The sequence below is a fragment of the Solanum stenotomum genome, chromosome 3 (genome assembly GCF_019186545.1).
Source record: "Solanum stenotomum isolate F172 chromosome 3, ASM1918654v1, whole genome shotgun sequence".
In the NCBI taxonomy this organism is placed as follows: Eukaryota; Viridiplantae; Streptophyta; class Magnoliopsida; order Solanales; family Solanaceae; genus Solanum; species Solanum stenotomum.
The window spans coordinates 15,818,624-15,886,383 of NC_064284.1; the positions used below are offsets into that span (position 1 = coordinate 15,818,624).

At 32.1% G+C, this 67,760-nt stretch overlaps 7 protein-coding genes across 8 annotated transcripts in view; 4 read left to right on the forward strand and 3 right to left on the reverse strand.

The window, feature by feature from the left end:
* LOC125858482 (autophagy-related protein 13a) overlaps window positions 1-5,605 on the reverse strand; it is a 6,938-nt gene extending 1,333 nt beyond the window's left edge. The window contains exons 1-3 of one of the 2 annotated variants that reach the window (XM_049538272.1): window positions 5,433-5,605; window positions 3,388-4,801; window positions 2,530-2,708 (exon numbers count right to left, since the gene is read on the reverse strand). In XM_049538272.1, coding sequence (XP_049394229.1) covers window positions 2,530-2,708; window positions 3,388-4,716 — 1,508 coding nt within the window. In that variant the 5' untranslated portion in view covers window positions 4,717-4,801; window positions 5,433-5,605. The remainder of the gene's footprint in view (window positions 1-2,529; window positions 2,709-3,387; window positions 4,802-5,432) is intronic. The other variant, XM_049538271.1, reaches the window with a different exon arrangement.
* A 12,093-nt stretch (window positions 5,606-17,698) lies between these two features.
* On the forward strand, window positions 17,699-18,369 carry LOC125860703 (protein RESPONSE TO LOW SULFUR 3-like). The gene has a single exon (XM_049540709.1). The coding sequence runs from the start codon at window positions 17,789-17,791 to the stop codon at window positions 18,140-18,142; it is 354 nt and encodes a 117-aa protein (XP_049396666.1). The 5' UTR covers window positions 17,699-17,788; the 3' UTR covers window positions 18,143-18,369.
* Window positions 18,370-26,680: 8,311 nt separating this feature from the next.
* On the forward strand, window positions 26,681-27,302 carry LOC125859580 (protein RESPONSE TO LOW SULFUR 3-like). Its single transcript, XM_049539351.1, has one exon. It carries the CDS (start codon window positions 26,780-26,782, stop codon window positions 27,134-27,136), a length of 357 nt encoding a protein of 118 aa, XP_049395308.1. The 5' UTR covers window positions 26,681-26,779; the 3' UTR covers window positions 27,137-27,302.
* Window positions 27,303-34,352: 7,050 nt separating this feature from the next.
* Window positions 34,353-35,035, forward strand: LOC125859662 (protein RESPONSE TO LOW SULFUR 3-like). The gene has a single exon (XM_049539447.1). The coding sequence runs from the start codon at window positions 34,458-34,460 to the stop codon at window positions 34,794-34,796; it is 339 nt and encodes a 112-aa protein (XP_049395404.1). The 5' UTR covers window positions 34,353-34,457; the 3' UTR covers window positions 34,797-35,035.
* An 8,592-nt stretch (window positions 35,036-43,627) lies between these two features.
* On the reverse strand, window positions 43,628-47,267 carry LOC125859374 (chloroplastic import inner membrane translocase subunit HP30-2-like). The gene is made up of 6 exons (XM_049539111.1): window positions 46,852-47,267; window positions 46,380-46,495; window positions 45,563-45,689; window positions 44,146-44,294; window positions 43,999-44,061; window positions 43,628-43,896 (listed from the first exon to the last, which is right to left on the reverse strand). The coding sequence occupies exons 1-6, from the start codon at window positions 47,146-47,148 to the stop codon at window positions 43,866-43,868; spliced, it is 783 nt and encodes a 260-aa protein (XP_049395068.1). The 5' UTR covers window positions 47,149-47,267; the 3' UTR covers window positions 43,628-43,865.
* A 1,920-nt stretch (window positions 47,268-49,187) lies between these two features.
* On the forward strand, window positions 49,188-57,071 carry LOC125860613 (DNA-binding protein BIN4). The gene is made up of 12 exons (XM_049540609.1): window positions 49,188-49,418; window positions 50,465-50,723; window positions 50,825-50,886; window positions 53,634-53,859; window positions 54,397-54,461; window positions 54,543-54,596; window positions 55,251-55,368; window positions 55,680-55,726; window positions 55,840-55,866; window positions 56,349-56,424; window positions 56,564-56,700; window positions 56,782-57,071. The coding sequence occupies exons 1-12, from the start codon at window positions 49,371-49,373 to the stop codon at window positions 56,875-56,877; spliced, it is 1,215 nt and encodes a 404-aa protein (XP_049396566.1). The 5' UTR covers window positions 49,188-49,370; the 3' UTR covers window positions 56,878-57,071.
* A 244-nt stretch (window positions 57,072-57,315) lies between these two features.
* Window positions 57,316-58,748, reverse strand: LOC125859551 (pathogenesis-related thaumatin-like protein 3.5). The gene is made up of 3 exons (XM_049539320.1): window positions 58,151-58,748; window positions 57,680-57,941; window positions 57,316-57,588 (listed from the first exon to the last, which is right to left on the reverse strand). The coding sequence occupies exons 1-3, from the start codon at window positions 58,635-58,637 to the stop codon at window positions 57,447-57,449; spliced, it is 891 nt and encodes a 296-aa protein (XP_049395277.1). The 5' UTR covers window positions 58,638-58,748; the 3' UTR covers window positions 57,316-57,446.
* Window positions 58,749-67,760: the final 9,012 nt, after the last annotated feature.

Here is a 67,760-nt window from a genome sequence, read left to right on the forward strand (position 1 = left end):
GCTCCGCTCACTCACCAACTTTAATGCAGAAAATTTTCTCTGTGTACTCATTTCAACTTCAATTGCCTCCTGTTTTCTGCATATTCAACTCCAAAAAGTACTCTCGTGATCCCCCATAATCCTCCAAAACGACTAACAAAAACACTATAGATACCAATTGTTCTAGTGGATATAGAGGCAGCAATTCCCACAAACCTAGGATCCATGAGATCTCGAAGCTCCAGATAGAATCTATGATAGCGAACAAGTGACCTTCTAAAGGAAAAATATCAAGTCTTCCCTTTGCTCCATTGAAAATGAAGGGGCAAGACTGTGCACTAACTTTAAAGCATAAAGGGGTATCTCAAAGTGATCATGACAAATGTGATTCATAAGTGGCCTTCAATAGTGTGTTATTGCAATGGATATGAAGAATAAGTTCTTATAAATGGCGAGTATTGTGGCTTATGTTTGTTTGTGTACAGAAGGTCGACGGGGCATACAAGTAATAATTTTTGGGTGATCTCCCATTTCTGAATGATCTTATATGATTCTGTCCCAAATCACCATCTCAGGTAATCTAGTTTAAACAGAGTACTAGAAACTTCAAACCAATGAAAGCAACCCAAACACCAACATAAAGCTGGTTTTCATAATTGGCCTTTCACACTCTTAAATCCTACGAGTTTTGAAGGCTCTTAGTTTCCTGGCTGAGAACCCACTCTCAAATCCGGCTCTCTTGGCATTTGTAACAAGAACATATGAACAAGAAAAAGAAATAGAAAATAGTGAACAATTAGAAGGATGATGAAGAACCTAGTAGAGTAAAGAAGAAATAGGGACTCGAGATAAAGTCTGTTAAGCCGACTGGAAAAACTCGTGTAAATCTCAATATCATGCATATCAAAGTATCACATGTTGTAAAAGCCACTCATCAGGAATAAAAAAAGGCACGCTTAAGGCGATTGGGAGTTCCACCAATTACACTAAACAAAATAAAATTCCAACCCTTCATCTGCTAACCTAGTTGCTGTTTTTCTAATAGTACAGGTCAAAGGACTGCTTCCAGTGACTCATTACCTGTTTTAACTTCATATCTTGCTCTACTGAGCCAAGGCAAATCTTTCCATTGTTCCTAGTGAACTACTCAATCTACTCATAGCTCTCTCATCCTATGAATAATTTTTGGAGTTATCACCAATCGTCACATACATACAATATATATATATTGTTTTGATGACAAGGGAAACCAACAGCCGCTACCCTTTGGGTGCGCACAGGGTTTTTACCCTGCTCCTATGCAATAGCTCGCAAACCACATAAGAGAAGTAACCCACACTAGGCAAGCCTGGTGCGACGAGGTCGACCCAGGAGGCAAACCCCTTGCTTTCGCTGGCAAGGGGTTTCAAACTTGAGACCTCCAACATGGAANACCCGCACTAGGCAAGCCCGGTGCGACGAGGTCGACCCAGGAGGCAAACCCCTTGCTTTCGCTGGCAAGGGGTTTCGAACTTGAGACCTCCAACATGGAAGTCCCAAGCCCAAACCACTAGGCCACCCCGAAGGGTATCCATACTATATTGTGCTACAAATACATCCATTGTCCACTGCCTAAGTTTATGGCAGAAGCAATGGCTCATCCTCGTTGGTGTCACGTTATGATTGAGGAAACTGATTGTTTTACATGATAATGGTACCGTGAAATAACTCTTTTTAAAATAAAATCTAGGAGATAACTCCTTTATCTCAAGGTAAAACTATAATTGGATGTTGGTGGTGACTAGTGAAAACACTGAATAATCAATGTGAGACAAGATCAGAAAGTTGGCTACCTAAAACTCGACCTGTTGCCAAAGAATACACCAAACATATGATCTTCATTGTGATGAAATTTCCTCTCCGGCTGCTAAAATTGCATCAGTTGGTTCTATTGGTCTCTTTATTTATTACTTTTTTGTGTAGGTGTTCTGCTGGTACCTTTATTAGTTGGACAACTATTCTGCCCCACCCATGAGTAAATATTTCATAGTAGCCTCATTAGACCGTACATCTTACAACAGTTTGGAGAGAAAAATTTGATGGACTTGAATCTACTTAATTTAAATCACAAATGAAGAGCTTAACCTAGGATTTTCTAGCAACTTATTCATTAATCATTTCATACAGTAAAGAGGAAAAGACTGCTCGAATTCTCCCTAAAAGATCTTTTTACATATCAACTATTGAAGGCAAAAAGTAACTTCAAGATACTTTGCAACTGACATGTCTCCCTTGAGATAAGATAAAACAGCTAGGTGAACCCTCCAATATGTAAAAAAAATCCCAATTAATTTACATCAAATGCTCAACTTTATGTCCTACCAGCAGCCAATTTCTAAACAATGTCTAACATGTTAAACAACAGCTACAAAGCCAACACACTGGCCCAGGAGAGCCAATTTACTAAAAGACGGACACAAGACTGCAAGAGGAACTTCATGCAACACTAATGTAAAGAGTTTCAGTTCCCAAGAAGAATTCTCCAAAAATACAGAAGAGTAGCAAAGTTACCTGGCTTGAGAATCGGAAGTGTCGACATCATCAACAATAAAAGGACAGGAAAAATCACAGACATCCAAGTCATCTTGAAAAGATAGTCTGCTAGAACTTCTAGAAAATATACGTGGCGAACCACTTGAAGATAGCAAACCAGAGAACCGTCCTGAATCATCTCTAACATCTCTGGAAATCTGGAAAGGAAGAATAAGAGAGATTATCAGTTATGCTCTAGATGCTACCAATGTGGAGAGGAGGCAGAGACAATCAATCATCTCTTTTGCACTGTAAACTGACTGTACAACTATAGAGGATATTCATCAACCTAAGGGGTATAATGTGGAGTATACCAAGGAACATAGTTGATGTTCTAGAATGGAATTACAGAAAAGGTATTAACACAAGCCGGAAAGAAATATGGAGGGTTGTCCCGGCTTGCATACGGTGGACAATTTGGGAAGAGAGAAATCATAGATGCTTAGAAGATAAAGTAGGTCATATCCAGAAGATAAAATGAAGTCTTTAGTCCTTTTTCATTTTGGTGTAAAGGAGAATGTTTAGAAGATCATGAAACAATTTTTTGATGTTTTAGATTCCTTCTGAGAAGACATAGGAGTTGTTGTTTTGACAATCTCCTCTGTTATAATGGATGACTACACAGATTTGGCTAATCAATATATCAACACCCAAATATGTTATCTTCTCAAAAAAAAAAAAAAAAAAAAGGAAAGGAAGAATACAAACAAAAGTTGGGAAGGTTAAAAAATGGATTAACTAAGTACAACGTTTGTAATAAAAGTATGAACATGGAAATGCACAAGCATGCCTAAAGTATGGAATAACAACACATTTTTCTGACTAAAAATTGCTCACCTTTTGTCCAGGACTGGTAGTGACGATATTCGATTCAAGAGTCCTCAGCGGATCCATTTTCCTGAATGACCTGATACCTGAAGGGGATTCTTGGGATGATGAATCATGCTTTATACTTCTGGGAGACATTGGAGGAAGAGAATGCCTGTTCGGATCAGACAAATTAGGAGATAGGTATCTGGAACTTGTACCCATCATTGGATGAGGGATACTGACGGGGCCAGATCCAGAACGCAAACGAGTCTGCCCAGGATTTGCACCTGACAGATATGTTGGTGGCGATGGAGATGGAGATGGTGAAAATGGAGGTGAAAGCTGGTATTCATCAAAGCTCGTTGCTTTGTGGTGAATGGGCAATCTGTTGTTAGGTGAAACCCTGTGTCCATGTACATCACTGGGTGAAGATGAAAGCTCATGTGGTGGCCGGTACAAAGGTGGAGATCCTACATATGGCTGTGTCCGAGGTAAAGAAGGAGACGTGAGGAAACCACTTGTCCAACTGTGTGGACGCTGGAAAGGTGATGAAGAAGATGAATGTGTCCCTCTCGACGGAAATGATGTAGGGTGTCCACCCTTATCAGATGAGGTGGATGGAAATGACCTCATCGGGTCAGCAAGAGGACTGCCTACATAATCTGTAATGATCTCAGGTGGAAAGGATGCAGCAGTCTCCAGGTTAAAGTTCGACAGATCTTCACGATATGTCACAGATATACAAAGACGACCCTGCTGGGCATCAACTGGAGTAAAAGTATAGTGCTTCATCAACTCCTCCTCTACCCTGGAGAATGGAGCACTAAAGGAAGAGACTTTGTAAATGATATCAAAGTCACAACTCTGACTTGATGAAAGTTTCCTGAAGGCCTTGAATGCAGGAAGGAGTCTCATCATTGAATAAAGGGCGCGGAGCAGTATTATTGATTTCTTGTATGTTTTCTTATAAGACGAATCACCAATTTGAGGAACCATTGTCCTCATATACTCATATTGTACAACCCACCTCTCTATAATGGTTTCGGTATATGCCCCTGCAATACCTGAACTATGCTCTGACAACGAACTATGTTTCTCTTGAACAATTATTATGTCTATTATCATTGGTTCCATCAAATTTCTATGCCAAAAATTCAAATTATCCAGAACAGCAGGCCGATCTCCCAACACCAAATTGAACCACTTGTCACTCTTTTTCACTTCCCCACTACGTCCACAAGGGCGTATAGAAGGAACTCTACAGTCCATAACAATATGCAAGGTTTTCAGCAGAAATTGAGCAAGTATCTGTTCAAACCTTCCATATTCACCTTGTGGGTTACTCTGAAAGTCCATTTAATATACCCCCAAGCAAATAGCAACCTTATATTCTCTCAACCATACGCCACAATAAATCATACATGACAACAGCAATGATCTGCTACAGATATGTAACAAATTTCAAACAATGTTTAGAACAACACACCCCATTAAAATCTAAAAGTAACTCAACTTATACAAATAGTCAAATACCCATATCTCAGATATAATTATAAGTAATTCTACAGCTTCAATGAAGTGGTGAGAACCCTAATGTCTCAGGTTCAAAAATCATTGAAAAACAAAAAGAAAAAAAACAATAAGTGATTCTTCCATCTGTCCTAACCTGGGCAAACGGAATTACCTGGCGTGTGGCAGGTATCCCGTGGAATTAGTCGAGCTGCGCTAAAGCTAGCCCGGACACCACGGTGTAAAAAAAAATAAAAAATCAACAGCTTCATTTACATCCAACAAGATATACAGGAGCATACAGAAAAAATTCAAAATTCCCCCAAAAAAAAAAACTACTTTAGTGTGATCAACTAATTTTCTTCATCGATTATTACTAATAACTTTTTAGATGCAGATCTTAACATCAGTGAAAAGGTAACATAATGTTGAAAAATAGGACCAAAATTCAAACGACTGCTAGTTGGAAATAAATAAGCGATTGAACTGAATTGGATTGAAATTGAGTAATGAGAATTGAGAAGAGATTTGATGAAGCTAAGAAAAAGAAGGATCAAACTTACTTGAGAGAAGAAAATATAGGGATTAGCAACGAAGAGAGAAAACCTCAGACTTTGAAGCAAGCGAAAGAGAAGAGAGATTGCGTAGAACACCGAGACTCGCCGGCTCTACAGAGAGAGAAGAAGGAGAAATGATCAAAATGGTCCTTTTACTTATGTGGTCAGACTATTTTAGTCCTTACTATGTACTACGTAATCATCGAAAGAGAGAAGTATTAAAAACACCTTAGATCATGCCTAAATAAGTACTCTTTCTGTCCTTAATTACTTGTCCACTTTTTCTTTTATAGTTATCCCTAATTACTTGTCCATTTTGACAAATCAAAAAAGGACAAAAACTTTTTACCTATTATATCCTCAATTAAATGACTAATTACTTTGAAAAATATAGAACTTTTCATCCACTTCATAATTAATAGAGGTAAAATGGTAAACTCACTATGTCATTAATTGTTTTTTTAATATGTGTGTCAATTCAAAAGTGAACAAGTAATTAGGGACAGAGGGAGTATTAAAAATATTCCTGAATTTAGAGCAAATTATTAATTTCGTTTCTGAACTATTTGATAGATTTAAAAATACTCATCTACTAGCTAAACTTAGGTACACCTCTAATTTGTTATATGACATAGCAAATGTTCTCAAACTTTTATAGGAGCATGGAGGCTCTTAAAAAGGCTGATTAGGGGTGAACCTAAGTTTTGGGGAATTTCGGGGTATAATTCACTCCTCTAAATTGATGGGAATTTCGGGGTGTAATTCACTCATGTTGTAAAATCAATAATGTATTTAAGTTCAGTCAGTCAAATCAAGAGGTGTTTTTTTAACGCTGTCAAATAGTTCGCGGATGAAACTAATAATTCCCACCAAATTTCAAGGTATTTATAATATACTTCTCTCTAATCGAAATGATCATTTTAATATTTCATACATATCACGTAATGAAAAATGGACATTAATATATTTAATAAAAAAATATTTTAATTCTAAATCTTAAAAGTAACGATGCAAATTAATAAAAAATAATTATCTTTAACTAATTATTTACATAAGGAAAATAAAAATTCTTCTTCTTTTCTCACCACTATCGTGTGCGTTTGCAATAATAGAATATACATTTTTCTTGTTTTTTTTTATAATATAGTTTTTGTTCTTACAATCAGAGATACGTGTATAAGTTGTAATTTCAAAGAAAAAAATATACATTAATTATTGATACAAGAATTTTCATTAAAAATATCAAAAATTGACCTTTCAACATATAAAAGTTAGTTATAGCCGAAAATTTTCACTTTAAATCTTTATGTTTTTATACAACATACATGGGTTGATGGTTATATTTAATAGATTTTTACTAATATTGTTGTTTTAAGATTTAAAACTAAAATATCACTTTTTTCATACATTAAAGTCAATTTCAGTTATGTGCTATCTATATATTATTAAGAACTAAAATCACTTTTTCATACATTAACTATAATTTCAGCTATATAATACGTATATGATATAACGGACTAAAATAGTTTGATCCTTATACATTAAGAAATATTTTAATTATTTTCTCGAGAGAAGATTATGCATATACATATTCGTGGGTCTACTCTTCTCTTTTCATGTTTCACTCAGTTCTAATTAGAGTATTATTTGTTGCATAAACATAAAACCTCAAAAAAAGTATTTTTTATTGAAGATTTAACTTAAAGTTTAACTTTATCGTGTTATTCGGTAAAATATTTATTACACAATTAAATTACTTAAAATCAGTTGTAAGAAAATATGTGTTCGGATCATTTATGCGCGCATTTGCAAGCTCGTATTGAAATAAATATTAAATAATTTTATTCATCAATACCTGAACAAATAGAAAAACATCACTTAATATTTTATAATTTTTAATACCTTATAATTTTTAAACTAACACTTTTGAGCACTAATCCACACCACAAAATATTGGATAATCTATTATAATAGGTCAAAATTAATTTGTTGATATACGAGTAAGTAAAATCTGAACCGCGTTGACTGGATGCTCCAATTAAAAGAAGCCTAGACGTTAAGCATTGAAGGAATCAAAAGTCGACATATGTCGCTTGATGACCTTATCATTTTTAAACTAACTCTTTTGAGCACTAATCCACACCACAAAATATTGGATAATATGTTATAATAGGTCAAAATTAATTTGTTGATATACGGGTCAGTAAAATCTGAACCGCATTGACCAAATGCTCCAATTAAAAGAAGCCTAGACATTAAGCATTGAAGAAATCAAAAGTCGACAGATGTCGTTTGGTGATTGAATATGAGTTAAATTATGCATAAATAACACCATATGCGGTCACGTTTTCTGTTATGCATAAAACTCAACATACTAATTTATATATTTTTAATATTGACATAATTAATTCTAATAAATTATTTGATCACCACATTAAATTTTTGATATAACTTATAAGTTTCTTGAATTTACCTCATATAGTACAAATTTCATTCTATACACATATCTTTAAACTAGTTATAGATACGTGCAACGCACGTGTATTCTTATCAAGTATTTCAAACTTTCTAAAATGACATGAATATCAGTACAACATACATGTGTAAGTGTTTTTAATTTGAAAGTGAAAATACAATTTTTCATGTGAAAATATATGTTGCAACAATATAAAACAATTGCAAAAGACGCTATAATATTACTCTTGAACAATATACTTCAGGTAGAATATTGAATAATCTTACTGATTTATATTACTAAAATCTAAACAAAATGAAGCTTAATTACTCCATTCTTATAATATTACAACTAAAATGTCCAAAAGCAAAATTGTTATCACGCCAACCATTTGAGTTTTAAAACTACAGAAAACTACCATTAATATAGACTGGTCATATTTAAGAAAATTATTAGGCTTAGTGTCGCACAAATATAAATGGAATTCTCATTTTTATTTGAAGATGAAGTTGTTAATCTCATTCATACAAATCGTAGAAAAACTAAAAATAAAACAAAAAAGGTGAAAATGAACAATATATGTATGTGTTTGCAAAATATATTAGATAGACAATAAAGTAACACAATTAAAATCTTTCATTCAAAGTAACAATTTTTTAGCAATCTTTATTTAAATTAATTTGAATTTAAACAATTGACAATATGGATATCTGAGCATATTTAAACTCATCATACATTAATAGAAGTTTTGTTGATTAAGTAACACTTACAAGAACAATAACACAATGACAAATTAAAATAAATTCCCACAACAATGTAAAATAATACAAGAATTACATAAAAATGTGGATTGCATACCTAATTTAATTTGGACAATCATATCTTGACTCCAAAATGGAAAAGAAAACTTAAAATTACGAGCTAATAAACAAAAGATCTCAAGGAATAGGTCATCTCTTCTAAACTTCTAAGTTCAACTATTCTACTATAAGAAAACTTCTCATTTTTCATGATTTCATCTCTTATACTTCTAACTAGAGGTGTACAAGCTAAACTGTAAAGTCAAACCAAACCAACGAACCAGATTAAACCGGAAAAAAAAAGATTTGTGGTTTGGTTTGGTTGATTTGACGGTTGAAAAAAAATCGACCATTTTTGGTTTGGTATTAAAAGAAAAAAAGTCAAATCGAACCCAAACCAACCCGATATATATATATAAATTTTATTTTATTTATAGATAAAAAATATTATTTATAATCTACTTTGTTAATATATTTTTAGTTAGGTTTATAGTTTTCAATGTTTATATATTTTATTTCAAATTTGGGCTTGTAAAATTTATAAATATTTTATTTTGTATTAAGATCCGAAGTTACAATTATATTGTTATAATTTTTCAAATTTGAAGTCAACAATTTACTTTGTAAATATTTTGTGTTGTATTCAGTTTGCATATAGCCTTTAATCTTATTAATTTAACATAATGAACGTTGATATTTCAAAAAAAATATTTTGTACTCATGTAAATTTTACCGTCTTTTTGAAAATTTCTATTCATTTAACATTTTTTAAGTTTAGATTATCACATAAGTAAGTGAAAATATATTTGATCTCTTTTTCAAATACCGTATAGTTGTAAAAAAACAAAAAAATCAAAAAATGGAAAAAAAAAAAACCGAAAGAATCGACTAAAGCCAAAAACAAAAAAATCGACTTTATGTGGTTTGATTTGGTTTTTAGATTTAATAAACCGATATAATTGGTTTAGGTTTTTCTAATGAAAAAACAAACAAAATCGACTATGTACACCCGTACTTCAAACTTCAACTATTCTATTAAGCTAACTTTAGAATGATGTCATCTGTTCTTCTCCTCAGTTAGCTTCTTGACGATATGTTATATCATTATATAGGAAGAAGATTAGAGAATCGTAGATGACAAAAAAGAAAAAAATATGATGATCTAGGGACAAGCAAATTGTGGCTATAATTTACTGGTATTTATAGTGATATTTAACTGTCTTTTCACCTACCAAAATTCAATAATGAGACACATTGAATCACGACATATAAATTATATTTTTGGTTTCAAAATTCAAAGAGTCACTGAATTGGAAGAGTTTCAATAATGAGACACATTGAACCATGACACATAATTTTTATTTTTGGTTTCAAAATTCAAAGAGTCACCGAATTGAAAGAGTTTCATACATTGTTTTGTCTTCTACTTTAATTAAATTTATTAATCTAATCAATTATAATTATAATGCCATAACATAAGAATTAAAGTATAGTTGTTGAGCTTCATATATATCATTAAGTAATTAAAATATTAATATTTAACAAATTAAGTAACCATATGATATATGATATATAGATTATTTAAGTAAATTTAAGGAGAAAATAAAAATAAATACAATTTTTTTATATAAAAAAATGTAACTAATTTATTTTTTAAAAGGATAAAAATGTCTAACAATTTTCTATGCATATTTTTTCTTTGAATTTTTGACTTAACACCTTTCCACTTTTAGAATTTAGTGCAATATAATAATAATATTATATAATTACTATTTAATATTTAATTGATTAGCTATTTCATAATATTTTTATTTAGTGTATAGGTAAAACAATATTTCAACTTTTAACTTTTTTTGTTCCCACTTTTAGTAATATGTTAATCATGGACACGTGCATTGCACGTGTGAGCCGTGTTAAGTTGTATCATTCTCTCTCGACATTTGTAAAGCAATCTTGTCATGAGTGCGTGCATTACTACAAGTCTAATTGTCGGAAATTTCACATTGTCTAACAGACGATTAAATTAATTTATATTGGATTTATGTTTCCTTTGAAGATTACTACTTCCTGAAATCAGTTCATTATATTTATGAATACATTACTTTTAAATTTTTAGGTGAACTACAACTAACTTTGCCAAGATTAGGTGATGTTACCATAACAAGATATAAGTGCTTACTGATACTCAAGGCACTATTGAACTGCAAGTGGAATGAGTAATACAGATAGTCAGAAAATGAGAATGAAATAATGGTGCCCTGGGCCAAAAAGCAATTCCTATATACTCACATACGCATTCAAACAACTTGTTCAAAGAAGTTCACACAGCCTAGCCGCTTGACTACATCAAGAATTACTAATTATCACAAAAAAAAAAAAAAAACTTTTGAGCAAAGAAATAAATAGTTCTCCGAGAATTTTCAATTGATGTACATTTTCATTTACGGATCATTTATCAAGCCACCAATTAATAACCTCACACCTTCCCGCCATCACCAGAAAATTATCGAACAAGGAGAAAGAACAAAGTCACAAACAAAAAGGAGTAAATTTGAAGTCTAGACTACATGTAACATGTATAAAACATATTTTTCATTAGAAACTACTAGTCTTGTTTAAGACTACTGGTTATGTTCTAAACAGTTTAGCCAAAGTTACAATGAAAAGTTGATACTACATAAATTCCAATATATGTTTTCCATCACAGGTTGTTCATCCCATTCTAGATAAAACTTTCTACTTGAGCACTATGCATACGTTCACTAAAACGACAAAACAACAACAGTGCACAGATGATAACATAACAAAGAAGAATTTGCGGTATCATTGCCCAAGTAACTATCATTTATGTGATCAACTTCACAAATTAAAATCAACTCCTCAACAAAATAAAAAAAAGAACTTTAACTTTAAATCCTATTTTCACGTTCTGCTCCACGCGACAAAATAATAACTATCAATGACAGAAAAAATAGAGCAGCAAAATTAATATTTAACTAATATTGTAGATGGAGATGTTAATGAACAGGGTCATGATCACAATAGAGGGGCTAATGAGGAAAATGTTGATGAAAATGTAGGTGGTAATTCACAAAATGTTGATCTAGATGGAGATACTAATGAACGGGATCATGCTCAAAATGGAGGCGCTAACAAACAAGGTCCTAATAATGAAGATCGTGGAGATGATAATGAACAAAATGATGATTGGGACTGAGGGATGTCAATGAACTGAAAGAACATGTGGATCTTACAGAGGCATATCCAGGATTTTGAAATGATGGATGCACTGTTATATAAAGGTTGATCTATGATATAAATTTAATCGATTCGACATTTAGTTTTTTTACTGAAAACCATTAAAATTTTAAAATTATAGGGCTAAAATTAATTCTTATATAACAATTACCACTTAGAGAAGTGTTATCTAATTTTAAAAAGAAAAATAAGACAAGATAAATATAAAATTTAACTTTCTAACCTTGCGGAGAGATGTGCACCCAGTCAAAATCGCATTATGTGATACTTGAAGTGTGGGTTCAAGCATCTATATTTCAATATTTTTTAAAATTATAACACTACTATATATGATCTGGGGAGGGAACCATGGGTTCACATGAACCCAGTGACCCCCCATAGATATGCCTCTGATCTTACTGTGGACTAACTATCAAGGCAAAGCCTCCAATAAAGATATAGATCAATTGCCTAATGAAATTCAATTTCAACTTTAATATGATGAAATAACAAAATTTGGAACTATTTCAACCAGTCTAAAACTGATTGACCATTTATGCTATCTGAAAATTTAGAAACCACAATGCATTTTCAATCAAGCCAATATATGTATCAGCTTCAACTGATACAAAATTCAGTTAGTTGAAACTATTAAAAAGTAGCTGATAAAGTTCCAGAAAAGCAAAATGAGTTTGCTTGGCTTTCCAACATGCAAAAACATACAACAATGGTCAGCCAACAACAAAGTGATAATATCTTATCATATAACCACAGCAGTACATGAATTCTTGTTAAAAACAACAAATAGATGAAACGAAATAAGCTACATAAAAACATACACAGTAAACAGGGAAAACAGAGCAGCTTTTGATAAATGAGGAGAAATTCTTTTTACTTGGCAATGATTGATGTATTTGATTGAGGCACAAAAAAGAGAAGCAGATTAATGGGACAATAACATGTTGTTGAAGACATTTATATAGATCAATAAAGTATCTGAAAAAGTTTTGAAATAGCTGATAATTAAAGCAACGAAACTTGAGCATTGGAAAAAATGGATTGTTCCAGTGATCGAGGGAGGTTGAACAGAAACTATATGTTTCTGGAGAATTAAATTAGGGCTGAGATTATCAGCAAATTAATTTTTTAATATATTAATATTGTAGGGGTAAAACGGTAAATCAACTTTGGGGTTAAGCTCTTCCCACTTATAGTAATATATGATATGATATGATGATGATTGTGAGAAGAGGATTAAAATAAATTACTTTCATATATTAGTTAAGTTTATCCTTAAATATCTCGTAATTTAAAGATATGTATATAGAATGAAGTTTATACTTTATCGGGTAAATTTTCATTCTTCTGTATGTGTAGCACTAAAGTTATATTAGCACAAATTTCTTAAACAATGACTTCTGTTTTTCATTCGTTATTCGCTTTGGAGTTTAATTAAATTCGAATTTGCGTCGAATGTCCCATATTGTGGGGTAAAGCTAGGGCTGAACATAAAATATCAAAAATCGAATTAGCAAATCAAAACAAAAAATTTGATAATTTGATATTTGGTATGGTATTCAGGAGTAAGATTTTAGAATTATGGTATTCGGGTTAATGTTTGGAACAAGAAATTAGTGTCATTTGGTATTCTTTACTGAATTATTAACTTAATGGAAGTCATATATTAACAGGTTCATTACTCATTAGTACAAGTTCAAACAGAAAGTTAAAGACTGAACATGAGTAACTCAAATACACATGACTTTTAGTTGTGTCAAATTGCTTTTCTTTGATGTCTTCTTACTTGTTGATATTCTATTGTATTATGCCTCCACATTGAAAAATGAAATATTTGGAACAACAATATTAACTCGGTAATACAATCAGCTACAACTTCAAGATACTATTGTCGAATATTGTACTGAATTGGAGTTTGACTTACAGATTATCGAATTACCGAATCAAAAATTAAAAAATCGATATTTGTATCTATTGTTAACTACCAATTATCGAATTATTAACTCAAAATTTGAATATCCCAAACCGTTATTGAACGCCCATCCTAGATAAAGTGCTTCTTAACAAAGGCGAGTCCATACTGAAAGAGACTTAAATGAGCTTAAATAGCAAAACAAAAGGATATCATGGATAATTATACATGTCAGTACGTAAAGTTTACTTACCATCTCTTTATCCCAACTTATATAAATTAGGGAAAATAGTCATTTGGCCATATAATTTACCAAAAAAATGACTGATGCAACCTCTCTCCTCCTTCGTCATCTCTCCTCCTTTCCATCCCCATCATCCTCCTCTTCCTTCTTCTTCATTGCTTTCCTCTTTTCTTTAAAACTTGTCGTATCACAAACGTGAATCATTTCAAGCGAATTATATATCAAAAGATTCAAAATATCGAGAGAATTTCATATCTAAAATTTAGGATTGTTTACAGGTGATTTTGAGTTGGTCGAGATTGAATCATCGGTGTATTATTCATGTATAATCAAGCTCTATATAGCTTTTTGAGTGTATCGTATAGTCAGTGTATAGCTCATGCATATACAAGCTATATTCAATTTATTTAGTGTATCTTAATGTATAGTCAATGCATACTTTCTATGATTTTTGACTATTTTTTATGTAAGCAAAAACATAACCATATATGTTGTAAACCAATTACTTTATTGTATGTATTTGAAACTATCTCGTAATGTTATTTATGCAAATCACCATTCATTTCATTGATGAGAGTTTCTACTACTTATTCTAACAACTGAGCCCATCAGTGTTGGGCTAGCCCTCTTCTATAGTGGAATACCAAGCCCGCTACTTACTCCGAGAGACCCAGCCCAAAGATCACATTGGATCTGCTCATTTTCGAGAATAAACTAAAAACATCGTTATTCCCTCCCTTTCAATTTGTATATTTAATTTTCCTCTGTTATTTTAAATAAGTAAATAAATAAATATTTTTCATATGTAGTAAGTTTTCAAATTTCAACAGTCTTATTTTGCCCATGGTAACAGCTTTTTTTATAGGAATAATAACATGCCTTCTTTAGATTAAGATCGTAAAATTAAGAATTTTTTATTTTTTTTAATCTTCGTGAATAGTAAAACTAAAATACATAAAATGAAACAGATAGAGTATTATTTATCGAATATATCAACTGAGAATGTATAAATGGATATGGGCTTATGTACTAAAAGGGCCTCCAGCTTGATTGAATTTAGTCCATGCAGCCCAACTTATGTATAAGTTTGGCTTTCTAATGATGAATACTTGTTGAATCAAATTCTCAAACCAAATTCATTTTCTTGTATTATTTATTTATATATTATTTAGCATAACATAAAAAATAAAAATGAAAATGTTAATTACACACAATTAACAAAAATGAAGAGGGGCAGAAACAGAATTGAAAGGAAGGGATAACAGACCGTAAAATGAGAGAGGAATTGAGAAGGATGTATAGATTGTGAATGGCGAGTTAAACGTATTTGACTCTAATTTATCGTTAAATAAGATTATTATTTTTTGTTAATTCGTTGCTAAATAAGATTAGATATGAAATTTTACTCTTTATTCTATGTTAATTATGTATTTTAGTATAATACTATAAATGAGGGGGATGAAACTGCAATATTAGGAATTCTAATTGGCCTATATGTATCTTCAATCGAAATTTTGATGTGATTGTTACTATATTTTGAGATAAAGAATCATCAAACTTTTGTGGAGATGTCGAAATCAAACAATATTATCCCAAAACTTTGATGTGCGCTTCTACTATCAATATGAGATAACAAGGGACGTCAAGATGGACGTGATAAAGGTGATAACTCTCAAGAGTGTCAAGGAGATGACTATGACGGATTTAAATTTTTCACTAAAATAATTTAATATATGAAGAAATAAACACACAAAAATTAAAAAGATTTAATATATATATATATTAATTTTAACTTTATATAAACGATACAATTGGCTCTGCCCATGAGTTCGCCTCCGGCCCTCCAATGACAAACATAACCAACAATATAACTTTGCAAATGAAGTGATTGAAAACTTTTTAATATAAGATACAAACTTTCCACGGTAACAAAAAATACTAACTATTTTATTTTCAGGTATTTAAATTTTGATGGACATATTTCACATGATCTCTTTTTAGTATGGCATATGTCTAATAATATTATCGAGATATATGTAAACTGACTGAGACGTAAACATTATAGTAGTATAAAATAACAAAAGGTTAGTTTGCAAAGAAAGCAACGCCGTCTAAGAGCATCGAACGGTATCGCAATGGTATATTCTGGTTTATAGTGCAACCATAATTGCATATTCAAAACAACATATAGGTCCACAAAATTTCAAAATAATTAATGACACACTACCTAACTTTTGGGTGAGAGTTTTATGACCCTTTTTTTAGTTTATTTCAGCACAATTAATTTTAGTTTAAATATTAGTGTATGGGAAGTGCTAAATGGCCAGAAAATTAAAAAAATTATAATATTTTTTTTATTTTAAAATAAACTGATCTTTTTTCTATTTTTTAGTTAAAAGCTATTAAAGTTAAAAAGGTAAAAATGTTTTAAAAAATAAAATAACATAGATAAAATATCATTCTGGCCAAATTTTCTGGCCAAAAAGATTTTTCCTTAGTGTATTTATCCGCGCTTCACTTGCGTGAGTTAATAACCCACTTATTTATTAATGAAACTTTTTCAAGATTACCAAATAGTTATTGAAATTCGCTCTTTATCAGTATCATTGATGCAAAGTGTTGCATGACCAATACAAAACAAATTTCATGAATTATTGTATCACTAATACAAAACAAATTTTATGATTTTTATTTTTTAAGTTCTTGTCAAATTAAATTACATCATGATAATGTAACGCAGAAGGTAGGATAATGACAACAAAATTTGACAAGTGAGTGTATTTTCAGAGAAAATGATAAAAATGGTTAGTATTGTATGAGTAATGCTTTATTTTGGTCCTTAATGTATCATAAAGATGCTTATTTTTGTCCTTAATACATTTTACTTGATTGAGATGATCCTTAATGTATAACAAAATATGTTCATTTTGGTCCTTTACCCTAAACTTAATAGATTTATAAAAAAAAATATTAAATTTAATTATGTGCCCCACATGACTAACAAAATTCACCATTGTTGTCTTCTTTGTTAGTTCTAAAAAAATTTCTATGAAATTTAACACTATTTTCTCTAACAAAATTTATCATTTTCTCTTGCCTCAAATAAAATTGGGTATTACATCAGTAAATTTGACATTATTTTTGTAGGGTAAGACATCAATGATAAATTTTGTTAGGCACGTGGGGTCCTAAATTAAATTTAACATTATTTTTTTAAAAATCTATTAAATTTAGTGTAAAGGATCAAAATAAACTCTTTATGTTATACATTATGAATCATTTCAATGAAATAAAATATATTCAAGACCAAATAAACACCTTTATGATACATTATGACCATTTTGGTTATTTTCTCTACATTTTCGTATCCAATGACATAATTATTCACACGTAGGGCCCGGGAGATACCTAAGTGCAGTTGCGTGCGTATAAAAAAGGACAAAAACACTCCACTTAATTGGATTAAAATAAACCCCTTAGTTTTAAAAAAAAATTAAAAAAATTTCCTTGAATTAATAATTGTAGCGTACAAATATCAACTCAAATAAATCTAGATACATTGAACCTGGACATGCTCAGTTTGGATCTATAAGAACACTTCCCTCTAGACGGTTTCGTAATATCACAAATCAATTAATCAATCTCCTACCTTCTCTTTTTTAGCTCAATTGTAATTTTTATAATTACTCTCTAATCATGTTTTCCACCATTGCTGTACCTTCCGGCAAAGCAAATCCGCATCGGCGGGAAGTCTCCGCCGTGCCGGAGAGCGAGGTGCTACGGAGAAGAAACGAGGAATTGGAGAAGGAATTGAAGAAGAGCATTGAAAGGGAAGAGAAAATGAGAGAGGAATTGCAGAAGACATGGGAGAGGCTGAGGGTGGCGGAGGAGGCGGAGGAGCGGCTCTGCTCTCAGCTCGGTGAACTTGAAGCGGAGGCTGTTGATCAGGCTCGGGCATACAGGACACGTGTTATCAATCTGATGGATCAACTCTCTTTGGCTCAGAAATTTCTCGAGTCCGCTTCAATTTCTGTCCCTAATTTTCAATGATTTAAAACTAGGTGTAGATGTGTTAGAACTTACAACGGTTATTTGGATGGTAAATATCCTTCAATTTTAATTTTAAAATTATGGGCTCGAATCATCAACAAGACAATAGAACATGATTAATTGAAATTGTGGTCTCGAATTATCAATGAGATATGGAACATGCTTGTAAAATTATGTGTAAATTGTAATATATTGTTGGTGAGGTTTTTGTTTCTTTTGATCTTCTATTTCCTCTGCTCTTGCTCTGTGGTACTTCATCTGATCCTATTTAGTTATCGTCATTTTAGGTTATCATTATAACTTTATTTAGTTTTATTTTGAAATTAAATTTTCAATTAATGAATATGATCTAATTTATTTTGATTGATTAAATTGACTAATGAATATGAATTAACTGTCTAGTTTTCTTATTTTGAGCAGATTCATACTTTCAAGACTAATGAGTAAAATAAAAAAAATAATATATGTATTGATTTTGTGAAATGACGAATATTAATCGACAACTAATTGTCCTTTTTTATAAACAGAACTAATTCGCCAAGCCATACTGATAGGATCGACTACTTGAGCCCTATGATAACTTAACTCAATCCTTTTTTACAAAAAAGCTATTAGAGGTATATTACTAAAACTAACTTTATTATTCATACATTAGAACTTTAAATTTGGCTATTATTATTTTATATAGTTATGTAATATTAAAAAAAAAGAAAAAGATAACTATAATAAAATATTCTTAATTAAATAAATAAAATGAAATATCTATTTCTATATAGACACCATGTAATATAAAATGAAGGGAGTATATTAGATGTGAAATTCTGGCACTCAAAGAATAAACGAAAGGTTATCCTGGGTTATTATTTATCCCGATTAAGAAATAAATTAAAGTAAAAATATGTATTATTTAATTATAATTTTGTGATGACAGTATATAAAATTACATTAACTATATTAGAAGAGTCAGTGAAGATTTTGGTATCAACATGCCTGCTTGGCATTTTGAAGGGTATTTTAGTTATTTTGATTATTATATTTCTTCTGGGCAGACGTTTTAGACATTATTTGTTAGTGTTTATTAAGGTGATAATGAAAAACCTACCCTCGTGTGGGCCCCAGCCTCACTCTTTTGGATAATTTGCTTGCCAGTTGCCACTTCTTTACTCAACATACATCATTTCTTTCAACTTACCATTATTTATTTATGAGAAAACACATAATTAGCACATTCAACTATAACAATTTTTCTAAAAAGACATTCAAATTTTACAAGGATCCTAATATCTCATTGAACAATTTAAAAGTAATATAAATACCTTATTTTTGGATCAAACCCACTTATAAGAAAGAATGTGAAGTCACGCACTAATTATTGCTTGCAATTTGTCAATTTTTATATAATTTCTTAATCTTTATTTTTATTTATGTTTTTTTTTGTTAGTTTTGATTCTTTATTTTTTTATTTCTTCTTTGCTTAACCCATATGTTGGTCTCCTTCGTCCTGGAGTGGCCGCCATTGCTATAACACTAAATCAAAATTAAAACTGGAAAATCAAATCTGCTTTTAAAATTATTATTTTTCAAATTAAAATTTCCATCAAAGTCTTTTTTTTGTTTGTTTATTTTGCCTTTAATTTTTGCCCTAAATCAACGTGGGTTGTGTTTAAAAAAAAATAAAAATTCTCTCTCCGAACGCAGATGAGATTATTTTTGCTTGGTCTTAGCAGGATTTCAGCCCTCGTAAATTGATCAGGGGTTAATTGAAATAACGCCGACGATTCTATCTTTGAAGTCGCCATCATCTCCCCGGAGCTTCTCACCCTAGCCAGCCAAGAAGGAGGAGAAGAAATCTGAGGATAAAACAACAACTTTGTTGTTCCTTCCATTATCAATGGAAGAAAGCCGACTAAAAAGGCATTTTCTTTTATGGACTGAGCTTGTGTTACTTAGTTACAATCAAATCTCTCAGTCGAAATCCAATCTAAATGAAAAACGAAAGGAGAGAAAAATAAAAAGAAAAAAACTTCAAGCTGTTGTCATCTCCTTCAATGGTGAAGCTCACGAAGAAGAAGAAAGAAAAAAAAATTAAATAGTAAAATAAAAGATTATTTAAATAGTTAATAAAAAATATTGCAAAAGAAAAGTTTAATCTTATTCTTTTTGGTTTCTACGCTTTTCAGGTGAGTGATATACACTCTCTCTATAAAATATCGAAAAATGGTTCAATAATTTCACATTAAACTAGTTTAGGGGTGTATTAGGAACCCCGCAAGGTTTGAGTGTCTTTTTCAAAAATAGGTCTTACTTTAATGGGGTAATTATGTATTTTGTCTTTATTTATCTAAACATTGTTTAGTTGTATGTACTATTTATTAACATAAATGTATGGACATTATATAAAAAATAATTTTTAGTGATATTTAATTAGCAGTAATAGTTTATTGCCATTAAATATATATTTTTAGTGACAATTAGCTTTTTTGGTAAGTGTCCTTAAAACCTATAGTGAAATTGGATCTAATGACAATTAACTAATGTTGGTAAAAGATTTAGCACTCTTTATTAATGTGTATATTTATTGCTATTAAAAATTGTTTTTGTTATAGTGGGAAGAAATTAAATTTTTGTTTGGCTATTATCATTTATAATGTAAAATTTATATTGATACTTACTGATTACTGTACTTACTATATTTATTAGCGAAGTAAATTTAACTTTTTAAAAAGTAACTTGCAATATTGAATTTAAATCCATATTTATTCGTATAATCTTATATTTGAATTGTGAATTTGACTTTTTTAGTTTTATAGCACAAATTAGATTAATTACATAATTAAATATTGATATTTAGTTCAAGCTAATTTATGTGACACAATATTTAACTAGACTCAAGGATTTTGAAAAATACTTGATATTTATAATTTAAAATGGGTCATAAATTTTTGTGTGACTATAAATCAATCTTATAGTAAGAATGAAATGAAAAGTCTGAAGCTAAAATTATTTCTACCTATCAAGTTAAGATTTTTTCAGAATAAAAATATTTTGAGTTATCATTACTCACTCACTTTTAGCCAAAATTTCGTTCAATTGATTAATTGTTGAACTCTATTTGCGGTTTAACATTAATTATATCATAATATACATTTTGTTAGAGAGAATTGTGTTGCAAGATTGGGGATATTTAAGTTCAGATAGTCAAATAAATGAGTGTTTTTAAGATTGTCAATAGTTCAAGAATGAAACTAATAATTCAAGTCAAATTTAGGAGTGTCTAAATACTTCTCTCTAGAAAAATATTGTGTGATATAATCTAAATTTTAAAAAAAAAATTAAATTGATGTACGGAAGTATTCAAATTCATATTGAGTGCAACATAAAATTTCAATAAGAAAAAATAATATTGAATTTAATAGTATGAAAAAATAAAATTGAATTTAATAGATATAAAATGAAAAATATTATATTATATTAGAAACGATAGTAGCAGTCGAAACATAAATAAATTTATGTCTATTAAAAAATAATAATTAACATGACTATTTTACTATTTTATCCATATTAACTATGTAATGTTTAATATTAAATCTTGAAAAATGAGTTGGAGAATAAATAATTAATGCTAAGATTAATAATTACAAATAATAGTTATCTTTTCTTGATATATTAAAAATGACAAATGTAAATAAAAATCTATTTAAAATAATGAAAGTGTAAAAATGAAAAGAAAGAGTATATAATGAAATTGTTGGGCCGTGGGCAGCACAACGTTCTTCATCTAGTAATTTGTACAAGCATTGGTTGCCGATAAATTCTTACTCCATTTTAACAAAGTATATAAGATTACATGAGATAATTATCATGAATATTTTTATATATTTTAGTTTCTATGATGATATTTATTTTGAATTTTTAGGAAGACACTTATTTTGAGATATATTTTCTTATTGTTGTTAAAGCAAACATTTATTTTAAGGACAAAGAAAGTATATGTGTGAATAATTGCTCTATTTTTTTTCTCTTAAACTTACATTCCCTCAATCAAACAATAATTATCCACTATTTATTTGACACATACCTTAAGAAACAATAAATATTAGGGGAAATAGATATTACTATATTACTTGAGTAATTGAATATATTAAATTTATGTTCTAGAAAATATATTAGACATTGAAAAGTATTTAGGGAAAAAGACCTGATATACCCCTCAATTTTATTATTTAGAGTTGATTTATCCCTAATTAGGAAAGTGACTCATATATACTCCTGTTGTTATACAAATGATTCACATATACCCTTTTCCTTTAATGGAAGTGAAAAAATAATTTTAATTTAATTTTTAATTATTTTAGAAAAATATATATATTCCCATATGGGTATACCTAATCCTCCTCAAACATATTTTTAATTTTTTTTTTGTTTTAATGACTAATTTAAATTTATTATTTTGATGATCAAATTTATTTATGGTTCCATCAAATATTTACATTAAAAAAGAATAAGTCTTCGTATAAATTAATGACGTGCATGCGCTACTATTGCCTATCAGTGCAAACATTTTGATGAGTTATGTCGGAAGGATGTGAGTGATGATAGATAAAATTCTATGCTCATTATGGTGATTTTGTTTTGATTAATACCAAAAAAATGGCCAAACACTGCAGACCTTAAACTTATCTTTAAAATTCATTTTGGCACTTTAACTCAATTTTATTTCATTTTAACTTTTTAATTTTAATTTTTATGTTCCATTTTGACAGTTCTAAGTGATGTGGCAGAGTGTGTGCATCACACTTTCTCTAAGAGTGTGAAAGACAAAAACAAGTATTTTTTAAATAAATAATAAAAGACTACCCTTCAACTCTATTTTTTTATGTACCATTTAACACAAAATACTAATTTTATGATTTCTTTATTTCTATATATGTTATTCAACTGCAATTTTGCATTTCAAAAATCGGCATTCATCCGTTAGTTATTGTAAAAAATTAAAATTGACGGATGATCATTGATTTTTTTTATAAAAAAAAGTAACAATTTCTTTTTAAGAGTTACCCTATATTTTTGCATGAAAAATAACCGACGAAAGTGCGTCAATTTTCTTTCTTGAGAAAATTAATGACAACCCAACAAAGTCTATCGAGTTTCAACATTTTTTTGTAGTGTTATTAATTAGCAATGAACATGGATTTTTTTTTACTCGTATTTAGTTGAATGAAAAAATAGAAAGCTGATATTTGAGTTAGTTCAAATAAACTAGATATGAAAAAAAAATATGTGGTGTTATTTAATTTAATTAATTGTTTAAAAAAGAAAACCAACACACTTTCGTCGATTATTTTTTCACACAATAATGTACAGAAACTCTAAAAAAATATTTTTTTTAAAAAAATGATGTTCATCCATTATTATTATTTTTTTAAAAAAATATGACGTTGATTTTTAAAATGAAAAAGTGAAAATGAAGAACATAAATAAAAATAAAGAAATCATAAATTTAGTATTTTGTGTTTAAATGAAACTATATAAAATAAAGTTGAAGGATTAAAATGGAACAATGCTAAGTTAGCATGACAAAATGAAAAATGGGGGCAAGTTAGAGGAGTTGTGTATGTGTTTTTAATTGGGTTTTGTGCCATATCATGGCATGTAATTAAAGAGCACACATCCCACTTTGTTGATTCTTTGGAAAGAAGTGTCAAAATGAAACATAAAAATTGGAGTTAAAAGGTTAAAATGGAACAAAGTTGAGTTGGAGTGCTAAAATAAAATTTAAGAAAAAGTTTAAGGGTCTGCATATGTGTTTGGCCCCCAAAAAATTGAAAAATTTGGAAAGGATAAAGGGATAAGCAATTCCTGGCAATTCACTCAGCAAATGTGGAAGATGTCAAATGCTCCTTCAGCAAAGTTTCTTTTCAAAAGAGATAAGAGTTTCATCCATTGAAGATAAAACATTCAAATGTATTATTATTATTATTATTATTATGAAAGAGTTAAGGACTTATTCACAATCTATCGCCTAATCAATTCTATTTGATCACTTAGTCCTTTTTTCAAAGATACATAATAATATTATTATTATTATTATTATTATTATTATTATCACTATCATTATCACTATCACTATCACTATCATTATCATTATTAGTATTAGTATAAATAATCCAAAACATGGCTTGATGATGACAATGAAAGCATGACAGGATGATTAGAGGTATTGAGTCTAATCAAATATCAATTATTTTTTTATTTATGATTTTTTAATTAACATGCAAAATAGAAAATGATCAATTAATTTTGGGATGGAAGAAGTAATTAAGTGAACTTTGCTAGATTTTTAAAACAAGTTTTCATGGAGCTAAGGTTCAACATATGAAAGAGTTAAGGACTTATTCACAATCTATCGCCTAGTCAATTCTGTTGGATCACTTGGTCCTTTTTTCAAGGATACATATTTTTCGGTTAAAAATGGGAGGTCAGAAGTGTCCAAGCACGAATAACTAAAGCATATTGTTCTACAATTTATTAAAAGTGACTGACTATTCATCGAAACTGATTAGTCTAAATACTCATAAGGTAGACTCGATTCACCCGACTTCTCTCAAATTTTACTTATAAATATGCTTAAAAACAATAAAATACTCTAAAAAGTCCACATACAATGATTAATTTTATAATTTTTCACTCAAAAATAAAATAAGTGTTCTTTTACATTATATATAAGGGATTTCTCAAGTTGCAAATCCTTAAATAACCTAAACTAAGATAAGGGGTGCACAAATCTCAATATAATGGTGACCCCTTCGCTCTTCCTAATGTGAATTTAGTGGTCATCCTTTCCTATGAGTTTCCACCAACCTAGTGATATATTAACCACACTCATCATAAAGATCTTTGGTCCCTTTATTTTTCGTCAAAATTAGTTCAAGATCTCTCTACTCATACGTTGGAGGAGCTTTATGTTGACTTCCTTCTAATCGATATTCTTAAATATTAAGGCATCAAGAGATCTCAGATTTCTAATTCTTATCAAAGCAGGTTATAAACTTCATATTCAATTTTAATTTTGAATAAGTTCTTAAAGACACCTTAGTTAATAACGTCTTGTAAATAATTTCCCCAACCCAAAGTCGAATCCTTCTTCAAAATAATACAAATACCACCAATAAAAATAATGAAGATATATAGCATTAATAATAATAATAATAATAATGAACACAACAAAAGGGAGGGATTTGAAATGAAATCCAATCTCCTAGAAATTGCTATTTTAGTTGTTTTTATTATCCATTTATATTTTTTCTTCTTTATTGAACAAGACAAATTGGAGAAAAGGAGGGACCAAATCTGCAAAGGGACACATCTTTCTATTTTTTCACACGGAGAAGGGATAGTAGAAAATATTTTTGAAATCTTAGGTCAAATACAAATTATAAGTTCTATACTATAAAATATTTTAAAATTAATTAGTCAAACACAAATTACTACTTATTAAAAATAATTTTCAAAATAAATAAAATTTACAAGTCCGACCTAATAACCTATACTCTATACAGTATCAAGATGTTGTACTATCACCATTAATATACATCGAGCAATATCTCTTATTTCTTTCATCTAGTATTCTGTATCTATATAGAGACTCAATTAAATTTGAATTCGTACATTATAATAGTTATTTTTAAACACAAAGCTCTCGTAGGATTAATTCTTACTTTTCAAAAGTTTAATCTCAAAATTTTCAATTAAATAGGAAAGAATCTCTGTCATTCCATTGCTACAGCTTCTATTTTGTCCCACTGAAAAGTAGATATGAATGTTGTTCACAAACTTTGGGTCCATTAGTACACACACAAAAAATCAAAACTGACACCAATAATGTACATTATACATAGTCCACCAATTCATGTTAAGGCTGTGAGCTGTCCCCACTCTCCATTTACAATTCTCTTTTGTTTGTTCTTTCGTTCCGTTTCATTTTATGTAGCATTATTGAACTTTTTTTAAATTTTATGATCTCCAATATGTTATTACGATGTTAAATAAAATGAAAAATTTTAAATTATTATGAATAGAATAACTAAGGTAATATTTTTTAAAACATGCCGAAAAGAAAAGAATATCACAAAAACATCAAAGAATTATACTATTTTGGTATATGTAATGACATTATACGTAGAAAGAATGATACATTAGAGATTTGGACATATCTAATGTGAATGGATGCAGGATGTTTGTATCAAAATAATAATATATTTAATATAATTTTATAAATAAAATTTAAAGAGATATAAGGTATGTGAATTTCTAAAAAATTGTACAGAGTATTTTGAATAGACTGTCCAAATGCTGCTTATAAGAAGAGGACAAAAACTACCTGCTCTCTGATTACGTAATAATCCCCTGAATTACAAAAGAAATTTCCTGAGGCCTTGAATTAATTAATCGTAATACCTAGATACATTGAACCTGGACATATTCAATTTTGGGTCCATAACTACTCTTCCTAGAATAAATAGATCCGTTTTTAGCAGTTAAACCACAAATTAATCTCCTAGCTTTTTCTTTCTTTCGCTCAATTAAACTAATAGCCTATATTTGCTTCCACTAATTTCTCAACTAATTCCGTTTATTATGGCGCCGACTATAGCAGTGCCTTCCACCCAAACAAAACCGTATCACCGCCGTGAGATCTCCGCCGTGCCGGAGAGCGAGGTGCTCAGAAGAAGAAACGATGAATTGGAGAAGGAATTGAAGAAGAGTTTTGAGAGGGAAGAGAAAATGAGAGAGGAATTGCAGAAAACATGGGAGAGGCTGAGGGTGGCGGAGGAGGCAGAGGAGCGGCTCTGTTCTCAGCTCGGAGAATTTGAAGCGGAGGCTGTTGATCAGGCTCGGGCTTACAGGACACGTGTTATGAATCTGATGGATCAACTCTCTTTGGCTCAGAAACTTCTCGAGTCGGCTTCTGTTGTCGTTCCCAATTCCCGATGATTGTAGGGGAAATTGGGTTTGCCAATTTTTTTAATTTTTTTTTGTATAATGAAATGAGATATAGAAGTATTTGGAATTATTGATCCGACTAACTTAAGATTTATATATCGAGTAGGCCTAAGAAGGGTGAAACACTCGTTTTCCATTTTTCGGAGTTGAGTTTCAATATTTCTTTATGCCATGCTTATTTTTTCATTAGCATAATTTTATTCGTATTCTAATTTTTAAATCAAAATATAATTTATCGTTAAGGTTATAGACTTACGTTTTTTAAAAAATAATAATAATCATATTTATGTATGCAATGTTGAAATTTGCTATAAGAATATTATGTTAATTTTTTTGTTTTGAATTTTTAACTTATGTTATATTTTCAGTTTCATTTGTTTTAGTAATATTGAATTCACATTGCAAGTCACTTTTTAATTAGACTTAATAGATCATCTTTTTGTCAAACATTTAATAATTTATGACATTTTATTTATTTATTAATCTTTTTATCAAACATGCATTTCACGATGTTCGTAGAAAGTTCATACTTTTAGTTTTTATGATCAATTCAATTGAAATATATTAATTTGAAAAAATATAAATCAATTATTTTTCATAATATTAGTTAAGAACATACGTATATTAATTAATATATTTTCAAAAAATATATATATCTTAAATATTTAATTTAATAGCATTTATAAAGCTTCTCATTTGTCTAGTATAAATTTTAAATAATTAATTTTTATTTTTAAAATCTAATATAATTTTATGATCGCAATTGTGCATCCAAATAGAACATGTGTAACACTGTGACATTCAAACAAGACATGTGTAATTATAGTGTAATTACACTATGGCAACCAAACATGTCACTGTAATTACTAGGTTGGTAATTACTACCCTAGCAATTACATCAATTTCAATTACCAGGTGATTTTCCAAACAAACTCATACTAGTTAATTAGCTAATATAGATATAGTTTGAATTAATTACTGCTCGCAGCTTAATTTTAGTTTTAATTATGTCACTTGTCCTCTTTTATACATATACAAATACAAATTATACACACACACATATATATACAATTATATGTCATATATACAAATACAATTAGCCTTCTCTCCGCCCTCTGACCTTTCTCACTCGCCTCTCTCCTTCCTCTCTCAATCTCTCTCGCCAGATATACAAATACATATGTATATCAGTTATATATATACAATTATCTGACAGATATACATATACAGTTCGCCTCGCTCCACTCTCTGCCCTCTCTCGCTCGCCTCTCTCCTCCCTCTCCCAATCTCCCTCGCCAGATACACAAATACATATGTATATTAGTTACATATACACAATTATTTGACAAATATACATATACAATTTGTTTAGCCACGAATCATAATTAGCAAACTATAGCTATAAAACATAATTAAATTATTTTTGAGTGGTTATATGCGAAAGTTCCCCTATATAAATATATCTTTTAATTTGGCTTCGTTTTATATTTATGTTCTTTCACCTTTTGGTGTACATAAGTAGACACTTAAACTTATATAAAATTGAACAAATAAATACACACATCCTAATGTCCTATGTGGCATCCTCCTACGTTGGATCCTAAGAGCTCGTTTGGTGTGAGGGATAAGCATAAATAGTCCTGGAATAAAAAAATAGTCCTGGGATAAAATTTAGATGTCTTGTTTGGTTGATATATTTGGGATAACTTATCCCACCATTTATAGCATAGTGATGGGATAAGTTATCCATATACATAGTGAGATAAGTTATTCCAGGATAACTAACCCCATGATAGTTAATCCTGAGATAACTAGTTCCCAACCAAACGACCCCTAAATGTATTATGTCACATAAGACTCACACAAGTTTGAGTGTCTACGTGCACAATCAAAATTGAAGGATTGAAATAGTGTCAAATTAAAGGACATATTTATATAATTAATGGATACTTCCTCTGTTCATGTTTACCCTACAAATAAGTTATCATTTTATTTTTATTATTATGTATAATAAGTAGGTACAATGTAACTTTAGGGACATTATAATATTATACTTCAAGCTGTGAAAGGCACTTCTGTTATTGGTGCTAAAGAAGAAATAATTGGTGCTAAAGAAGAAATAATTAATGCCATCTTTTTCTCACCCAAGTTCTGTTAGCTATTAATTGGCTTAGTTCTTAAGTCCCATCATTAATATGGTGAATTGGCGAGTTCACTTTTTCTGATTAAGTTGTTGAAATACCAACTACATCCACTAGTTAGTAGTAAATCCATCTACTTCAATTTATTTGTAGGATTTTTCATTTCATTCATTTTAAAAAAGAATCTTTGTATTTTTTATTTTGATAACTATTTAATTTTAACTTTTCACATAATATACTTAATTAAAGATCATAAGGTTAAATTATTTTTTGGTATATTTTGCATAGCTTTAATTTAAAATTATAAGATTGAGAGAAGTGCTGATTACTCCTCCTGAACTTGAACTTTATTTTTATATGACGGGTGCACTCTTAGTCTCTTACTGTCCACCTGACATGGAAACTGAATGTAAACTCATTTAGGTGCGCGAGGGGGATTTTTTTTTGCCACATCAGATTACTTCTAAAGGTAATAAATGTGAAAATTACTATTTTTCTTTATTTTTGTTCTCCATTGTCGTAAACAAAAATGAGAGATAATTACATAATTTGTATTTTAATATATTTAGGTGATCTAGTTTGTAAATTAGTCATTAAATATAGAAGTTTTGTATGATGAACTTCGATCTCTCAATATTGAAGTGAACTAGTTATTATTGTATATATTAAGTTGAAATTGTTATAAGAACTCATTAGCTTCAAATTCTAGAGTTATCCTTAGTATATGAGATATTATCTTCTCTCGCTTTTCTTTTCCCTCTACCCCTTTCTCTCTGTCCCTCTCTTTGTATATCTTCTATCAAATATAGTAAATGAATACATTGAAAACGAAGAAGAAGATACATGTATCAACTGTGTCAATATAAATTTTTGTATCAAGTTGTGTGTCATCCAAGGTTAGTTTGTATGTGTCAAGTATTTCTATACTTCTGTCTTGTGAATGAATAACATGTATGCATTAAATACAACTTATATTTATGTATTTTTGTATCGCGAATGAATAACATATATGTATCGAATATAATCTATATTTCTATGTCGCAAATGAATATAAGGGACATAAAAGCTCCTTTATGTACTGAATACAACATGCATCAGTTTGTGTTTTTTATTGCAAATCCATACAAGCGTCGTTATAAAAAGTGAATGAATACAAGTGATACAACATGAATTAACCCGTATATATGTTTTAGCATATATCAACTTATATGTATTGAATACAATATATATGTATCAGACTTAATTCGTTGATACAATCTATCTATAGCATCTCTCCCCTAATTTCGTTCACCTATTTCCTCTTTCTCCCAATCTCACTCGACTCTCTCCTCTTGCTATAAATGGCAAATACTAAAACTATGACTGAGGATTTTAATTAGGCCCATATTACAATCATTTCTAAATATTCCTCTTAAAATTATAGTTCCATAAATTCAAATTCAATAGAATTATTCGTTATTTAACTATGATATATATTGTCGTACAAAACATCAATATTATATCACGTCTGGTTGCTTGATGATGATTATTAAGTGTGCTAACTATCTTAATTAATAATCTATATATGTTAATCTTGGCCATTCCGATTAATAATACTTTCAATCGAAAGATACAGATTCTATGTGATTATACATATATTTTACATGAATTATAAATATATTATACATTTTTCATTATTTTTAAAAGGTGAAATTTCAAATATAGCTAAGAGATGAAACTTAATAACGCTCCTCAATTTGCCTAATTACGCTCCATGGCTATAGTTCCATGTGCTATGCTAATTTTCGTTTGTATATTTCGTTGTTTTTAAAATAAATTATACAAATTGGATTTATACAAGTAACATATTATATACAATTATTTGAATTATATACAAACTATTAATATAAATAAATAAGTAATTGTATATAAGTGTTGAAATTATATATACAATTGTGGGTATACCGGAAAAAAATATACAACAAAAAAATAAAAAATATATTCAACTAAACACCAGAAATGAAAGTTTGTATATACACAAATATGTATAGATATATACAATACAATAACAAAATTATTAATGCGTATACAAATACAGAAGTATATACAAATAAGGTTCATAAAAATACATGCGATTCTTCATAGCAAATTTCATTAAACAGTAGCCGCAATTCATAATTATATGAAACTATAACTATATAAAATAATACATTACTAATGTTTGTCAATTCACATAATTTTCCCTATTTTGAATTAATTGATAAATGACTATTTAAGTTAAATTCTTCCCGTAAAGACTACTGTGAAGGCCCAAAAATTTCCAATAAAAGATGTTAACTATTGTCTTCGTTAAGTACATACTATTTATATTCTAATAAAAGAGGTACAATATATATTACATCAGTTAAATTAAAACTGGTCAAATTATATAGAGCATATAAATTTATCTAATCTAAATCAATAAATAAAAATATAGGAATGGATTGACAAAATCTATGATAATTATATAAAAATATTAGCAAAAATTTAAGTAATGATAAAAAGAGAATGACCTTTAGGACACTCTAGGGCCATAACACAAGGTATTTTAATATTTTCATGTTATTTGGATTAATTTTTTTTTTATTAATTTATAAATTGTGACATCCCAGTTTGAAAATTCCCCAAAATTGTCGGCAAAATATTCATTAAAATAAGAAGAGGGATTTGAGGAAGATCACGTCAATGTCATAACCAGAAGTTTAATATAACTTTAACTAATGATTTTCTATAGTTTGCTTTATTATGTTAAATAAAAATGTATTATATAGTGTAAGAGTCAGCAAATTTGTCTACAAAGTTCTAAAAAAAAAAAAAAGAAGATAAAATCAACGTTATTTTGATCTTTCAGATATTTTTGTATCGTAGTATTTATTGCTTTATGAGTTATCCCATATTAAATTGGATATACCATATATAATATCAAAATTGTAATACAAAATTATATTGATATATAGTGTTTATACCTAAAATGAAATGTCAACCAAACACAACTGAGTTGGATACAAAATGGAAGACAAATTCCTAAAAATTACCATTTTTTCCTCATTTTTTTTTGTTAGCTCTTCTACTTCATTGAAGAATAAATGCTGAACTTGAAGGGACACTTTGCCCTCACCAGTCACATATTAAAAAGGACAAGGGAAAAATTTCCTAATTTCAAATAGTTCGAGACTAAGTTTTTTTTTTTTGTATGTGTGTTAGAATAACAGTTAGTAATAAAAGTATTTTTAAGTTAGTTGACTAACAGGAAAAAAAATTGAGCCAAAATATAATGGAAGATAAAATTAACTTGTTTCGAATAAGTTCAGATATTTTAAACCTTTTTCTCTAAACTTATTGCAATGTTGCTTCATTACCACATACTTATGGAGTAATTGTTTCTGTATCAAATTAAATGGCGCAATAGGTCGAAAAAGTCGAGCACAAAAATTTGATGAAAGCTCTCCCCTATTAAATTAAGAGGACTTCTGTACTTAGAGGTAAATTTATTTAATAAGATACAGAGATTAAAACGAAAGATAAATACTTTTAAAGTTTAGTTCCTGATATAAACATGTCTATGTGTTTTATCGAGTTGAGCATCTATCGGAAACAATTCTTTTATCTTCTTCGGAGGAGCGGAGGGAAATAAATGTGGAAGGGAGACTTAGAAATATGAAGAAGCTGTCATCACCAATCACGTAGAAGAGTGGCCGACCCTCAACATTGCAGTTGACAACTCATATGAATAACCTAGTCCACAAATTTAAGTCTAAGCATGGCTCTATTATATTCTATCGAAGTATTATTTTTATTTATTTTGGTTTCTTATCGATATTCATATTGAAGTCCGATTAATTCAAATTTATATAGCATAAAGCCTTATTTGAAGGAAAGCACTACCTATTAAGTATTATTTTTCGTACGATGACGTGAGTGACACGAAGGCATTAAGAAAGCATCCCCTTTGATACTTAGGTTCGGCTGGCCTTTCACTTGCCCAGGCCAATACACATCTCTTCTTGGCGCTAGCCGGTTCGCTTTTCTTTTAGCAATTTAAGGCAGAATCGGATCTCTTGGGTGGGGTGGGCCATTCCATCAAATCTTTGAGAAGGGGCTCAGTCTCGTATTTGATGGTCGACATGGCGATAGGCTTCGTTTTTACGACTGCCTTCCTAGCCGTTGAAAGACTGAGCGAGTAGAAAAAGTATATATTAGAGTTGAATAATACTTAGGTTTTACATTTAATTTTTGTTCAAAGTATATTTAATATCTTAATGAAAATAAAGTAAAAATTTTTATTGGGGAAAAATGATGATAATTAAGTAATTTAATTCTACATTCTCTTTCATTTTTTTCTCTTTCTCGTTATTAAGTTTGTACTACTTTGCTTTTTTTCCTAATATGGTATCTAATCTCTTAAAAAATAAAGACAAGGGCATAGAACAAATTAAATTTCACATTTCTTCATTCTTTTCATATTTCAAGTATTACAGTTATCAAATTCAAGTAATAGATTTTAAAAAAAAAATAGAATTGTCAACGTCTAAAATGGAGTTAATTGTTTTTAACTTCGAATTATACTTTCTCACTTGACAGTTGTTATTTTATTTTATTTTAATAATTTTACATATAAATATATGTTATTTTCTTAATTATATTATATATTAGAATTCAAATATGTTAACTAGAAAATATTAATAGCGTTGTTTCACAAAATTAAAACAAAAAAGAGAAATAAAATTCAAATATACGCTAAAAGAAAAAAGAGCTCTTTAGATAATGCTTCTAAAAAGATTAAATATATTGATTATATTGTAAAAAGAAAAATATATTATCAGAAGAGACAATTGTTATTATATACCGTATACATATACTTTACATAAGAACGAATATTTAAAAAAAAACAATTTATGAATTTTTATAAAATTTAGCTTTAAACCACGAATAATACTACGAGTAAAAACTAGAGATCCAAATAGAGTCGAAACGAAAACGCTAGAGGGTAATAGATACATTGAACCTGGACAATGCTCATTTTGGCGCTATAAAATCTCCTGCAACTCAACGATAGTCATAACAAATCAAATCAACATTTGCATTTCTGTTTTTAAATTTAAAAAACATTAGTTACTCCTTTTTTTTTGTTTCCACCATTTTTTTTCAACATCATGTTTACCACCATTGCTGTGCCTGCCGCCCAAACAAAGGCCTCCGCCGTGCCGGAGAGGGAGGTGCTGAGAAGAAGAAACGAGGAATTGGAGAAGGAATTGAAGAAGAGCATTGAAAGGGAAGAGAAAATGAAAGAGGAATTGAATAAGACATGGGAGAGGCTGAGGGTAGCGGAGGAGGCGGAGGAGCGCCTCTGTTCTCAGCTCGGAGAATTTGAAGCAGAGGCTGTGGATCAGGCTCGGATCTACAGGACCCGAATCCATACTTTAATGGATCAGCTTTCGATGGCCCAAAAACTTCTTCAGTCTGGTCAAATTACAATTCCTGATTCTCAATGATCAATTCATGGAGTTTGATCTTTCATTGATTTTTCTCCCTCTTTTGCCGATTGACATGAATAGTTCTAATTTTTTTCGTCTTTCTCCGTTTGATTTGGGCGCGTTGTGTATTGAATGCGGCCGGTTTGGTTTGGCTCCATGTAAATGACGAGATGAAAGATTAATTAGGAACTCAGTGTGGTGTGTGTATTGACTTTCTCTCCTTTCGTTTTGGAGATGTAATGGGAAATTTGTGTGTATTTGTTCTTTCTTCATCAATATTCTTAAATTCAACCTGATTCTGCGAAAATGATAAATGTGGCTGAATACACGTATTTTTCGTACTCACTCCATATTTATTGCACTTTTATGTGCAAGTTTGGTTATTAACACCATATCAGGTCATCTTTCAATTTTAGTGTTGGGTTAAAATATGTGACCTGAAAACGGAGAGAGCAAAAACATCTCCATTGGAACGAACTTTTACAATCCTCAGTACATTTCGAAGATCAAAGTCAGCTTCCATGCCTTAGATGATTTTCATAAGTTTAATTCATTAGACCAAAAAATAAAAGGCAGCCAGCTCGATGGTGATGCACTAAGCTCTCCCATTATGTGCATGGTTTGGAAAACAAAACGGAGAAACTATAAGAATTCTGCAGGAAACTATCCTGTATTTCTGCAAGAATTGTTTCTATAGCTTGAACTTGTGATCCTATAATTATAACTTTACTAGTTACACCAACTCATTATACTGCCAACTTTTGCATTCTCTTCATCTCAAATAGGATAGCTTTTATCCTCATCCTTTATAGGGAGTAGTAAAGCACTGATTGTAATCTCCCTCAGATCATTTGTAGCCTTTTGTTAGAAGATGAATAAAATGCAGTTGTGAAAAAAAAAAAAAAAAAAANAAAAACATCTCCATTGGAACGACTTTTACAATCCTCAGTACATTTCGAAGATCAAAGTCAGCTTCCATGCCTTAAATGACTTTCATAAGTTTAATTCATTAGACCAAAAAATAAAAGGCAGCCAGCTCGATGGTGATGCACTAAGCTCTCCCATTATGTGCATGGTTTGGAGAACAGAACGGAGAAACTATAAGAATTCTGCAGGAAACTATCCTGCATTTCTGCAAGAAGCTGTTTCTATAGCTTAAACTTGTGATCCTATAATTATAACTTTACTAGTTACACCAACTCATTATACTAATATACACATGAGCGGTTGTGGCATCCTGCAACCAAGTGTGTCGATCTTCTTATTGTTGTTATCTTCATTTTCTTTTAAAATCGATCCGAATTAGCTTATGCTCAACTGATCAACATGTCAAATAAGGGGTTCAATACAATTCCCTTCACCAAAAAAAAACATACAAGATCTCTATTAATTCCAATTCATATTGCATAAATGGTTTTCTCCTTCATGTAAATGGTTGAATTTCTAACATGAGTAAATATCTAATGATAATAGTAAAAGGAGTTCAAATCATAGATGCAAATTGTTGGCATAGAATTGAAACCACTAGGTAAGTCATCATATAGGGAATCTAAAAAGGAACAATAATTAACTCCTTAACTTAATTCATCCTTTTCCTTTTTCCCGAAAAATTATCTGGATGTGTTTTGGGCTCTGACAAAGTAGAAGCACTTTCCTTCACACTAACTGTGAACCTCACCCATGCTATTTTTTTCTTCCTGTTATGGTATCAAAGTATTTGTATATCTCACTGCTCCAGGATCTAATTTTTTGCGAGAGATTTGAAAGTCACTTGATGATAAGAAGAGGAGACCATTCTCGATTTTTCGATGCTTCACTATCCAATTTCTGCTTAGTAGGATAGGTTGGTCACTCCATCAACATTGCCGTTAAACAATACGTAGTCATTGATTTGTGTTTGGAAAGTTTTTTCTAATATCCGCAAGAACAAAGAAATTCTCTTTGACTATTTTTTCTTTTAAGAAAAATTGAAGCACACAGAAAAAACAACAACGAGAAAACATATAATATACAGAGCAAAATATGTTTTAAACATGCCAAGTAAACAAAAACCTTATATAACCACCAAATCCCCAATCAATACTCCAACAATTTTTAATAATCCGATACAATACAATATCACCATATCCATAATCTATAACCAGTAGTGCATAGTGACCCCCACATAACCTGAAACATCAGAACTACCACAAATTAAGTGTACTGATCTTGAAAAACAATAGTCTTGATGCTGATATAGTTGACACCCAATAATGAGGTGTCGTTATAGGATCGATAACACAACATCGTCACTCAAAATCTCCCATTCATCAATAGTCATGTTTAGACCGATTATGAAATCATCAAAAATATGTATTTCACTCTCCATAATATATATATATTATCAATTCTCAAATTAGATATTTATAGATATTTAAATTTGATAGAGATGGTGGAGGGTCGGTACAAGCCTAACATCAAAAAAGGTTTGCATCCTGCAATACAATCACAAACAAAGTGAGTTAAAACATATATATATATATATAGGATCCCTGGCCAACATATATTATTATTATTATTCAAATGGTTTTCAGAAATATTTTAAGTTATTAATTGTTCTGGTTTATAATATTTTTTTACATAATTTTGAAATAATATATATTATTTCATTTTTCAGTTTATGTGGCACGATAGAATTTTAACAATTAATCATTTTTTATGTTTTAAATATTTAAAATTGTTAATTATTGTAATTTGAAGTACATTTTACATAATTTTAAAATAATATATGTTACTTCTGATGTCCCAATTTATATGAAATTGATATAATCTTTTAAATATTTGAAGTTGCTAATTATTGTAATTTAAAGTACATTTTACGTAATTTTTAAATAATATATATTACTTCTGATGTCCCAATTTATATGACATTAATATAATTTCGAGAATCAGCCAAAAAAATTACATGAAATAATAACTTTATTATCTTAAATTTTATTAATTAATTTTATTTTACATCAAATAATATTTTTTCTGCACACACTAACAACAAAGAAAGCCCAAAATAGCTAAACATTACATCTGAATGTGTGGGGTCCGAGTAAATCTTAGTATCAACACTAAGATACTTTTTTGACATTTTATAAAGGCTCAAATTTCAGTATATTTACGGATGTGCATCAATGAATTTATTGTAAAATGATGCAAACGAAGGTAGAGTTTGAAAAATATTGCTGCCAAACCAACAAAAACACATAACAGGAATTAGAAGAAAAAATAATGACACAGATAACTTTCAAATAAATCGTACAAACAATTAAAGCAAAAAGTAAAAAGTAGAATTAGCTAGTAAATTATCAACTTACCCTTGTTTAGAAAGCAAGCATGTCGACGAACAGCTATATCCTAGACTCTTCTACATATTAGTATATATATTTTATTTTATTTTTAAAAATACAAACACATAAAAAAACATGCAAATACATCAATAAGAAGAAGAAAAAATGTTGCATCTACATACCAAAAGTCCGTCGAAATATCAGGTATCTAAATTGAATGAATGAATCCACTCAAAAGCTAAAATTCCTGTTTCTACATACTCGAAGAACATGTTATTTGTCTTTTTTTCTTTCAAAATAAAATCAACACTGAAACAATCCTACTGTGAGAGCAAACTTGACATGCTGATGGCAGAGCATCCACACTATAGGTTGCACATCTATATTTTTTTTTATATTACGTTTATTAGTTAAATTTAAAAAAATGATATATATTTTTATTTAAAAATAAATTAACTTTAATTTTTTAGGATAAAATCAAAAATATCATTAAATTATATGAAATTAAATAAAATGTACTTAATTAATAGTTTGATTTTAAAATGTATTTGTTGTCAATAATTTGGTCCAAAATTTTCAATAAAAGACACGTATTCTTTTGTATTTTTATACTTATGTCTTATAGTATACTATGCTTAAAAATAAGGAAAAATTATCTAACTACACACCATTTATTATCATATTTTCTTATTTTCTCTACCATTTCAAAAAATATCAAAAATCCCCTCTTTTTCTCCCATCACCCCCTTTTTCGGATACATTAATTTGAAATTCCATACCCATGATTTTCTTTCCTTTTTTCAAGCCACAAATCTCTCTACAGTTACCTACATTAATCCATTTTTGAATTTCAAATCTTTTCTCTTTTTAATTCATGATTTCAAGTTATTCAAGAGATAGATTTCTTTCCATCACTTCAATTTTCAATTTTATTTTAATTTTTTAATTTTTTCATCTTAAAAACTAAACAATAATAATTGTGATTGATTAAGCATAGACAAAAGGATCTCCTAAACACATGTGACGATGAGATATGGACAGGTAGTTGTAATTGCTAACATAATGCCAAAAGAAGCTTTTTGTTGTCAGTTTTTCATCTGTTTATTGATCATCAATCTTATGACATAACTTTCGGTCTTTTTACTAGAAGAGGGGTGAAAAACGTTGCTAATGCTGAGAGTTCATCTTGGAGTGCATTTGAAATTGTTTCAGGAATTTCTAATGGCGGTCTTTGATACACTTCATTTCATTGGTTCGATCTTTCAGTATTAGGCTTACCCAATTAGTCCGAGTAGGATACATCTTCGCTGCTTTCCGTTGATTAGATTGTTGATTTATTTTTTCTCAATTTTTTGGTTGTTCATCTTTTCTGATACATATAGGTTCAAATTTTTAGTGTATCTAGTTAATTTTGTTTCTTAAACTAATGTATACTGCCTTCGTTTCAACATTATGATACATTACAATTCTATCCTGCATAATGTATCATGTTCAGATATTTGTTTTGATACATAGCCTTAATTAGTATTGATTCTTGATACAAAAATTCTACCAAATGTATCATTTATCATGTATCAGCCTTTTCATTTACAAATTCCTGATACATATGGATTCTGCTCTCAAACAAAATAAGTTACATAAATAATAATGTACCATGCACTAATTTTTTAGGCATGAAACGTAAATTCAAATTTATATTAAATGTATCTTATCTACATAATAATTACCAAACAATAATGTATCGATCTCAAACCTAACATCTTATGAGCAACATCTTTTATTTAATGTATCTAGTAGAAATACAACACTTATCAATTTAAACAAGATGCCTAAACAGTACTAATATATTGATAAATCTATCCATCTCGGAAACGAAATTAAAAAAACGATTTCACAATATTATGAACGGTATGAATTCCATCACTTTTGTATCCTTCACAAAAGGAAATTGTTTATCCAACAACAATTCAATCCATCACTTTTGTATCCTTCATAACTCACCTCTCTAACCCAAAATTTCGACAAAAGTTTTTGAATCAAATCTGAAAGGTTTCTTCGCTGAACAGAGGGGAGCAATTTCAAATTTTGAATTTCTTCGTTTTGGATTTGCCTATATATGATTGACAGTAAGAAGAAACGTAAGCGTAATTTATGGGATTTAATTAGATTTTCAGATTTTATTCCCTTTTTAGCGCAATAGAAGGATTCTTCTTCTATTAGAATTAATGTATCGTGATGGTGAATTAATGTATCCGGATGGTGATTTATGTATCCGTAAGGTATAAATTTTAAGGGATTATTGTAATTAGAAAAACAGTAGGGATAAAATGTAATTTACTCTTTACACTATGAGATTTAGGTAAGTTATCCTAAAAATAAACCATTAAGTTAACTAGTAATATTATTGCTATTAGTTTTATATTGGAAATAATTAATTTAGATTGATGAGATGTTAGCCATGTATCTTTTATACAATATTTTGGATGTTATTGTATAAAATTTTATTTATTAATATAAAAATGTGAATAATTTAATTTAAAATTCTAAAATATTACTCTCTTTTAGTTACAGTTATATAATTAATGGGATAATTTTTAAGTAATTTATTTAATTTGTGGTTAATGGGTCAAACCCATGATTTAGTTAATATGTAAAAACTGAATTAAATTAAAGGGAGGTTATTATTATTTTATCCCACTACAATTAGTTGCGGCTGAAACTATCGTGTGGGAGAACTCAACTTTGACGCCGACAGAATTGATAAAAAACTTCTCCAGGTAAAAAGATTAATCAAGCTTCAATATTACTTTTACATATACTAATTGATTGAGGGAGGAGAGGATTAATATTATTATTTTATAGTTGAATAGAGATTTGAGGTTTCTGTGCAACAGGGGGTTATTGAATTGGGTATGTTAAATTGTTAAGTAATTATCTCTTGTAATAATTGTAAAATAATGTAGATGTAGAAATTTATTATTATATGTTTGATTGAGGGTAATGGGGTTACACCGGTTGCATAATTGTGAACGAGTACATTTTTGTCGTTTTCCCCTTCTTTTGCTATTGTTGATGTTATTAAAAAGTTGGAGACAAATTCCATGGTTGATGATCGAGTAATTACTCTTAGGATTATAGGATAACGATTGGAAGAGCATGATGGGTGGTATTGGATTAATTACAAAGGATTTTACTTGTGCATAATATTCTATAGTTACGGGTCTTGATACATGATAGTTGGTATATATTTATCTTTCGTGGTTGAATTTTTATTATACAATATCGTATCACGATTCAAGTTTTATATATATTGAGATAAGTAATTAAATATTAAGGGCATTGTATTATATAAATATCATTAGAGTTATGGAATTGAAGAATGGAAACTTAACCCTAGACTTGAAATTTGGAAGTATGAGGGTTGACATGATAATTGGCATCAAAATTTAGGAACTTGATTTTAGTTTTGAGTAAGTTTTTGGGTCTAGGCTAGATCTATAGTAATATGGTTGTTGTTAGTTTTGAAAATTGATTGTGATTAATTATTTGAATAGATTGCATTGATTTGGAAGCCTAACGAAAGGGGAAGACTCAAGAGTCAGAGTGATTGTTCGATGATTCGAGGCAAGTGGATTTCTAAACCCTTGTTAAGTGTATGGAATTCGTGTGTTTCCTTGTAATATGTGTTTGGAGGTAATGAGACTTGGTGATGGGTTGACTTGTCCACATTGATTAATTCTAATAATGAAAAATGGGTAATAAAAAGCAATGTGATTAATTGTTTGTGTGTGATGTGTTGAGAATTGTTTGTGACGGGCATTGGTACGAGTATCGATGTTATAAAAGGGAAAGTTTGTTACTATAGAATGCGGATTGTAATTCGAGAATGCCAAGCATATGGGCATTAGTTGATATCATGTTATTGACTTGATTTATTATGTGTGACCGTGTTCTTTATTAAACCTGTATACTGGTGATAGCTGAGGTGATTACATATCATATTGATATTTGATTGAGATGCATCATCCCTTTTATTGAAATCATATTGTGCACATGCATTGACATGAGATTGAGTATAAGCTGGGCACGTGGAGATTGTCCGTGCTGGGGATGGTGAGATGTTAAGATTATAATTTGGGCACGTGGAGATCGTCCGTGTCGGTATATGGACCTCGCGAGTCCCCTATGGGTCATGAACTCTCGATGTATTTCCGAGGAGTATCATGTATATACGGTTGAGAGAGTACTTGGTATTCTGAAGCATATCATTTCATGGTGTCATATTGCATTGCATCCCATGACATCCTTCATTCTTGATGATTATGTGCTTTATTGGTGGTTGGAAAGTACTTGATGTTTGATTGCCTCTATTTGATGAACTTGATCTTGTGCGTTGTTGATATTTGTGAGTGCCTTTTTATGAAAGTTGTGATTGATGAATATTGAGTTTGTTGTTGAGGATATGTAATTGTTAAAATGATTGTTGTTGAGCTGGGTGTTATGTAAACTGTGAACTGTTAGGTTCGGCTGGTTTAATGCAGGTTGTAATTGTGGAGGTTTGGTTGGGGTGTAAGGAGTACCCGTATTCTATTCCCTTAGCTTGCGTTTAGAGGTGTACTTGCTGAGTACCGGGTGGTTTGGTACTCACCCCTTGCTTCTACAAATTTTTTGTAGGTTACGAGCCTGGATTTTGTGATACTTTCCATTCTCTTATTTTCCGAGGCTTCTTGGAGACTTGTGAGGTAGATGTTTGTCATCTCAGCGGACATTCTTACTCCTATTTATGATATTGTTCTATTTTAGAGACAACGTCATTTAAGACTTACGTTTTCTTTCAAATCTATTGTAATACTTTAGAGGCTTGTACACGTGACAACTAGATTTTGGGGGGGTATTTTTGAGTTAATTATGAAATTTCTGCATTTTATTGTAATGGGTGAGTGTTAGACTGACTTGTCTTGGTGGGATAAGACGAGTGTCATCACTTCCATTTTTGGGTCGTGACATTTTATATTGGAAATAATTAATTTAGATTGATGGGATGTTAGCCATGTAACTTTTATACAATATTTTGGATGTTATTGTATAAAATTTTATTTATTAATATAAAAATGTGAATAATTTAATTTAAAATTCTAAAATATTCTATGACAAAAAGTAGATAATTTTAAATTATTTTTTTACCGGACTCTAACATTGTCAAAATAAAATAAAATTTAGAGGAAACAATACAAATTCGGTTAGTTTAACTAGTAATTACGTTCAGACACAGTAGTTTCGCAAATTACCATTTGTACCATTTTTAGGTACACGCATATGACAAATTCAAATGATTTCTTCTCTACCACCTCAGATTGAATGCAGGCTTGAGTTATTTTTCTTATGGGCCAAGTGAAACTTTATTCTGGTAATGAGTGGCCAAGTCTCAAATATTATATCCAAGTGTGAGACTATCTCATCTAAAAACTTATATCATTAGAGAGAACACAGTTGTAGCTTTATTCCCCCAACTAAAAGTCCGTTCAGCAAAAATGACACTAATTTTTCTTTTTCTTTAAAATAGTGGACAAATCTGATGTTTCTAGCTCAAAAACTCGACAAATAGCATGTCTGCCTTCTTATCTGATGGCAAGAACTTACACTCAAAAGAAGTTCCATAATAGACTAGTTCATCGGAACATTAAAAAAACATAACATGAAACTGTCACTACTTCTCAAATTACAGAACAGGTCTTTCCCACAAAGGAAAACTTCATCTTTTGTAGTGAGTTCATCCTCGCTTCTTTCTGAGTTCCGGATCCCTACAGCCAAAAAAAATAATAATCCCAAAAAGCAATTTAAGGATTTTAATCACTGAAGAGTTAACTAAACAGAAAGTTACTTCACGTAAAACATTATTTCACCTTTGTATATGATCAAGAATAAGAAGCCTTGGCCCAGGAGGGATCCTCACATCTCTAAGAGCACTGCAAAACAGGAGAATGGAGTGAGATTTAATTGTGAGAAATGCATAGAATTAGTACACAGTTATCTGGTGCAACATATCTTGCCTATCGGTGAGTAAAGGCAAAGTGGTGTCTGTCAACAACCCTTTCTTGAAATTCTTTTCATAATTTTGCAGGCCAAGGCTTGACAATAGTGATCTCGTTCTGACATAATGCGTATCTTCAGCAGGTGGTTGCGAAAACTTCCGCCCAAGCTGCATTAACACAACAAGAGAAGTTTTTAACAACTATGAGATAACGATGTTGGAAATTCACTCTATTCAACATCAATCAAAAACTAGGTGCCAACAGGGAAGGATAACTGGTATTTTTCCTATCCTCGGTCCTGAAAAGTTTCTTCATACCATAATTCCCAATCTATTCAGAGCTGATGGACCTCAACGCAACATTAAAGTAATACAAGGGTTATACATGTCTGATTGGTCCCTAAACTCTATTGAGGACTTAAATAACCTAGGCGTGATTGGGTTTAACTAGAACTTTTATTTGAAGTACTCCTTCAAAAACAGTTTCTACTTTAATACACCTGCCAACTGTAAGCTTTCCATTTTACTCTACCTTTAAAAGAGAGAGGGGGGAGAGAGATAACATAGAGACAACTGAAACGATTCCGATATTGCTGAACCGGACAGTTTAATCATCAAAAAAGAAGAAATACATATTCTTATTGCACATTTAGGAATCCAATTCCACTGTGTTCATAGAATACATTGAAATCACAAATTATAGTTCTCAGTTCTGATGTACTCCCTCTGTCCCATATTACTTGTCTACTTACCCCTTTACATGCCCCTTAAGAAATCATAAATAAGAAAGGTACTTTTACTAATTTATGCTTCAACTCTTTTTAATACACTATATTTCTGTGCCTTAACCATCAATACCAAGACTAACAATGGAGGAACATTTTTGGAACTTCACTATATTTATACTTTCAAAAAGAATAAATTCAAGGGCAAAATGGGAAAAATAAATTAATTATATCTTGGTTTTGTAAATTGACAAGTAATTTGAAACAGATTTTTTTAGTAATGTGGACAAGTAATATGAGATAGAGGGAGTACAACTGTTAACTGAGAAGGGACCTAGAAACAAAAGACAAAGATGGCTGACAATGAACAGAAACTGCATTAAACCACAGCTAATTTATTGTTATTCATTAGTGGAATTTATGTAGAAATATTCTGAAAAAAAAAAACAAAATGAATACCTTAATTATTGGAATAAATAATAAACCAAGTCAAAATTTGAGACGGATGACAAACAACAAGTCAATCTGACTATGGAATTGACATAATATCAGACAGACAAGTTGAATGGTATGAGAATAGAGAGTACCGGATTGAACCAAACTACAACAGCAAATAAAAGGTGAAAAACAAAAGGAACTCAAAACAACATTGCCATAATCCAGGGGTTGCATGCAAATAATTTTCTATACATAGGTAAACATGTTCATTACCTCAAACAGTCCACCTTGAACAAGGGCAAAGAAAATCCCAGATGTCAAAGCATTGGGTACTGGATTTGGGCCACCCATGCCGCTAACTAGTGAAAACAATGCTCCAGAACCAAAGGCAGCTGCCATACTGCAAAAAGTAATTATTAATCTCCAACAGCTACAGGATACAACAAATGTGAACTCAACGAGGTTGTGAAAGAGTGGATGGAGGAGGAAATGGATCAAAAAGGAAAAATGAAAGTTTAAGGTTCAAAAAGAAAACAGAATGTCCAGTTGGGATATTTGTTATCATTGAAGTGTTAATCCAAGACATCCACTCTGATAGGTGTTTTAAAATGAAGAAGTTATAAACATAGAGGTGTATGCAGAAAAGAACTTTGTAGGTTCCAGTAAAAGGCGTAAATTGAAACCAGGTTCGCTTTACCTAGTCAAGAAGGAAAGCTAAATGTGCAATTGGAAATGGATGCAAGAACTTTAACAAGATTAAGGCAACTGTAATACTTAAGTGAGAACCAAATTTGGAAAGCATGTCCTCTTTCTGGATAGGGAAAGACGGTATCCCTATTCTTAATCATATTTATACTACTATAGCAGACGTGGATTGGATTCTGAATGTCTAATCTATAGAGGATGCAAAAATGTGTAGACAAGAATATGACTCAATCCCAAACAAGTAAACAAAAACTTAAGCAAAATCAATGACTTATGATCGAAATGGTCAACTAACTACTTAAGACGCTTTACGTAGATAGTACACCTGATTATCAACCTGACTGGCAAATTTTGTCTATCAGGAATCCAGTAAAAACTGGCTTACCTGGACTGCACATCTTCCTTGCCTCTAATTCTTTTCAAGACACAAGATATGCCAGCATTAACACCAGTCATAACAGCAAAATTCCGAGCCTGAACCAATGGACCTCCTGCAAGAGCCTGAACCAAAATTTCAATTACGTTGCTTATCCATCATAAGTTAGCTCTGTCAAATTTTAAAGATTCCACCTTGAAGTACTAAACGTTCACTTTCTGGCTTAACAACATGCATTTACAAGACAAAAAATTAGATAAAACAGATTTGAGCTTTATGATCTATTCTGATAGTTCAGAGATTATATGCATGACTGCAGAAAATTCTAGCGAATCCGAGACAAACACAATAAATGAGAATATTATAAACTCCTAAATTCTAGAGAAAAAAACCTACTAACACGAAAATAGAGATAAATTATCAACAATACTTTTGAGCAATACCTTAGAAAAGATAAAACTAATACTAACAAGAAAAGTACCTGAGCTTGTTGAAAAGAGGCCATAGCTTGGGGATTGAGATTAGCACCAGCAGGAGGAGTAGGCATAGAGGAAGACACATCCTGTGTAAGCGTTCCCATAAATCCACCAATAGCAGCACCCTGTAGTCCACTGGTTGCTGTCACCACAGCAGCTTCAACTGGAATTGACTGCTTCGATAACCACCCTTTGAAGCCGATTTCCAATTCCTTAAACTTGTTCTGCAACTGAGCTATTGGATTCTGATTGCTGCTATTCGGCATTTCAACCACCATAGCTCCTTGCTTTCCTTCACCCATTGGAATTGAGAAGATTTCAGCCGCACGCAGCCCCTTTTTCTCTCCGTTTGAAATGAAAGTTTGGTATGCAAATGGAGAAAAGGGGTTTTTCGGGGAGTTGGGTGGATAACGTAACGAGGTGAGATTTCTCTTTTATTCCCATTTTCTCCCTTAAACCCTTATCTTAGCAAAATGACAAAATACTTTACTCTTTTATCCCATTTCACCCCCCGAATTTGTTTCTTTTTTCCTTTTTTCCCCAAGACAATTTTGCTTTCTCGTTTTTGCTCCACTAGTACTTTCTCTTTTCAACGTTCCAATAGTATTTTAATATGTGAGGCATGTAGTAAAAAAAATAATTCGTGCATAGTTATGTCATGACTAAATTCTCTTTTTCCCAATTTTCATACTTTTGGTTGTTGNGAATTTGTTTCTTTTTTCCTTTTTTTACCCAAGACAATTTTGCTTTCTCGTTTTTACTCCACTAGTACTTTCTCTTTTCAACGTTCCAATAGTATTTTAATATGTGAGGCACGTAGTTAAAAAAATAATTCGTGCATAGTTATGTCATGACTAAATTCTCTTTTTCCCAATTTTCATACTTTTGGTTGTTGGGTCATAAGGTTTGAAATCCCTTCCATTTGGCGTTGATTCTCAAGTCCAAATAAAAAAATGCATTATTTTGTTTACACATATCAAAAAGAAATTGTTACAAAAAACAAGATAGAGAAAAAGAAACAAAACTTTAAAGCTTACCATTTTAAATATGTTGGTTTAATGTTTACCCGGATATGAGGTGCACTGTAGTCATATTAGGAGTGATAATATTAGAAATAAAGATATTCATAATAAAGTGGGAGGAGTTTTTATGATGGATAAGATGAAAAAAGCAAGATTGAAATGGTTTATTTTGTAGGAAATGCATAGACACTCAAGTGAGAATGGTGTGAAAGGTTGATTATACATGGTACGAGGAGAGGTCAGTGGGCTGAGAAAGCATTAGAGAGGGGTGATAAAACAAGATATGACCTAGCTTCAACTTATCAAAGACACGACCTTCAATAAGAGGGTATAAATGACATGTATTAGGGTAGAATGTTAGTAGATAATGCAATGTTGTCTTGCTTAGTGTGATTGGTGTTTGTCATTGTATTAGTTATATTATTATAGTTCTTGTTTTTAATGTTTCTAAAAATTTATTATTATTTACAATAATTTATCCTAATATATTGGCTAGTGTGTTTTGATTATCACACTATTTTATTGTTACTTGCTATATTTTCTTCATTGACTCCTTTTTTTCACCTAGATTTGTTGCACTTGAGCGAGTTCTTTTGGGAAACAACCTCTCCAATCTATATATCCTATTCTCCTCGCACCCCTCAAATTTCTCTTGATATGTTATTATTGTTGTATACTACTCCATCCGTTTCACAAAGAATGACCTACTTTCCTTTTTAGTTAGTTTCAAAAAAATGACCTCTTTCCTTTTTTGGTAACATTTTACTTTTTGCTTTTCACGTGGCATGTTTAAGACCACAAGATTAAGGACAATTTTGTACATTTGACATAACTTTAATTTAGGACTACAAGATTCAAAAGACTTCTTTAATTTCTTAAACTTTGTGCCAAGTCAAACCAGACCAATCTTTTGAAACGGAGGGAGTACTAATATTTATGCGATTTTAAGAGTTTAGAAATTTGAGATTTTAAACGTGTTATAATATATAAAATTATAAGACTAGGATTAAAAAAATTTAAATCATTTTAATTTTTAGAATTATAAAAGCTAGGATAAAAAAATTAAATTGAATTATTTTAAATTATAGAAAGGATAATTTTATAAATGGATTAATTTATATATTCACATGAATTAATTAAAATGAAGGGAGTTTTATAGTATTACTTTATGATATTGATTTTGCATTATCTAAATGAGGAAATGGATGCATATAATGATTTGCAAATTGCACAAAAGTTTTTTTTAAAAAAAAATTATTATTTTGAAATCTCTTATAAAAATATAAAATTAAGAATACATTTATGAAGACACTACTCACAAGCCTTTTCCTATGTAAAATCTGAAATCAAATGGAGGGAAAATAATTTCCAGTATCTTGCCTTTAACGATATACATATATTACATCATACTCATATTTTCACTTTAATTTCTCACTCTTTTTTTCTCTCTCGCAGGCAAGGGTTTTAGTATCCACTGAAATTATTCCCTCAAAACTCAGAAAATGGCTGATTCTAGAGAAGAATCTCCAGATTGGCTCCGCAGTTTTCAGGTATACCTGTTTTGTTTTCATCGGAATTCATAAATTTGCTCGCTATGCACTTCTCAAAATCGGTTTTATGCACTGAATCTATGTTTAATTAGTTGAACAACCATGTGATTGAGTTTAAACCGATTTTGAACTTCAGTTTGATTGGTCTTTCAGCTGCGAGATTTAAACTTTGATCAATTCAAATTGTTGTTCAGAGTGCTTCTTGGCGGAGGTAGATTCAATTACATGTATATAGTTTTAGAGCACATTTCTGTTAGGGTATGCGAATTTGGGGCAATTAGTTTTAGTTGAAATCATTGTTTACTGTGTATCACTTCAAGCCGAAAACAGTTGGTGGGGACTTGGGAAAATACTAGTAATGAAAATCCCCTTTTTGTGTAAATTCCTTTGAACCCTACCTTTTCTATTATTCACCTAGATAGGTTTGGATGGTTGTGTCATATTCTTACTTATTGTATTGTTTGTTTTAATGAATACAATGTTTGGATAGATTGCATTATTTTTTGTCATTATATAATGTCACACATCAACAATTCAAAGGCCATTCTTCTAGAAAAGGTACCGGGTGGAGCTATTATAGAAAGGTAGGGCAAGGGATAAAATAAGATTGTTGGATAATAAGCAAAGACAAAATAATAAGAAAAAATAAGGTAATAACCCGATCACACCAAATTGGTCGTTACATAAATGAGACTTTTCGTCTTTACCTATGGATGAATTTAACAATATGATACCTAGAATTTAAGTAATAATCAAAACAAACATTGTATTTAAACTAAAAGCACAATGCAATGCTAGTAACAACCATCCAAACAAGCTGTAAATGGAAAAATTGATATGTATAGTATAACCACTCACTATAACTTAATTGTATCCCCTTATGCTTCTTAAGGTCATTATTCAAGTATAAGTTCTGCTGTTTTGATATAAATTGGTTCTCCACACACTTTAGTTGAAAGAGTGGGCATTGTTTAGTTATTATTTGTTCTGTTGTTGCTCCATGTTCCTATTAACGACCAAGACAATCTGATGTTAAAATGATGCAGGCACCTGCTGCGATAACCTTATCATCCGGATCTGAATCTCCTGTAAATAACAACCATCTAAGTGATGATGAGGATAGCATCAATCTGAGTAAGCTGTTTCAGAAGGATAAAACATCACTTTCTGAGGACAAAAGTAGTCAGGATGGGCATGGATCTCAACTCCCAAAGACATCTGAAGTAAATTCTCCGATTAAAAATGAAAAAGTAGATCGCACACCTACTAGGAAGAGAAAGAAGGAAAACCAGAGTGAAAAAAAAGGTATTAGCTAATCCATTTTACCGAGTGAATCAACTGCATTAGATTGTAAGTGCGAAATTAAAGAAGGGCCCAGTAAAGATCTTCTCTTTCCAATGATACAGGAAAAGGAACTGACAAGGCTTTAACGAAGAGAAGAGCATTGGAGAAGCCTTTTACAGATAAAGTAAGTAGTTTCCTATTATCTGTATTTATTTTTTAATTTAATGAACTATCATCAGTCATGGAAGTTCAGCTTTTATTGTTGACTGAGAATGTATAGAGAGTGGGTTAAATACTTAAGTACTCAAAGTATGTCAAAGAAGCGACTAGATCGTTCACCTGTACGGTACCAGTTGACGCTATGTTTTTGCTCATATGCAGCTTAAATGAGACCCTTGATCTTTGCTTTTATATTATTTGCCCCTATCTCTAGCGAGCTCTATACCAATCATACTTTCGAGATGCCGCAGTCAATGATTGCTCCATTGACAATCTTCAGTGAGTTGTGATCAATGAAGCAATACCAAATATGCCCCTAGAAAGATCAGACCTACGCCACGAGATGATGACAACCATGCACCATCTATATCCCTGTTCCCCAAGGCACTCCTGTTTTTCAAGAGGGTTTGCAGCAATCAAGCACAAGAAAATAGTGACTTCAAAAGCTGATCAGTTAACTATTTAGTCATAGTTTTGGTAAATGAATAGTAAATAGTTGAGTATTTCCGAGAACCAATTTGGATTTAGGCTGGTGTGTTTCTACTTCAGAAGTCATCCATCTTGTGAGGAGATTGGTGGAGAAATATAGGAAAAGGAAGAGGGACTTAAATATGGTGTCCATTGACCTTGAAGAAGCCTATGATAGTCCTAACTGAAGTCCTCTAGAGATTCTTGATGCTTGGAGAGTAGAGGTGTGTTGGTGACTTGCATTAGGGCGATGAAGGACATTTATGATGGAGCCCAGATTTGGGTTAAAACGGTGGGAGGAGATTCAACACTTTCCGGTTGAGATGGGGTTGCACCATGGATCAATACTTAGCCTCTTCTTATTTGCCTTGGTGATGGATGAATTGACACGATATATTCAAGATAAAATGCTCTGGTATATGTTATTTGCAGATGATCTAATACTGTTTGATGAGATATGCAATAGAATTAATGCTTGGTTGGAGGTGTGAAGGCAAACTCTGGAGTTTAAAGGATTTAGGTTGAGCAGGACCAAAATGAAATATTTGGAGTTCAAATTTAGTGATGCAATGCATGTGGCAGGCATAGAAGTGAAGCTTGACACACAGGCTATCCCTAAGAGAGATAATTTCAAGTATCTTGGGTTTTTAATCCAGAGAAATAGGATATTGACAATGTCACACATCGTATTTGTGCAACGTGGATGAAGTGGAGTACAGAATCATGTGTGACAAAAAGGTACCATCTAAACTTAAAGGTAAGTTTTATAGTGTGGTGGTTAGAATAATTTTGTTGTGTAGGGCTGAATGTTGGCCAGTCAAGACTCCCATGTTCAGAAGATGCAAGTTGCGGAAATGAGGATGTTGAGATAGATTTGTGGGCATATTAAGAGCAATAAAATTAGGAATGAGGATATCCAAGCCAATGTGGGAGTGACCTTTGTGGTGGACAAGATGAGAGAAGCTAGATGAGATGGTTTAAGCATGTGGAGAGGAGATGCGCAAATAACCAGTGAGGAGGCGTGAGAGGTTGGATATAGTTGGTACGAGGAGAGGTAGAGGTAGGCCGAAAATGTATCGGGAAAAAGTGAGTTAGATAGGAAATGATGCAATTTTAGTTTACTGAGGACATGATCTTAGATAGGAGGGTGTGGAGGTTGTGGATTAAGGGAAAAGGTTAGTAGGTAGTGGAGTGTTGTCTTACTTTTCAATGGGTTTAGGCTTGATGGTGTCTATCGTAGTATTAGCCTTATTCTTGTAGTGTCTTACTGTTGATTTCTATCCTAATATGTTGTTTATGGTATTTTGGTTATTGCACTATTTTGTTGTTTCTTACTGGTTCCTTATTAGTTATGTTTTTTTCACAGTTGTTTTCCCTTTTCACACCTACTTTGATTTGTTGTACTCTAACGGAGGGTCCTCCAGAAACCGCCTCTCTAGCTCCACAAGGTAGGAGTAATCAGACCCCACTTTCACTGGGTATGATGTTAAAGAGTAAATGGATAAAAGAGCCTAGAGCCCTAGACATATTAGTACTATTAGAGTTTTCTGATAGAATAGTTATTCTTCTAAATAGTTTCTTATAAGCATTCACTGTGGAAAATGTCTGTGAAATTGCCTGAAACAGCGAAACTGCACTTCGAACTTATCTTAATCAGTTTCTTGATAGTATTTCTCTTCTTGTGAAGCAAAAGATGTCCACTAGCTAGCAGTTTAGTTTGGCTGGAAATACTGTTCTAGGCTTCGGGAACAGCCGAGGTAGTTCAAACCTCTTGGTATGCTAGAATGATGAAATTGCTTAACGTGGCAATTTATAATATATTGAAATAGCTACTCTACCCAGAATCTGTTCTTCGACAATTGATTTTTCATCCTTCAATTAACTCGTCCAAAATCAATCAGATTAAAACCTTTTGACACATCCCTATCCTTACCCAATGAATCTGTTAGATTTGCACGGACACTTTTCTCATTCTAGGTATCAGTAATGGTAATCCCACTTGTTATCATTAGTTTTGGCAATTGCTACAAGTGGTGATTTTACTTTGGCCATCCTTGTGAAAATTATCACAGTATGGTGTAGGCATCTTGTTCTCCTTTGATCAGTTGCCCGGAGTTCACGGACATGTAGGCTTAATCCTCAGAGTCTGTGGATCTCCCATACACTTCATTGTTAACTACTATGCAAATATTGTTGACTATAGTGATCTTAGTTTGATCTCAATCATATATTTGGTTCATACAGGAACCCAGTCATTCAGTGTGTACGTTGTCATCGGATTCTGAGTCTCCTCATGATGGCAGTTCCATGAAAGTGGAGGAAGTCCTTGACAAAGAGTTGCTTATGCACGATGCTAAGGCTACAAAGAAAGAAGAAAATGATGTAATCTCTAAGCAAAAATCTCCTAAGAAAAAAATGAAGAAAGAGGAACAGGAAAAGAAGATAAAACTAGAGAATCAGCTGAATGAAGGTAAGCAGTCTGTTTCTAGCTTCTGAATTCTAACCATATGACTTATGGCCTGTTTGGCCAAGCTTCTAAAATCAGCTTATTTTGAAAAGTGCTTTACAAAAAACTACTTTTTGGTGGTTTAATCAATTTGAAAAACATTTTTGAGCGGTAATTAATGTTTGCCCAAGCTTTTAATAAGTGCTCCTAAGTGTATTTTCTCAGAAGTGCTTTCTAGAAAAGTACTTATGGAGAAAAGCTAATTTTTTTAGCTTCGGGAAAATAGCTTCTGCTACTTCCCAACACTTATTTTCCTCAAAGCTTGGCCAAACACCTAACTTTTTTTAAAAAATAAGCATTTTTTGAAAAAATAAAGTATGTTTGGCCTCCCAAAATCTTGGTCAAATAGGCTATTAATATATTAAAGGTGAATGGATCTCAAAACATTTGTAGCAAGTGTATGTTTAACCTTAAATTATGGTTCTGCACTCTTTATATTGTCGAATTGTTGATTTTCCAGGCATTTTATTATTTTTCTTTGTAATGTGTTGTTTGAAATAGGTGTAGAGAAGGAAGACATGGAAGCCATGGAGGAAAATATTCCAGAGAAACAAAGTGGATCAAATGTGAGAAACTTTATTAATCCTTGATGGATCTTTGGATATGTTGACTGTTCACTGATTCACTTTTATGATTATTGTGTATAGTTGTCATCTTCAAGGCTGCCTTTGGTTCTTCCCGAGAAAGTACAGAGGACAAAGGTAAAGTAAGCAGAGTGTAGTGAGTAGTGACTCTCTTGGCATGGAGGTGATTACTATGGTTTGCCTGTTTGTCTCTTTGTTCTTTTCCTTCCAGCAAATGTTCTTCTCAAATCAGCCAATTAGTTCAGAGATTCCTAGATTGCACCCCCTTTCCGGTTTTTTTTTTTCAAACTGAAAAGTATTTTTCCAAGATGTCAGAGAGAGAGGATATGGTGGCTTCTGTTTGGCATCTAAAGTTTCACCATACTATGTTTTTTTTTCAAAATAAGTCATGTAGGTGACACTAGTTGAATTTTCCCATCTGCTTAAGCTTTTGTTGGGAAGAGTTACCTTATTTGTGCTGGTAAGAGTTGAGATGTGCATGAATTAGCAGCATGTTGTCAAAAATAAATAAAAAAGTAGTGCTTAGGTATCATCTAGTTCGCACTTCTATTGATTTATGATCAATTAGATGTCTTTTTCTTTTGTTTCTCGCCTGGTGTCCGGTAATTGCATTTGGGCCTTGACTAATCCAGATTTGCATCGCAGAGGACTCATTCAAAGGGGAAGTGCTTTTGTACTTGTATTTGCCCCACCCCCAACCCCACCCTCCAACCAAATCTGTTCTGTTATTTTCTGCTAAACTTTGTCAAGGTTTGCATCACTTTGATATAGGCACTTGTGGAGTGTGAAGGTGATTCCGTAGATCTGAGTGGTGATGTGGGTGCTGTCGGGAGGATAATCGTTTCGGATGGTCCATCAGGAAACCATGAGATGCTTCTCGATTTGAAAGGTACATACATGTTTCTCAAAAGTTTATCTACCAAATTCTTTCAAGTCCCGGCCGTGGTTGCTTTTGAATATGTTTCAAACAATGTAATAGCTCATCATTATCATTCTGGCATGGCAAGAATTTCTTAACTTCAAACAATATGCTATCATATTTACTTTAGCCCGATGTTTACAGCATAGAAGCACTAGCATATTCTGATTTAGGTTTGATAATTGAGTCTAGCAATTTCCAGAAAAAACAAAATCTTGCAATCTTATTTACTATGGTTAATATGAAATTTTATATGAATGCTTAGTCCTTTTATATCTCAGGAACCATATATAAAACGACGATATTGCCTTCCAGGACGTTTTGTGTGGTATGACGCTCTTCTCTCAAGCAATTATTAGCTTTCCTTACCTATCCCCCCTCTTGCTCACACACCCACCCACCTTCTCATATGTAGATCTAACATAAATTTACCTTTTTTAGGTAAGCTTTGGACCATCAGAAGCAAAGGTTTGTTTCTGTCTTGCTTATTGATTTATCTGCCCTATCCATAGTGAGGAAATTGGAGATGTGATGTTTTGCTTTAGAATTGCTGTCTGTCTCTCTTTTTACTTTCCAATTTATCGAAGTGTGTCCTTCGTTGTTTTTTTAAAAAAATAAGTACTACCTCCGTCCCATATTAGATGAGTATCTTATAAAAGTATTTGTCCCATATTACTCGATCACTTATTAAATCAGGATAGAATTAACTAATTTTTTCCCATTTTACCCCCTACAATTTATATGACTTTGGAAGTTAAAGCAAATTTTAAAGATCCAACATTTCTTTTTTAAAGAGGCTAATTAATATGAATAAAAGATAAAATAGTAAAGTTGATCAATCTATTAATGATTTCTTAATAACCGTGTAAAATAGTAAGTACCCGTCTAATATGGGACGGAGAGAGTAAGATTTATGCTGTTAATTGATATGATTATGTGCTTCTGATCAGGTGGAGGCCATCATGAATGACTTCATACAGCTGAAGTCACAATCAAATGTTTATGATGCTGAAACCATGATTGAAGGTAGCAGTTCTATCTGATATATATCTATTTTTGTAGCAAGTAGTTTCAACCATCTCCCTCGTGTTTCACTTTGGTATGAAGCCATTTACAGTCGAATTCGAATTGACTTCATTTGAATCGTTCCTTCTGATATTAATAGGGACTCTAGATGGTTTCACATTTGATTCGGATGAGGAGGCTGAAAATTTGACGCGACCAGCTTCCCAAGGTGACCAGAATGAGAATGTTGATCATCAGACCAATGGGAATGTCAAAGCAAAAGCTAAGAAAGCCTCGGTATGCTCTGTTCTTTTTGTTTACCACTAACAGTTGCTTCACTTTCTAGATCATAAATTGAGATTCAAGCTCGCTGTGCAGGCTATGGAACAAAAGAAGGGCAAGAAGGGAGCAAAGATACCAAAGAAAGTAAAAAAGAAACCTCAAGTGCAGAAGAAAAGCAAGAGCAAAAAATAAGCTACTACTGTACATATTTCTTTTCATTTGTTATGTATTCTCATTATTTTCTTTTCCCATTTTCTTCTGTGCTTTGTAAACTTATACCGATCATAATTTTTTCTTAAAGCTAACGAAAGTAGATTTGGGAAACTAGATAATTAGTAGAGGCCGCACAAAATGTATTATTTGCAAGATTTTCACATGATTATCCTCCATATTACCATAAATTTTTTTAATGTCGATGAGCTTCAATATCTGAATGTGATTTACTTTTCCTTTATATTTGTCCTGTTAGAAGTGAATTTAGAGGTTCGTTGGTTTGATCCAACGAATCATCTAATTTTGTATATTTTTGTTAGTGCGCAGAATGTGATACTAAATCAAATAAAGAGGCATAATGCTGTGGTACAAGATACTGTCGATATTGTAAATAAGTTGCCATTTGTATTGTTTTCTGTGTAAGTTTCCTTAGGAATGCCCAGCTATTTCTCGAGATAACATTCCTTAACTTTGTCATATGTCCAGTCAAATGCTGCTCCGTTCTCTCATTATGCCAAAACATATCCTGATTTATGCTGTTGACTTATTTATAGAGATATAAACTGAAATAACAGCCCAATCAGCATGGGGAAAGGAAGGAGAATGTTTGACGATGAGGTCATCCCTGGGAACTTCTCCATTTTACTTTCTTCAATAGGTGTTCTTTCTCCCCCGTTGGGCCTCTTCACCCTGTTTCACAATCCAATAGTGGTAGATTAGGGGAAAACAAAAAAAACATAAGATGTAGTGTTTGATAGTGAGATATATTTATACACATTACCCATTCATAGGACAGAAGATGATCGCGTAGTCAGAAGCCTTGCAGGTAAAAGTGCTGGTGCCATCATCATATGCATAGCTATAAGCCCTTGGACAAGCTCTTTTAAAGATGCTGGAATAGAATGATGGACGACAAGTTGTTGGATTGGCAAACTCTCCAGCACAACAGTACTGGTCTAAACCAAAGGCCTCACATGCACTCTTGCATGCTACTACATTTCCTCCTCCATCTCCACCCACCACTTGAAGTTCTTTGGGACAACCTGTTAGATATTTGGAAAAAAAAATTGTTAAGTCTTTTCTGCTAAATGCTTCAAAGCTTATTTGAGTCCAAGGGTATGGAAGATAAGGGTTCAAATTCTAGTTAGAGGCAAAGAAGCTAGGTGATTTATTCTCGTCTGCCTCAGCTGTAGTGGGCGTAGTTACCGGCACTTTTGCTTGGTGGGAGGAAACAACTACATAGGGAGCTTACCCATGTTAAGATTGGAAACACAACCAGTGGCATTGCATCCACCAGGAACTCCCTGTGGGGTTGCAACCATTGGCAGATTATAACCATCAACAATGCTGACATCATAGAAATCTTTGGTATCTCCCGTCCCTAGAGTTATCTCGAAGAGAGAGGCAGGTGGTGTTGCACCAAGGCCATCACATTCAAGCTTACCACCACAGTCCCCTGTTTGACAAGAGCCAACACCAGACTCATCAAAAATGCAGCCAGTCCTTGCCCAAATGCGACCTGACCATCCCGTGACACTTGGAATCCTGATGCTTTGGCCAGCATTCAATTGAAATCCCGTCGTGGAAAGTTGAGGTGATGAGGAACCAGACAATGTTCCAGGCCATATTGTATAAGGGCAGTTGTTAGTAATGGTGAAAGTCGAGGCAAAGGAATGAGAAATCAACGCGCAGAAAAGTAAGGTAATTGAAAGCTCTTTCCAGGAAGTTATGGTGAGCATATTATTATGGTCCTTTAGTTTATAGCTAATGTCTTTGTCCTATATTTCTGGGAAAAATAAAGTTAACGAAAATGAACCACCCTACCATATTTATACGTGGAAGGAATTTGACATATTTGATACAAAATCCATATGGTTAAGTTGCTTAGCTAATTCATCAGCTGCAACACCACACCTATGGATTTAGCATTTCTTTGTATCTACTATCTTGGATGGCCCCAATAAGAGGTAATTCCTTTCTTTAGAAATCTTCATTTTTTAATTTTATCTTTGGAAATGAATCAGTTATGTTTGCAGTGCGTGAAAAGGTTAGACCATATAAAAAGGTGTATCTAGATTCCCATAAATTATAAATAAATAAATAAAAATTTACCGACAAACAGTAAAGGGGCATGCTATTCCACTAACTTGAATGATAGTGAGTTTAAGAAAAAAAAAACAAAGATTTTTAAAATCTGTTTTCTTAAAGTAGAAAGGCATGTTTTATTTGTGTGATTTGAAGCTTGTGATCTTAAATTTGTCATAAAATTTATGTTTTAAAAACTTCTAAGCTTAAAATAAAAAGTGTAAAATTAATAATTCCAAACTAAAAGTGAGTTGGATAGACCGAGACGTGGATGTAAACTAAGCTTTTGAGAAGTTAGCTTGAGCGGCATTTTTTTCTAGAGTGTACAAGAACAATGTAAAATAGGGTGCATTAGTAATGCATGCATTATTTCTTATACATTGTTTGGTTTGATGTATTAGAAATAACAAATCTTGCATAATTTCTATTAAAAAATATATGTTTACAAAAATACCCTTCACACTTTATTTATTTGTACACTTCCTTTGCAACAAAGTTCTTTGCTAAAACATCAAAAAATATTTAATTGCTAAAATATCATTAACTCTTCTTCTTCTTTTTTCATAAATAATACGTATTAAATAGTTGTACTATTGCGTCGGGTGGCTCCGCCGGTCCGACCACCTCCTTTCCCCCCAGACCACTCCCCTTCTCTTGCGCAAAGCTTTCCCCCCCCCCCTCCCAAAGTGTTGGACAAAAAGCTCTAATCCTTAACTCTCCAGAAAAGCAAATAGGCAAATGGAGTATTCAACAGTTTACTAAAGGATCGATTTCCGACCAGAGGGAAAATATTAGTGAAGGGCGAAGTTTTGCAGAGGCTTTGAGGAATCATACAAACAGGGGGAGGAGGAAGAAAGTTAATCTACCACACAGATCTTACAATTTATCTGAAGGTAGGGCTATTGTCACCTTCACCAAAGATGAAGACGATCTCCTAGCTGAATCGTGTCGTCTCACGGTAGTGGGAAAATTCTCGAGAATCAGACCTTCAATAGATAAAATTCGATTGGAGTTTAATAGAGTGGTAGACCTAAAGGGGGGAGTGAAAATTGGGGTCTACAATATGCACCATGTTTTCATTGATTTTGAACTGGAAGAAGATCATAGAAATGTCTACAGTAGGAATTTTCTGTCAATCTGTGGAATGCAAATGAAACTTCTCAAATGGACAACAGACTTCAAACCCGAGAAGGAGACCACTCTTGCGCCAGTATGGGTGAATCTGCCGGACCTTCCTTGGCATTATTTTGAGTGGGATGCTTTATGTCGTATTTTAGCTCCTATTGGCACTCCGATCATCACGGACAGGGCCACCTTATCTAAGACGAGACCCACTACTGCGAAAGTCAAGGTCGAAATCGATGTCACAAGACCACCCTTAAAGGAAGTTCAGATCGAAATTACAAACTCGGAAGGCATGAAAGAGTGTCTTGTGCAAAAGCTGGAGTTTGAAGCTATTCCAGAATTTTGTTTTAAATGTAAAATTCAAGGTCACAGTGATGCTAAATGCAGGGTCCTTTACCCGGAGTTAAGAAATGAATATGCTAATGAAGGAAAAGAAGGAACAACTAGTACAAGTGCGTCGATAGCTTTTGACAAAATACAAGAACATACCAAGGATAATGGAATGCAAGTGGATACCATAAGAAATCAAGAAATAAATTTACAAACTGATCTTGATACTAATATGGAGCCAGAGAAGTGCCAAGAGGAAGAGGGCTGGACCACAGTGACTAGGGGAAAAGGAAAAAATAAAGGCAAACTCGATGGGAAAAAGCAGCAATTAGAGGTAGCCGTGCAGGGTAGTCAAAATACCGAGATGCTTGATAATCCAGTTACGCAAAGCAACGGGAACAAGCCTATGGAGAAGGTTGAAACTTCAGGGAATATGTCCATTAAGGCCAACAAGCTTAATCAAGGCAAGAAGCTCCCGGGTAGCAAGAAATCAATAGGCATTGAGGAGGAAACCAATGACCCCTCATGGCAACCCTTGACCAAGAGATCAAAAAAAGCCTCTATGATCAACAAGGCAGTCCATCCGTACAAAAGGCCGGAAAGAAAGAAGAAAGAAAAAGTTTTGCACAAAAATGAATCAGATTTTATTTGGGGAAAAGGTGCGATACTCCAACAAGACCAGATGTTTAATGTCCCCCTCTATGTTGAAAGAAAAGATACACTAGATCCTGGAATACATGACCCGTCTAACAGCTTCTGTGGAACTGTTTTAGGGGTCACAAACGTGGACAATAATCCATCGAGGTTCAGTAATGCTCCTAACACTACGGAAGAAGTTAAGAGAGTGCCTACCCATAACAATGAGCATACCCTGCAAATAGAGGATAGTATGGATACTGATGTGAACAATCCCATTCCTCAGGGGGGAGAAAAATGCCATGATGAATACAACCATTATGAGACTGAATCAGAAGAAGAGGATAGAGAATTTTGTCGAGATCTTTCTGTATCAGATGGAGAAATGAACAATATGTCCTATACCCAAGATAACAAAGATAACCTTGATGCTAAAGGAACAACGCTAAAACAAGATTTTTGTATGACTAACAATCTCTCACCAAGAGGAACTGATGTACATGTTACAGACTGGACTCCTGGGGGAAGAGATGACTCTAACAAAGGGATATGCAAAGATACAAACCTTAATGTTTCCAATGATTAAAGCTCTGTCATGGAACATAAGGAGTGTCAACACTCAATGTGCCTTCGAAAGGCTTAAAACCATCAAAGCTCAATACAACTTATCTTTCATCTGCTTACAAGAACCATTTGTGAGAAGTGATCAAATCATGACTTACATGAGACAACTTGGGATGGAAGGCTGTCATTCCAACTCCAATAATAAAATTTGGACATTCTGGTCTAATGACTTTGAGGTAAAGGTCCAAGACAACTCCCAACAACAGGTAACTTTTCAGGTATGCCATAAAGATACTAATGTTATGTATCATTTAACCAATGTATATGCCAAATGCAGGACAACCCTCAGAAAAGAGCTTTGGACAGAACTTGTGACCATTTCAAATAGGTTGAATGGTCCTTGGGCTGTTGTAGGTGATTTTAATGTCATTTCTGATTCAATGGAGAAGAAAGGAGGTCGACCCCATAGGGCAGAGAAAAGCCTTGATTTTGTTTCCTGTTTATCTGACTGTGGTATTGAAGATGCAGGTTATGTAGGGAATATTTTCACCTGGTGCAATAACAGAGGAGGCTCTAATACTATATGGAAGAGATTGGCTAGACTTCTGTATAACTCATTGTGGTTTGATCAGTTTGGCAAAACCACTGTTACTCACCTTACTAATGCGTGTTCAGATCATGTGCCTCTTCTTGTACAATCTTCTGTCAACTCTAATGATTTTGTTAAATATTTCAGGTTCTTAAACATATGGACTGAGCATGAGGACTTCTTAAATTGTGTGAGATCCAGTTGGGGTGAAGGATGTCTACCTAATCCAATGTGGAACTTGCAATTAAAGTTGAAGAAGATAAAAGCGAGACTAAGCATATGGTCGAGAGAAAAATATGGTGATATCTATGAAGATACCAAAAATATTGAGAATAACATTGCGGAACTGGAGCAAAATTTGATCATTTATAACAGTGAGGGGACAAGGGCGCTTTTGAACAAAAATAAGGCTGAATATATCAAATACCTCAAGGTTCAAGACTCCATTCTCAGACAGAAAGCGAGAGTGAAATGGCTTAGTGAGGGTGATCAGAATACTGCCTTTTTTCATAGTTACTTAAAAGATAGGAGAAGAAGACTGCACATTAACAAAATTCAGGATGAACAACTTCAATGGGTAGAAGGTAATGAAGGTATCAGTAAGGCAGCTGTGAGATATTTCAAAGGAATTTTCTGCCAGACTCCTGAGTTCCAAAACCTGGATGAACTTAACAGCATCTCCCCTGTGATAAATGATGCAACCAATATGGAACTCATTGCCATGCCATCCACGAATGAGATCAAAGAAGTTGTTTTCACTATGGACCCAGATAGTGCCCCAGGTCCTGATGGTATCACTGCCAAATTTTTTCAAGTGTGCTGGGATATTATTAGTAAAGACATTACTTTGGCCATCCAAGCCTTTTTCTGTGGTGCACCACTTCCTAAAAGTTTCACTCATACTTGCATCGTCATGTTGCCCAAGGTTCCTTTCCCCCAACATTTTTCAGACATTAGACCTATTAGTCTTTGTAATGTGATTAGCAAAATATTTTCCAAGCTTCTTAATACAAGGTTAAGTAAGTGTCTTCCTAATCTTATTAGTGGTAATCAGAGTGGATTTGTTAAAGGGAGGGCAATTACTGAAAATATTTTGTTAGCTCAAGAAATTATTCATGACATTGCCTGCCCCAATACTGAAGGTAATGTGGCAATCAAGTTAGATATGGCAAAAGCATATGATAGAGTTTCATGGCCGTATTTATGCATTTTGATGAGGAAATTTGGTTTTTGTGAAATTTGGATTGACTTGATTTATAGACATATTTCGAGTAATTGGTACTCTCTTCTAGTGAATGGCTCTAGATATGGTTTTTTTAAATTAGAGAGGGGTCTCAGGCAAGGAGACCCTATTTCCCCTTCACTCTTTATACTTAGTGCTGAGTATTTGTCTCAGAAACTTAATAAAATCTCTCTTAGGAAAGACTTTATTGGATTTCATATGAGCAAGAAAGGCCCTCTTATTAATCACCTAGCATTTGCTGACGATATCATGTTATTTTCCAGTGGTTGCAGAACATCTCTCAAGCTTCTTATGGGCACGCTTGCTGAGTACGAGAAGATCTCCGGACAAATGATTAACAAACATAAATCTTGTATTATTCTTGCTCCAAAGGCCACAGAAGAAGATATCGCAAGAATTGAGGGAATTACTGGTATGAGCCACAAGAACATGCCTATTAAATACCTAGGATGTCCTCTTTATGCGGGAAGGAAAAAGATTGTTATTTTCACTGAGATGGTTGAAAAGGTTATTAGTAGAATTACTGGATGGCAATCCAAACTTCTCTCAATTGGTGGGAGAGCTGTTCTAATCAAGCATGTCCTCCTTGCACTCCCTATTCATCTCCTAGCAGCGATTCATCCTCCAAAAGGTGTTTTAAAACACTTAGAAAGAGTGGTAGCTAGATTTTTCTGGAGTGGTACTGATGAGAAGAAAAAGTTCCATTGGGCCTCTTGGGATGATTTGTGCAGACCTTATGACGAAGGTGGTGCCCAATTTAGAAAACTTCAAGACATTTGTGATGCTTTCACAACAAAGCAATGGTGGAATCTTAGAACGAGTCAGTCATTATGGAAGAAATTCCTTATGGCTAAATACTGCCAAAGAGTGCACCCTTTGGTCAAGAAGTGGTACTCAGGTAACTCTCATTCTTGGAATGCTATGTGCAAAATAAAAAAAAAAGTAGATCATCATATCCTCTGGAAAATTGGGAAAGGTAATGTTACTTTCTGGTATGACAATTGGAGTTCTTTTGGATCTCTTATTGACTTCCTGCCTGATGGAGCAAAACCTGGTTATCACAAAGTCAAAGACATGTTTGTGGATGGACAATGTGAATTGATGGGCTGGGATAGACTTCTACCTGAAGAAATTTCCTATAATATTTGCAATATGAAGATGGAATTCAAGCCGAATGAATTGGACAAGCCTATATGGACTGCTGATAGTAAAGGTGTCTTCAAAGTATCTTCTGCTTGGAAGTTACTAAGAAGTACTCACCAAAGTTCTTGGATTGATACTATGACCTGGAATAAAGTCATTCCCTTTAAAATGTCTTTTATTGTTTGGAGAGCTTTAAGGGATAAAATTCCTACCGATCTAAGGATTAGTAGAATGGGGATAGCTATTCCTTCAAAATGTGTGTGTTGCAAATCTGCTGATATGGAAGGAGTAGAACATCTATTTTACAGAGGGGAGATGGCAAGTGATCTGTGGAGACTTATATGCGGTCCATTAGGGCTTGGTAGCGCCAATTCCTCCTATAGACAAATCTTGATCAACATATGGAAGTGTAAAGGATTTAATCCCATAAAATCTCTCATCTATAAATGTCTCCCTATTTTTGTGTCTTGGGAAATATGGAGATCAAGGTGTGCTATCAAGTATGGAACAGAAAAAGTGTCTTTGAAAAGATCTATATCCTTGATAGCTTTTAATATGAGCCAGACGCTTGTGTCCGAGTATAAACAACTTAACATGGGGCATGAATGGAAGGACATTATAAACATTCTAGAGTGCAAGTTTGTTGTGAAAAAGAGCATATGGGTTAAGTGGAACAGACCTGAGGTTCCATGTGTCAAGATAAATTCTGATGGAAGTTGTTTGGAGGGGCAGTGCGGTGGAGGCGGAGTCATAAGGGACAATGATGGTAAGTTTATGTTTGGGTACTCTCTCAAATTGGGAAAGGGGACTAGCACCTGGGCAGAAGCTGTGGCGCTTGGGTTTGGAATAAAATGGTGTTTAGAGAATGGTTTCCTCTCCTTTACTGCAGAAAGTGACTCCAAAGTTCTCGTGGATAGTGTCAACAATTGTCACTCAACTCCTTGGAGAATTATGGATGAGGTTAATGAAATTATTAGACATAAGGAGTTTGCAGGTTTTAATATGGTGCACTGTTTTAGGGAAGCAAACAAGGCTGCAGACAAACTCGCTAATCTGAGTCATGGCTTCTCACAAAATCAAATGTTTCAGTCTTATGAAGAACTGCCGTTGAAATTGAAAGGACTTTTGAGATTGGACAGACTGGGGCTTCCCAATCTTCGTACAACCAACAAAAAGAAAGCAGAAATCACTCATGACCCCCCTTAGTTGTGCAGATTAGTCTAGGCCTTTTTGCCCTTTTTGGAGGATCGGTTATCCTCATTATTGCATTTACATCATCTTTCAAGATGTCTTAGATAGTCTTGTCTATCAGCAAAGCAAGTCGGGGAACCTTGTAAAGATATCTAAACCCCTTTTGTACTTTTTGTTTGAAAGATGAATAAAATGTCCAATTAAAAAAAAAAAAATAAAAAAAAAAATAATATTTTTTTATCAAATTTACCGTCACAATATTAAAAATTTGGATTAAATTATATTGAAATTAGATTTTTGTTTTAAAAAAAAAAGATACTTAAGAGGCCATAAAGCTTATTAAGACACCAAAAAATTAAAAGACACCGAAAAGCAAACCAAAATTAAAAAAAAACTTATAACAACAAGGAAAATGAAAAAGGCTTTAAAGGTAATTTTGTAATTATTTAATCTAATGCAAGTGTATTTACTAATACCTAGAATTCCTTGGTATTAGTAATACACAATAGAGTGTATAACTAATGCTTGCATTAGTTATACATGGCATGAAAAAATGTACCAAATAAGGTACTATTAATACACACATCTAATGCATGCATTATATTTTCTAATACATTCTATCAAACAACCTCTAAATATGCTAAACATAAGTGTATATAAACTGGTATATGTGGAGCAATAAATATTCAGCCTTTAATACTAGGCGTGGAACAAACTAGCAAGTGTCAAGCTTAAGCTTTACCCATATAAAAGTAAACTGGAGAGAGTTATTCGAATGATAAATATTCCTCACCTTCAATCTTAAGATTATGAATTTGAGTTATTAAAGGCGAAATGATTTGATAGACTTTTGTACTCGTATGAGTTTGTATTGTGAACTATTTTACTCTATACTTTATCAACTGGACGCTTAAACTTATTAAACTACAATATTTGAAACCCCTTTAGCCATTGACCAAATCTATGAAACATAAATATTATTGAGTTAGAAAAATGTGTGAATACACTTGCTTCCAAGCGTGTAAATACACTATATTTTATTTACAAATATTATTTTTTTAATGAAAAAACTTATTTCTTCATTAACACTCTCCCTCCCCACCCCATTCCTGCCTGCCTGCCTCACTCCAATTTCTCCTTCTCCAACACTCTTCCCACCCCTAACCCTAAACTTTCTTCTCTTACAAATCAACCACCACATCCATTTTTTTCTTCGAAATCATCCGTCATACACTCTTTTTTCTTCTTCAACTCACTCTCCTCTTTGCAACAAATCAAAACCCGCCATTAATTTATTTTTTCTGCTCCATTTTTTGAAGTTCTCAGTATTTTTCATTTTAAAAGTTGAAACTATTGTTTGTGTTAGTTAGATTCAAAAAGGAGGTATGATATGCATTAACGTAAAGGGTGATGGTGGGTATTGAAAAAGTTGAAAACTCCATTGATAAGCTTGAAAAGTTTGAAGAATAACAAATGGGTCTTATGAATTTGTGAAATTAATTCAAATTTGGGAAGGGAGCTCGTTGAATTTAAATTCTTCTTTATTTGACTTGAACTTTCAACTAGAAGTTCATAAACACAAATCCTACAAGCCACAATCACAAATTTGAATTAATTTCACAAATTCATAATACCCATTTGTTGTTCTTCTAGTTCTCTCAAGCTTATCAATGGAGTTTTCAACATATTCAATACCACCATCACCCTTTACGTTAATTAATATCATACATTCTCTTAATCCAACACAAATAATAATTTCAACTTTTAAAATAAAACACTAGAAAATTAGAAAAATGGGGCTGAAAAAAAAGAAATTAAGCGCGGGATTTGATTTGTTGCAAAGAGGGGAGTGGGTTGAAGAAGAAAAAGAGTATATGACGGGTGATTTCAAAGAAATAAAAGATAACGAATGTGGTGGGTGATTTTGTTCAAGAAGAAGAGAAGAAAGTTTAGGGG

What these genes read in the sequence shown, in the direction of transcription:
- LOC125860703 (XM_049540709.1), top strand. Translation starts at nt 17,789, where the DNA reads ATGTTTTCCACCATTGCTGTACCTTCCGGCAAAGCAAATCCGCATCGG.
- LOC125859580 (XM_049539351.1), top strand. Translation starts at nt 26,780, where the DNA reads ATGGCGCCGACTATAGCAGTGCCTTCCACCCAAACAAAACCGTATCAC.
- LOC125859662 (XM_049539447.1), top strand. Translation starts at nt 34,458, where the DNA reads ATGTTTACCACCATTGCTGTGCCTGCCGCCCAAACAAAGGCCTCCGCC.
- LOC125859374 (XM_049539111.1), bottom strand. Translation starts at nt 47,148, where the DNA reads ATGGGTGAAGGAAAGCAAGGAGCTATGGTGGTTGAAATGCCGAATAGC. An exon ending in AAGGAAGATGTGCAGTCCAG is followed by an intron (nt 45,690 to 46,379) that starts GTAAGCCAGTTT and finishes TACTTTTTGCAG; the next exon opens with TATGGCAGCTGCCTTTGGTT. An exon ending in TTGCCTTTACTCACCGATAG is followed by an intron (nt 44,062 to 44,145) that starts GCAAGATATGTT and finishes CCTGTTTTGCAG; the next exon opens with TGCTCTTAGAGATGTGAGGA.
- LOC125860613 (XM_049540609.1), top strand. Translation starts at nt 49,371, where the DNA reads ATGGCTGATTCTAGAGAAGAATCTCCAGATTGGCTCCGCAGTTTTCAG. An exon ending in AGAAGCCTTTTACAGATAAA is followed by an intron (nt 50,887 to 53,633) that starts GTAAGTAGTTTC and finishes TGGTTCATACAG; the next exon opens with GAACCCAGTCATTCAGTGTG. An exon ending in CAAAAGCTAAGAAAGCCTCG is followed by an intron (nt 56,701 to 56,781) that starts GTATGCTCTGTT and finishes CTCGCTGTGCAG; the next exon opens with GCTATGGAACAAAAGAAGGG.
- LOC125859551 (XM_049539320.1), bottom strand. Translation starts at nt 58,637, where the DNA reads ATGCTCACCATAACTTCCTGGAAAGAGCTTTCAATTACCTTACTTTTC. An exon ending in TGTTTCCAATCTTAACATGG is followed by an intron (nt 57,942 to 58,150) that starts GTAAGCTCCCTA and finishes AATATCTAACAG; the next exon opens with GTTGTCCCAAAGAACTTCAA. An exon ending in ATCTTCTGTCCTATGAATGG is followed by an intron (nt 57,589 to 57,679) that starts GTAATGTGTATA and finishes ATTGTGAAACAG; the next exon opens with GGTGAAGAGGCCCAACGGGG.